This window comes from Pelophylax lessonae, assembly GCF_965119305.1.
Source record: "Pelophylax lessonae genome assembly, chromosome: 7".
NCBI classification, from domain to species: domain Eukaryota; kingdom Metazoa; phylum Chordata; class Amphibia; order Anura; family Ranidae; genus Pelophylax; species Pelophylax lessonae.
Genome location: NC_138774.1, coordinates 43994962 through 44067050, shown reverse-complemented (window position 1 = coordinate 44067050; position 72089 = coordinate 43994962). Strand labels below are relative to the sequence as shown.

The window sequence follows — 72089 nt, the reverse complement described above, 5'->3', positions numbered from 1 at the left end:
TTTTGCGCTATAAACAAAAAAAGAGCGACAATTTTGAAAAAAAAAAACAATATTTTTCACATTCTGCTATATAACATTCTCAAAAAAAAAAAAAATTAAAAATCAAAATTTTTTAACATTTTAGGCCAATTTGTTTTCTGCTACATATTTTTGGTAAAAAAATCGCAATTAGAGATGGCCTTGCGGTTCGCCTGGAGGTCGGTTTGCTGCGAACTTTGCTCGTTCGCTGTCTGCCGATCATAAGAACATATGGCGATGTTCGCGGTGGCCATATTCTTTTACATTGTAAAGAACTTTGACCCATGCCACATCCATCAGGTGGTACAGGACAGCCAACTGAGACATTTCAGCACATGGACATACCCCCTACCTTATAAATAGACCTGACCTGGCTGCCATTTTACATTCTGCTTTTTTGTCAGTGTAGGGAGAGGTTTGCTGTGTGGAGCAGGGACAGATTGTCAGTGACACAAATCGCTCTGTTAAAGGTCCACAAAAGTCATTTTAAGGACTGGTATTTGGTATAGGTGTACTATCTATATTCTGTCTTTTGTCAGTGTAGGGAGAGGTTGCTGTGGGGAGCAGGGACAGACTGTAAGTGCCGGTTCACACTGATGCGATGCGGGAACACTGCGAATATCTCTGCATGTTCCTGCACTGCATCCGCAGCACAGACAGTTCACACTGCCATATGCAATACGCTGGGGGTGTCAATTCAAAGTTAACAACACCCCCAGCTCAGATCGCATATTGCAGTGCGATCTGACAGTTCGCACAGAATCAGATCGCACTGGTGTGAACCACCATGCGATCTGATTCTGCTGCAGACCAAAAAAAGGGTCCTGTGCATGTTCACTGCGATTGCAGTGCGAATTCAGCCATACAAACTATGGCTGAATTTGCACCGCACAGACATCGCATGTAATTTTAGGAGCGGTGTGCTCCGAATTACATGCGATCACAGACATCGCATATGATTCGGAGCGCACTGCTCCTAAAATTACATGCAATGTCTGTGCGGTGCAAATTCAGCCATACAGTTTGTAAAGTTTGTAAACTGCCTGTGCTACGGATGCGATGCGGGAACACACAGATATATTAGCAGTGTTCCCGCATCATATTAGTGTGAACCGACACTGAAAGGACTGGTATAGGTGTACTATTGTTTGGTGTGCAGTATATAGGGGTATAATACACTTATAATATACTTTCTAATATAGAAAGCATATTATAGTGTATTTGGATACTGCAGAAATTTTGCCTCTTTCGCTGCGTTAACTCTGCTACTCACAGTGACAAAAGTTACTAGAAAATATTTTTCATAACTGGTGTGATAAACCAGTGGCCCCCCAAAACGACAGATTGAAGTGGGGTGTTATAATTTCAAAATAGTATATTTGAGTACTGCAGAAATTTTGCCTCTTTCACTGCGTTAATTCTGCTACACTCAGTGACAAAAGTTACTGGGAAAAAAAGTATTATACAGTGCCTTGCGAAAGTATTCGGCCCCCTTGAACTTTTCGACTTTTCGACTTTTTGCCACATTTCAGGCTTCAAACATAAAGATATAAAACTGTAATTTTTTGTGAAGAATCAACAACAAGTTGGACACAATCATGAAGTGGAACGAAATTTATTGGATATTTTTTAACTTTTTTTTTAACAAATAAAAAACTGAAAAGTTGGGCGTGCAAAATTATTCAGCCCCCTTAAGTTAATACTTTGTAGCGCCACCTTTTGCTGCGATTACAGCTGTAAGTCGCTTGGGGTATGTCTCTATCAGTTTTGCACATCGAGAGTCGGAAATTTTTGCCCATTCCTCCTTGCAAAACAGCTCAAGCTCAGTGAGTTTGGATGGAGAGCGTTTGTGAACAGCAGTTTTCAGTTCTTTCCACAGATTCTCGATTGGATTCAGGTCTGGACTTTGACTTGGCCATTCTAACATCTGGAAATGTTTATTTGTGAACCATTCCATTGTAGAGTTTGCTTTATGTTTTGGATCATTGTCTTGTTGGAAGACAAAACTCCATCCCAGTCTCAGGTCTTTTGCAGACTCCATCAGGTTTTCTTCCAGAATGGTCCTGTATTTTGCTCCATCCATCTTCCCATCAATTTTAACCATCTTCCCTGTCCCTGCTGAAGAAAAGCAGGCCCAAACTATGATGCTGCCACCACCATATTTGACAGTGGGGATGGTGTGTTCAGGGTGATGAGCTGTGTTGCTTTTACACAAAACATAACATTTTTCATTGTTGCCAAAAAGTTTGATTTTGGTTTCATCTGACCAGAGCACCTTCTTCCACATGTTTGGTGTGTCTCCCAGGTGTCTTGTGGCGAACTTTAAACAATACTTTTTATGGATATCTTTAAGAAATGGCTTTCTTCTTGCCACTCTTCCATAAAGGCCAGATTTGTGCAGTATACGACTGATTGTTGTCCTATGGACAGAGTCTCCCACCTCAGCTGTAGATCTCTGCAGTTCATCCAGAGTGATCATGGGCCTCTTGGCTGCATATCTGATCAGTCTTCTCCTTGTATGAGCTGAAAGTTTAGAGGGACGGCCAGGTCTTCATAGATTTGCAGTGGTCTGATACTCCTTCCATTTCAATATTATCGCTTGCACAGTGCTCCTTGGGATGTTTAAAGCTTGGGAAATCTTTTTGTACCCAAATCCGGCTTTAAACTTCTCCACAACAGTATCTCAGACCTGCCTGGTGTGTTCCTTGTTCTTCATGATGCTCTCTGCGCTTTAAACGGACCTCTGAGACTATCACAGTACAGGTGCATTTATACGGAGACTTGATTACACACAGGTGGATTCTATTTATCATCATTAGTCATTTAGGTCAATATTGGATCATTCAGAGATCCTCACTGAACTTCTGGAGAGAGTTTGCTGCACTGAAAGTAAAGGGGCTGAATAATTTTGCACGCCCAATTTTTCCGTTTTTTATTTGTTAACAAAGTTTGAAATATCCAATAAATTCCGTTCCACTTCATGATTGTGTCCCACTTGTTGTTGATTCTTCACACAAAAATTACAGTTTTATATCTTTATGTTTGAAACCTGAAATGTGGCAAAAGGTTGCAAAGTTCAAGGGGGCTGAATACTTTCGCAAGGCACTGTAACTGTTGTGATATACCAGTGGCCCCCAAAAAAGACAGATTGAAGCGGGTGTTATATACCTTCTTCCACATATACTGTGCTTCTCTAGAGACTTTTGTCCCAGGGTAATTTAAAAAATGACAGGCAGAGGAAGAGGCAGGCCCTTCCGCAGGGGTGGTGGGGGTAGGGCAGGAGCACCAGGCCGGAGCCAAAGTGGGAAGTTGCAGAAGGTGCGTTCGATTACGTCAAAGGATGCACCAGACTTGGTTGAATGGCTCACTCAGCCTTCCTCTTCTGCACCCTCCTCATCCTCTCTATCTGCACCCTCTTCACTCTCTGCTGTGCACCCCCAAAGACACCACCACCATATACCCTGCGCTTGAGTCACAGGAATTATTTTCCGATCCATCACAAGACATTTACGATGCACAGCCATTCTTGGCATCGGATCAGGAAGAGGAGGTAGCAACAGCCGCCACTCAGCAGTCTGACTACAATACCCAGATCAGCCCAAGGAGGTTGGTCCCTGCTGTTGCTGCCTACTCCGAGATCTCTAATGTTAGTGGTGGGGAAGATGACATCGATGATGCGGAGGCAAAATTTCTGCAGTACCCAAATACACTATTATGAAAGTTTATTGTTATATAACACCCCCGCTTCAATCTGTCGTTTTGGGGGCCACTTGTCTATCACACCAGTTATAATACTTTTTTCTAATTGCGTTTGTCACTCTTTGTAGTTGAAGTATCGCTGCAGAAACGCTCACCAGTCACAGTGCTGCACAATACAAATACACTATAATATGCTTTCTATATTCATCCAGCATTGTGACTTCCTCATCTTACTGCTCCTGCTCCTCGACGGCTTGATCAATGACACGACGCAATGCACGCTCCAGAAAGAAGGCGTAAGGTACAATGTCACTGATGGCGCCCTGTCTGCTACTGACCAGTTTGGTGATCTCATCAAATGGCCGCAGAAGTCTGCATGCTTCGCGCATGAGCAGTCACTGGTGCGGTAAAAAGACCCAAGCTCCCCAGAACCTGTCCTGCCGCAGAGTTCGTACAGGTAGTCGTTAACTGCACATTTCTGCTGGAGCAGCCTATCAAGCATATACAAGGTTGAGTTCCATCGCGTCGGGCAGTCACAAATAAGACGTCTGATGCGGGCAGGTTATGTTGCCGCTGAATGTCAGCAAGGTGAGCCATGGCTGTGTAAGATCTTCTGAAATGGTCAGAGATTTTCCTGGCCTGCCGCAAGATGTCCTGGACCCCAGGGTATTTGAAAATGAATCACTGCACGACCAAGTTCAGGACGTGTGCCATGCATGGCACATGTGTAATTTTGCCCTGTTTCAGATTGGCACCGTTGTCGCACACCACTTTACCAACTGTCAAATTGAGCGGTGTTAGCCACTGATCTGACTGTGAACGCAAAGCTGAAAGGAGTGCAGGACGAGTGTGACTCTTGGCTTCCAGGCATAACTGACGCAGCACAGCATGGCAACGTCTCACCTGGCATGTGGAATAGGTTCTGGGATCTTGGGCGGCGCAGCGGAAGAGATGGTAGCAGCGGAAAAGGAGGAGTCAGCTGAGGAGGAGAGGGAGGATGGAGTAGGAGCAGGAGAAGAAGAGGCAGGCCTGCATGCAATCCGTGGCGGTAAAACCAAATCTACACGGGTGCCACGGGTTACATGCTTGACGGTTCACCCAGTGGGCAGTAAAAGTTATATACCTTCCCTGCCCGAGATTGCTAGACCACGTGTCTGTGGTCAGATGTATCCTGGCACTGACACTGTGTGCCAGAGATACATTAACTTGCCGCTGAACATGGCCATATAGCTCTGGGATGCTCTTCTGCGAGAAATATTTAATTCCTGGGACCTTCCATAGTGGTGTTCCAATGGCCACAAATTTTCGAAAGGCCTCCGAGTTCACCAGTTTATATGGCAGTAGTTGGCGGGCTATCAGTTCCGACAAGCCAGCTGTCAACCCTTGGGCAAGAGGGTTATCCGGCATCATCATTTTTTTACGCTCAAACATTTGGGCCAGGAAGCCTGCCTTTTTCTAGAAAAAGGTGAGGACGGCATGATGGAAGGTGGAGTGGAGGACAATTGTGAGGAGAGAGGAGAAGGAGAAGAGGCTGGACGGTGAGAGCCTGGAGTGTGGCTTTGTGGGTTCTGACGGCGTTGCTCCCACTGGGCTCGGTGATGGGAGTCTAGGTGCCTTCTTAGGCCCCTTTCACACAGGCGGACCATTCAGATCCGCCTGTCCATTTTTTTGGTGGATCTGAACGGTCCCCTCATGCATGTCTATGGGGCATCGAATGTCAGTGGAGACATTTCCACTGACATCCGATAAGTCAAATCTGGACGGATGGAAACCCTATTTTCCATCCGTCCAGTGGATCGTTCCTAGGTGAGTGTTGGGCTTACCGTGACTAATGCATTGACTGCAAAGGCTCCAGCATCAGGGAACGCATAGACCGACAGGTGTCCAACTTCATCGGGTTAACAGCCGATGTGGACGCTCTGAGAAGTGATGAACCCCTGGACTACTGGGTGGGCAGGCTTGACCTCTGGCCAGAGCTTGCACAATTTTCAATGGAACCGTTGGCTTGCCCCTCGTCCAGTGTCCTGTCCGAAAGGACATTCAGCGCAGCAGGGGGGGATCGTGACCGATAAGCTCACTCGCCTAGCTCACGACAGTGTTGACTACCTCATATTTCTAAAAATGAATATGGCATGGATCTCGGAGGAATTGAACACATGTGACCACTAGACCATGTTTGATTCAAATTCCTCATGACAGGCCAAAATATCCGCCAACACCCATAACAATTCATGGTCCCTGTCTTAGGTAAATACAGCGGCATAAAAGGCCTTTTATGCCCGTTGAATGCCTAATTGCTACAGTCTATCCCAGCTCCACACAGCAACCTCTCCCTACACTGACAAAAGACTTTTGTGGACCTATTAGCTAGCGACTTGTGTCACTATACAGTCTGTCCCTGCTCCACACAGCAACCTCCAGCCACAGTATACCAAGTTCTTTGCTGTCAGGAGAACGCCTGTGGGCTAATTTTTGGGGCCTGTACTGGCCGACACTTACTTATGTATCCTGTGTATGCCTAATGTACCTCCAGCCACAGAATACAACGTTCTTTGCTGTGTGGTAAACGCCTGTTGGCTAATTTTTGGGGCCTGTACTGGCCGACCCTTACTTCTGTATCTTGTGTATGTCTAATGTACCTCCAGCCACAGAAAACAAAGTTCTTTGCTGTCAGGTGAACACCTGTGGGCTAATTTTTGGGGCCTGTACTGGCCGACACTTACTTCTGTATCCTGTGTATGCCTAATGTACCTCCAGCCACAGAATACAAAGTTCTTTGCTGTCAGGTGAACGCCTGTGGGCTAATTTTTGGGGCCTTTACTGGCCGACACTTCTGTATCCTGTGTATGCCTAATGTACCTCCAGCCACAGAAAACCAAGTTCTTTGCTGTCAGGTGATGCCTGTTGGCCAATTTTTGGGGCCTGTACTGGCCAACACTTCTGTATCCTGTGTATGCCTAATGTGCCTCCAGCCACAGAATACAAAGTTCTTTCCTATCAGGTGAATGCATGTGGGCTAATTTTTGGGGCCTGTACTGGCCGACACTTACTTCTGTATCCTGTGAATGCCTAAAGTACCTCCAGACATAGAATACAAAGTTCTTTGCTGTCAGGTGAACGCATGTGGGCTAATTTTTGGGGCCTGTACTGGCCGACACTTACTTCTGTATACTGTGTATGCCTAATGAACCTCCAACCACAGAATACAAAGTTCTTTGCTGTCAGGTGAATGCCTGTTGGCTAATTTTTGGGGCCAGTACTGGCCGACACTTACTTCTTTATCCTGCGAATGCCTAATTTTTCAGACTAGCATTGAAAATCAATGGGTCTGTAAACATTCTGCTAAATTGTGGAATGGATGCGGACCCATTTTACAGATGTGTGAATGGACCCTATATGTATTTGACATGTATTTACAGGCTGCTGTCAGTTCTGGCTGATTTAGAGAAAATAAAAATACATTTTTTGGCTGAAAAAAAAAAAAAATGTTATGGCAACTTTTCCAATAGCAATACTTCTGGTATGTCAGTGTGCATGTTGTGGGACTTTGTGTACACAGCTAGTAAGTATTTCGTGGCTGCAAATATGACCTGGAGGTTTTTAATGTTCGCCTGCCATTAAAGTCAATGGGGCCCGCCGCGAACTTGCGGTTCGCGAACATTGAGAAAGTTTGCGGATGGCGTTCGCGAACCGCCCCGTCCGATGTTCGTCCATCACTAATCGCAATAAGCATATTTTGATTGGTTTGCGCAAATGTTATCGCGTCTACTAACTACGGGAAACATTTATGTCATTTTTGTTATTGTTTTTTTACTAGTTATGGCGGCGATCTGCGATTTTTTGCGGGACTGCGACATTGTGGCGGACAGATTGGACCCCTAACTGACATTTTTGACACTTTTGGGGGTACCAGTGACATTACTACAGTAATCAGTGCTAAAAATATTCACTGTTACTGTAATAATGACACTGGCATGGAATGTGGGTGATCAAGGGGTTAAATGTTAGCCTAGGAGAGTTATTCTAACTGCAGGGGGGTGTGGCTTCTATAATGACCATAGAGACCTGTGATCCTATATAGAAGGATCACAGGGGCTCTATGATCATTCCAGGGAGAAGAACAGTCAGCTGTGTTTACAACAGGGGACCGTTCTTCTCTCTCAGCGGGGAACGATCGCAGGTGTCAGACGGCAATCGGAGCTGCCTGACGCGTGCTTCGGCTTCCCCACTGCCGACTGGGGGCGGGAGAACGCAGCCAGCGGCGCACAGTTGCCCCCTAGCTCCCTGCTCGCGACTGACGTAGGGGGAACCAAACTGCCGCAGTAAATAAGAGGCATGTGGTCGGCAACCGTTTAAATACTTTCCCGTGACCATGATCGGCAGATGAGATCAATACTCCCCAAATGCAAAGTGAGGGTGTAGCTTCATTAAAGAAAATAAATAGTTAGAAACAAAAACATAAATAAATAGTGAAAGAGGAGTTCAAATATAAATATAAAGTCCCAATATAATGTCCAATAAAGTGACAAAATGCAAAGTAATGACACCAGTGCTGATATGGCAATTCTTCTTAGGAGTGCTTCAGTGATATCCTATCACAAACAAGTGAATTGCAACCTCACCAAAGCAAGTATCACAGCAGCATACACATCATAAACACCCAAAACAGCATAATGATCAAACACTGCAGCATAGGGACTCCAAAGACGTTTCCTTTTGAAAGCCTCCAACTATGAATGAATAAAGCTCTCCATGATGCTGAGAAAGATTTCAATAGTGTAGTATTTTATGTTAAAAAAAAAAAACATATAACAAGTAAAGGACAATGAATATCAATAAACTCACATCTAGAAGCTGCCGCTGACCTGGAATCGTTCAGCAGCGTGACGTCAGCACCAATATCTCTGCCCGATGTGTTTCGTCAAATGGAACGTTATCAAGGGGGTGATGTCATTACTTTGCATTTTGTCACATTATTGGACAGTTTAGTTTCTTTTAAAGTGCTACACCTGCACTTTGCATATTCCTAGAATGGCACAGATATACTGCTTTTTGGTGTAAGCAGCCTTACCAAGTTCAGTTATTTGTACACAGAGCAGATTTCACTTTTTCTATTTTTTTAATACTTGCTAAATACTTTTGTAGGTGTGCGATTCCCAAAGAGATTTTTAGTTCGGTTTACCCATCATCCCGGAAATATTTGTAAAGGAGGTTTTGGTGCCTCAGGTCAAGGTACTTTAAAGGGCTAACACATTGGATCATAGCTTGAATAAAATAAAAAATGAAATTTATTGAATATTGTATGGACATACAAGGTAGATGGATATATTCTGTTGAAATTACAACGGGTATAATATATAAGGTGTATGGGTTATAGACCCATAGGTGAAAATGTGAAAAAGTATGGAAGAAGTGACATAGTGGTAGGGTGACAATAATATCTCTCTATTTGTCCACGCTTCTTGTATGGCGTTGGATCTTTATAGGGAGGATATTCAGGTTTCCTACGCGTTTCGGCAAAGAGCCTTTATCAGGGAAGTTATGTCAACCATCTCTGTGGATATAATAAGTAATAGTGTAAGTTTATGTTAGACCAGTTGGAAACATTTGTTTCATGTTGGTCACATAATTAGGTACATACTTGAAAATAGGAGTAATTTGTTCCTGAGCCTGCTTCCGGTCCTCATGTCCCCATAAGAATCAAGTGGACATTGCTACTGGGATATATAATGTATGGGTATTGTTGAGTGTTTGAATGATATTGCTTGATATATAGGTTTTGTGTTTGGTAAGTACTTACTAGCCATATAGTATCATTGGGCCACGGGGGTAGGAATTGTACCGTCCCGGGTCTGGTCAGATCTATATGTGACAGAAGATACACATATATACTTGGATTTAGGTTTGGAACAATTATTTTATTTTTACATAGATTTTTATCCTTGGTGTAGACTTACTTTGGAGATATATACTGTGAAATTCCAGTGGCCTCCACTAGGGGGTGCTGGTCAGGCTGGTCCCATTCATACTGACAATAGATGGACAGGAAGAGCTTTATTAAGTTTTTCCCAAATAGGGAAGTACCATCAATGCATATGTTTGCATTGTGGTTACTCACAGTTAAGTAGATGTCCAAAAGTTTCCAAGGAGTGGAATCCGAGGTAGCGGGTCCGGGCGTCCTTTCAGTCCCTCAGCTTGAGGGAAATGGTGCCCTGTTCCGATTCCCGGCCTTCTTATACCCCTTGCGGATGTGCAGTTTATGCGCAATGACGTGTCCTGGTGACCGTTTCCGGTTGGTTGTGGATGACGCGTCGCGGGTGCGTGCGCATGCTGTCATTGTGCGGAGGTATGTTTATAGCGGCCGCGGACACAGGAAGTGGAGGGAGGATCCCTGTTAAGCATCGTATAGCAGGCGATGGAGTTTATCTGCTTTCCTCCTAAACCCCCGGTTTGATTTATACCGGGGTTACCTGTGCCGGATGGGGATTTTTTAATGACAGCAGCAGGCTAAGAGCTTATTCTTCAAGGTTAATTGTGGGTCTATTTTTGTTCCTGTTTTGTCTTGATGTGTTTGACCATCTATATGCTCGGCCTTGAGAAAATGCATTTTTATCACGCCAATATTTCCTTTCCTTTTTTTGTAGGCTTTCTTTACCATATTCTTCTAGGTGAGTCTTAAGTTTTTCTTCCTGTTCGCTGTATAGTGGTGCAGCTCTGAGGGGTGAGAGTTGTTCATAGATGGATTGAATTTCCTCATCTAGATTTTTAATTGGTACTCTTCCTGGAGCAGTTTCATGAGATTTTTGGAGCATTCATTAAGGGTGTTTTCTCATTCTTTCTTCATTTGTTCGGTCACATGGTCCATGGTTGGGAAAATTTGGATACGAAGGCCTGCCGGGTTTCTGTTTTCTTTTATGTATCTGTTGAAACTCTGTATGTGCCAGTATAGGGCGGATTTCCTTACAAGGTGTTTCCTGGGGTTTGAAAATAGTGCCAGGATATCCGAGTCCAATTGTGCTTTTTCCTGAAATTTATTTTGTATCCCCTGCATCAGGGAGTCCCACTCTGTGCCTACCAATTTTTCCATATTTGTCCCTGTCCCACCTGCACAGGTAGTTCCCAGGTCTTGGCATCCGGTTTTTGTGGTAGTTAGCAACATGGCGGCCCAGTGGAAGGTAAAAGTTGCTTATAGACATGCTTTGTAGATGTTGATTTACTCTAAGGCCGAACTCCTGTCGTGTCTTGCTGACATAGAAGCCACCACATTCACACTCCATAAGGTAGACCACACCTTTCTAACCAATCTAACAAACAAAGACCCTCAAAATAGATCTTAGGGACCCCAACAAATAACCCTTTAGGGAAAAAAAAAAATTAACTATTTCACACCTAATCTGCTGCCGGGGTTGAACACTCCATGCAAAACCAAGACTCCCGCTGTTTGCCCCAGTCCCACATGCACATATATGTATCAATTGCTGTTAAAAAATCAAAATGTATTGAATTGTAGAATATGTTTAATATATGACCTCCTTAGGAGGCGGGCTCAGGCCGGTTTCCAAAAGGAATAATGCTCACAAACTTTAAATTTTATTCAATCTCAATTAACCTTGAAGAATATGCTCTTAGCCTGCTTCTGTCATTAAAAATCCCCATCCGGCACAGGTAACTCCGGTATAAATCAAACCGGGGGTTTAGGAGGAGAGCAGATAAGTTCCATCTCCTGCTATACGATCCTTAACAGGGATCCTCCCTCCACTTCCTGTGTCCGCGGCCGCTATAAACATACCTCCGCACAATGACAGCATGCGCGCGCACCCACGACGCGTCATCCACAACCAACCGGAAGGGGTCACCAGGACACGTCATTGCGCATAAACTACGCATGCGCGAGGGGTATAAGAAGGCTGGGAATCAGAACAGGGCGCCACTTCCCTCAAGCTGAGGGACTGAAAGGACGCCCCGGACCCGCTACCTCGGACTCCACTCCTTGGAAACTTTTGGACATCTACTTAACCACTTACCGCATTCTAACGTACCGGTACGTCGGTACACTTTGCGGGGTTATACCGGGATGATGCCTCTAAATAGAGGCATCATCCCGGTACCGTGGTTTGAAGCTCGGGAGCCGCTCGATCGTTACCCGGGGGGGCGGGAGGGGACGTCCCCCCCCTCCCACAGCCTTCCGTGGCTTTGCTTGGGGCTCCCGTCCCACCGGGAGCCCCGAGCACCCAGCTGGCACGTCCACCGGCTGGATGGAGTCCCGATGAATGCCGGAAACGGCATCGATCGGGTCTCCGATGACGTAACCCGGAGGCGGCGTCCATGACGTCACTTCCGGGTTACTGTGCTGCAAAGGGCGGCAAATTTAAAAAACGGCTGTATGCAAAAATGCCGTTTTCGGCATTTTGCATACAGGGAAGTGTAGTGGAGGGGTCTGGGGTCTTTTAGACCCTCGATCCCTCCATAAAGTGTACCTGTCACTATATATTTGTGTCACAAGGGATGTTTACATTGCTTGTGACAGCAATAAAAGTGATCAGATTTTTTTTTTAAAAAAAACTGTAATAAAGTTTTAAAAAAATAAAAAATAAATAGGAAAAAAAAATAAAAATTTAGCCGCCCCCGTCACCGTTAGCTCGCGCACAAAAAAAACGTATACGCAAGTCAGCCTGACCAGCACCCCCTAGTGGAGGCCACTGGAATTTCACAGTATATATCTCCAAAGTAAGTCTACACCGAGGATAAAAATCTATGTAAAAATAAAATAATTGTTCCAAACCTAAATGCAAGTATATATGTGTATCTTCTGTCACATATAGATCTGACCAGACCCGGGATGGTACAATTCCTACCCCCCTGGCCCAACGATACTATATGGCTAGTAAGTACTTACCAAACACAAAACCTATATATCAAGCAATATCATTCAAACACTCAATAATACCCATACATTATATATCCCAGTAGAAATGTCCACTTGATTCTTATGGGGACATGAGGACCGGAAGCAGGCTCAGGAATAAAATACTCCTATTTTCAAGTATGTACCTAATTATGTGACCAACATGAAACAAATGTTTCCAACTGGTCTAACATAAACTTACACTATTACTTATTATATCCACAGAGATGGTTGACATAACTTCCCTGATAAAGGCTCTTTGCTGAAACGCGTAGGAAAGCTGAATATCCTCCCTATAAAGATCCAACGCCATACAAGAAGCGTGAACAAATAGAGAGATATTATTGTCACCCTACCACTATGTCACTTCTTTCATACTTTTTCTCACTTTCACCTATGGGTCTATAACCCATACACCTTATATATTATACCCGCTGTAATTTCAACAGAATATATCCATCTACCTTGTATGTCCATACAATATTCAATAAATTTCATTTTTTATTTTATTCAAGCTATGATCCAATGTGTTAGCCCTTTAAAGTCCCATACCTTGACCTGAGGCACCAAACCCTCCTTTACAAAAACTTGCTAAATACTTATCACAGCTTGGCAACATCTGTCCTTCTCTGCAGGCACAGTGGGTGAAAATACAATGTAGAAATACAATGGGGGGGCTTGTCCAAGATGGTGACTTGAGCAGACGTGCCTGCTGTGAGCTCCGAGAGCATTTTATCCTGTCTTTTCTCAGTGGCCTGATTCTACTTACCTGTGTCCCGCTCCAGCGTTCTGCATGCCCTACAGGTTCTCTGGGAGGTCTCTGAGGGGGAAGAAGCTCCATTTTCCTCCTGCTACCGACTCCCCCGAGACCTCTGCTCCCGCGCGGACTAGGCCGCAGCCCACGCCACACTCTGCAAACATGGCCTTGCAGACGGACCCGGTTGCTGAGGATGCTGCACACCCACCTGGCATCCCGGAGGTAATGGCGGCTATTGTGTCCTGTCAGACGGCCCTTACTACCAAGATTGAGGAGGTCCAGCTGGATGTGGGGTTGCTGAGACAGGACTTTGACAAGGTCCGTTCCAGGCTTACCTTGGTGGAGCAGCGTGTTGGCCCTGTTGAGAAAACCCTCGCTGAACATTCTGTCTCTCTGCGGGTCCTCCATTCCAGGTTCCACACTTTGGAATACCGCGCCGAGGATGCAGAAAATCGCAACCGGCGCAATAACCTCCGTATCATGGGCCTTCTGGAGGGTGCGGAGGGCAGAGATCCAACGCTGTTCGTGGAGGACCTGTTGAAATCCCTATTACCTGCGGCTCATTATTCCCCGCACTATACCGGGGAGCAGGCTCATCGGGTCCCTCCGCGCCCAGGCCCTGAAGGCTCCCCCCCGCGCACGATGATCCTCCGGCTTCTTAACTTCCGGGATTGGGATGAGACCCTACGAGCAGCTCGGGTCGCGGGCTCCCTGTCGTTTCAAAATGCCAGGCTGATGATTTTCCCAGATTACACGGTGGAGACCCAGAAGCAACGCCGCTCCTTTGGTGCTCTTAAAGCGGCGCTCTGAACCCGGGGCATCAAGTACAACGTGCTTTTCCCCGCCAAACTGAGGGTGGTCGATGGGGAGACCACCAGCTTCTTTGTGGATCTGAAAGATGCCTTGGACTGGCTGGAACAACTGCTTTCATGTCTGGAGTCCTGTCTTTCATGTTTTGAAGCTCCCCTGGTTTCTATGTTCACTATGCGGCCCTTTCTTTCTGTCCCCCTCGAGTTTGCATACCCTGTTTGTGGCAGCCGGACCTGTTAGTCCCTGCCGCCCCTTGGACATGGGCTTGCTCCTAGACTCTCTGGGGCCTGTGACTATCCGGATTTGATGGACTGCTGCCCCCCTGTGTTGCACTTATTGGGATGCGGGACGACGATGGCCTTCTGTTCTTCAAGCCTTAGGATCCTTTTTATTTTTGCTCTCGGCTGCACCATGCAGCTGCACTGATCTGGTACCTGTTGTGCCTTTAATTGCTACACTACCCTGGTGCCCGTTGGCCCTTGGTTGCACGCCACCTGTCTGACTTGTTAGTTGTGGGGTTCGGGGATCAATGCCTGCCTCTAGGATGGGGTCGGGCGGGGTGGGGGGTGGGAGATCCCAGCCGTTGCTGGTTTTTGGTGCTACTGGACATTTTTGTTTTAGTTTTTTCCTTTTTACGTTTTTCATGTTGTTGCTCTTTATATGTGCTGCTGTGTGGCTGTTTGGTGGAGATCGGGTGGAGTGTGACTGGTTTGCCCCCTCTGGTGCTGGTGGTGGGGTGGTTGGTGCCCGCCCTCCTGGTGGTGTGTCTCTTGTCTATCTATGGCTAAGGTTGACGTGATTTCTTGGAATGTGCGGGGCATGAATTCTGCTGTTAAGCGCTCGTTGGTATTTACCTTACTGCGTAGATTCGCCCCCCACATCTGTATACTGCAGGAGACACACTTGCTGGGCTCTCGCATCCTGGGCCTCAAGCGGGCTTGGGTGGGCGCTCACTACCATGCCACGTATTCTAACTACGCCAGGGGGGTCAGTATCCTCGTCCACAGGTCCTTGCCCTTCCACCTGTTGGAGGTCCAGACTAACCCGGCTGGCCGTTATGTGCTGCTACATGCTACCATATATTCTGTACCCTTTATCATTGTAGGGCTGTACTTACCTCCCCCTGTTGACCCTATGTTTCTTTATGCCCTTATGCAGCTTGTTATTTCTTATGATGAGGCTAATGTACTTCTGCTGGAGGACTTCAATCTGTCATCCACTCCAGACCTGGACCGCCTTCCACCCTCCTTCTACCTGGTCTGACGCCTTGGCCCGTTGGATATCCATGTTCTCCTTGGTGGACGTCTGGCGGTGCTTACACCCGTCGGACAGGGAATATACCTGCCACTCGGCCTCTCATCGGACCTTATCTCGCATAGACTTGGCCTTGGCCTCCTCCGAAGTGCTGAGAATGGTCTCATCTGCCTCTATCTTGCCTAGGGGTATATCCAACCATGCCCCCTTATTGCTCTCCCTTCGCGTGACTGATGAGAGGTCGCGTGGGTGCTGGCGACTGTCCAGGCATTGGATCATGGAGTCCTCGATTTCGGCTGCCCTTACGGCTGAATTGTCCCAATTTTGGTCGAGTAACGAGGACCACCCTGACCCTCTGGTCTTGTGGGATGCCTTTAATGCATGGTTGCGGGGAGTGTACATGACTCGTATTGCCGCGGCCCGCAGGAGTTCTGTGCAGTCTCTGGAGCAACTGGAGGCGGCCCTCCACTCTGCAGAGGGGTCCTATGTGGCCTCCCCTGACGCTACCCGCTATGCATCTTTCCAGCGTGCAATTCGTGACCTCTCGGTGTGCAGAACTGCTGCCACTCAGAAGTCTCTTCTCTCGACGGCCCAAACGCATTTTTGAATATGGAGATAAGAACGGGCGCCTTCTCGCTTGGCTCTCGAGGGAACAGACTCCCGTCAGGCACGTTGGTCAGGTCCACTTGTCTGGTGCCCTCCTGACTGACTTGGGTGATATTAATAGTTGTTTTAGTGACTACTACCGCGCTCTTTATGCTACTAGGGTGACTTATAGTGAAGAGGACTTGGAGCGCTTCCTTGATGGCATTTCGCTCCCTGAGCGGAATGCTGATGCTAGAGACAAGTTGAACGGCCCTATCACATTGGAGGAGGTCCAGGTCGCCTTGGCCCGGATGCAGTCTGGTAAGGCCCCATGGCCCTGATGGCATTCCCATTGAGTTTTTCTCCTGTTTTCAGGAACAATTGGCTCCCCGTATGGTGGAGCTGCTGGGCAGGTTTGCGGACCTGGATGCCTTGCCGGACTTGTTCTCTGAGGCCCTCATTGTACTTATACTTAAGCCTGGTAAGGACCCAGAGGACTGTGCCTCATATCCCCCGATTTCCCTGCTGAACACAGATGCTAAGCTCCTGGCCAAGGTCTTGGCTCTTCGCTTGGCCTCGGTTATTGAGGATATTGTACATGTGGATCAGACAGGTTTTATGCCGGGGAAGGGGACGGACATTAATCTCCGCCGCCTTCTCCTTAATCTCTCTGCACCACATCACAACCAGGGACAGCGGGTGGTGGCCTCTCTCGATGCGAAGAAGGCCTTCGACTCGGTCGAGTGGCCTTACCTCTGGAGTGTGTTACGTCGCTTTGTATTTGGCCCTAAATTTTTAGGTTGGCTGTGCTTGCTCTACCGCCACCCCGATGGCCCAAGTTCGTACCAATGGTGCCGTCTCTGAGGCCTTTCCGTTGGGTAGGGGGACGAGGCAGGGGTGCCCTCTCTCACCGGGACTCTTCACCCTGGCGCTGGAGCCTCTGGCTACCCTGCTCTATTCCGCGAAGGAGGTGCGCGGCTGGCGGATTGGTCCCCTGGAGGAAAAGGTGTCTCTGTACGCTGATGACACCCTTTTGTATTTGGCGGACAGGTCTTCCTCCCTGCAGGCAGCTCTGGCCATCTTTGAGTCCTTTGGTGGGTTCTCTGGGATACGGATTAATTGGAGCAAATCTGTTCTGTTTCCTCTGGATCCAGACACAAGTGCCCTTCCAGCCCCCTCCCCCTTACTGTTGGTAGATGACTTTAAATATCTGGGAATAAGGATCACTAGGAATCCGGGGGGCGTACCTCTCTCATAATGTTATCCCTATTCTGGAACGGCTACGGGTGCGCTGTGCTGGGTGGGCCTCCTTGCCTCTTAACCTTCTGGGCCGCATAAATATCATTAAAATGTTTTTTGCCTAAATTTCTTTATGTTTTTCGCCACTCCCCGTCATGCTTTTTTTCGTGATCTGGACAGCTGCATCGGCTCGTTTCTGTGGGCGGGTTCGCACCCCCGATTGGCGCGTTCTACCCTGCAACTTCCGATTGCCTCGGGGGGGACTGGACCTTCCATACAAGTTTTATTTTTGGTCGGCCGTGTTGGTCACCATACACTGGTGGTTCACGGGGTCTCAGTCGAACGCCGCGACTTGCCTGGAGGCGGCTTGCTTGGGCTCCTTGGCTGGCCTTGGCAACCTGGCTTACCGGGGTGCGGGTGCATATCCGTCCCTTCCTCTTCCTACCAAAACTATTCTGCGGATCTGGAGGGTGGCCGGGGCACAGTTTCTCCAACCTAACACCAGGTCTCCCTATCAGCCCCTATGGGGCAACCCATCGCTCCCTCACCTGCGGATGCTTCCTGACCCGCAGGTGTGGGCCCGATGTGGGTGGCATCCAGCGCCTGAAAGACATTATGCCCCTCGGCACGCTTCATACGCTCCCGGACCTGAGGGGGTCCTTTGCCCTGCCCCGTTGGATAGGTTTTCGTTATCTCCAATTGCGCCATGCGATCCATGCTCAGTTCCCGGTGTCCTGTGGACTGACCGTCTGGAGGATGTGTTGGCGCAAGCTGAACTGCCTAAACCTCTCTCTGCCCTTTACACTACCCTGTTGGCTGCGGACTCCCCTGCATTGGAGCGTCTTTGGCAGAGGTGGTCTTCGGACATGCCTGACTTGGATAGGGAGGACTGGGAGGACTGCTTTGGGAATGGCTCCAGACTGGTGATTGCTTCTAGGGACAAGCTCATCCAGACCAAGTTCCTGCATAGGGTTTATTTTACTCCACAAAGGCTGCACAGAATGTACCCTGCGAGGTCGGCAGATTGCCCTAAATGCCTTACTGCAGAGGGTTCATATTTCCATATGTTTTGGACATGCCCACGGGTGGCAGAGTTCTGGGGGGCAGTGTTTGACATCCTGAACAACTGTCATCGCCTTTCGGTCACGCGCACCCCGGAGCTGGCACTCTTGGGTATCCCTGATAAAGTTAGGCGCTCTAAGTATTCTCGGTTGCTGATTTCTCTGTTGTTATACAACGCTAGGAAGGAAATTGTCCTTCGCTGGGTCTCCCCCTCCCCTCCCACGTCGGCCGCGTGGGAGGCCTTGGTGAATGGGGCTCTCCCGATGTATAAACTTACCTACATCAACAGAAACTGTCCCCACAAGTATGAGAAAATTTGGCAGCCCTGGTTAGATGGCACGGATTAATTCCTGGTCTGCATGTTACTGTTTAACTGCGATATTTATGTTTCTGTGAATTACACTTGTCTCTCCTGAGTTCCCCCTATGCGATTGTATTAGTGCTTCCGGCTCACCTACTCTTCCCCTATTGACTGATGCTGTACAATGGCTACACGTATATTGTATACTGTTATTTGTTCCTGTTTTTTCTTAAATTACACATACCTATCACACTTTTTCCCACAAGTTTTTGGAAAATGGGGGAAGAAAATGAAAACGCACTTTTTTTTTACACATAGTTGTCCATTTATAAGATATTTCTAACAGATAGGCATGTACAAAGCAAAAATTACACCCCAACATACATTCTGCTACTTCTCCTAAATATGGCAATACCACATGTGTGAGACTTTTACACAGCCTGGCCACATACAGAGGCCCAACATGCAGAGAGCACCGTCATTTCCTGACTTCCCATTACATTTTTATGAGGCACTGTAGGGCACTGATAAGCACGGTAGTGGCACTGATGTGGCACAGATGAGCACTGACATGGCATGGATGTGGCATGGATGAGCACTGATGTGGCATGGATGTGGCACGGAATGAGCAATGATGTGGCATGGATGAGCACTGATGTGGCATGCATGAGCACTGACGTGGCATGGATGTGGCACAGATGAGCACTGACCTGGCATGGATGTGGCACAGATGAGCACTGATGTGGCATGGATGTGGCATGGATGAACACTGACGTGGCATGGATGTGGAATGGTTGTAGAATGGATGGGCACTGACGTGGCATGGATGTGGCACGGATGAGCACTAATGTAGCATGGATATGGCACGGATAAGCACTGATGTGGCATGGATGCGGCACGGATAAACATGGACGTGGCATGGATGTGGCATGGATGAGCACTGATGTGGCATGGATGTGGCACGGATGAGCACTGATGTGGCACAGATGAGCACTGATGTGGCACAGAGGAGCACTGATGTGGCACGGATGAGCACTGATGTGGCACAGATGTGGCATTGATGTGGCACAGATGAGCACTGACGTGGCATGGATGTGACATGGATGAGCACTGATATGGCATGGATGAGGCATGGATGACCACTGACGTGGCATGAATAGGGTATGGATGAGTACTGACATGCCATGAATGTGGCACGGATGACCACTGACGTGGCATGAATGGGGTATGGATGAGTACTGACATGGCATGAATGTGGCACGGATGACTACTGACGTGGCATGGATGTTGTACAGATGAGCACTGACGTGGCATGGATGTGGCACGGATGAGCACTGACGAGGCATGGATGTGGCATGAATGAGCACTGACGTAGCATTGATGAGCACTGACGTGGCATGGATGTGGCACGGATGTGGCGTGGATGAGCCACGGATGAGCACTGAGGTGGCATGGGTGGGCACATATGAGGCTTGGATGTGGCACGGATGAGGCACAGATGTATCATGGATGAGGCATGGATGTGGCATGGATGAGGCATGGATGTGGTACGGATGAGGCACAGATGTATCATGGATGAGGCATGGATGTGGCATGGATGTGGCATAAATGTGGCACAGATGGGCATAAATCAGGTATGGGGGAGGCAGAGGATAAGTGCAGCTTCGGTTTCTCTCCTCTCATCGCACGCTGTACCGAGGAGAGAAATGAACCGGACATGCGTCAGTTTGTTGACAAGTGATCGCTCCGTCATTGGAGTGATCACGTGGTAAAGGGCCACTGTCATTGGCTCTTTACCACGCTCTGTAAAGTGCCAGGTCCCCGGGAATCGGCAAGCACGGACACTTCCGTGTGCGCCCCAGGGGACACGCGGGAAACGCGATTCTGGGAGGACGTCATTGTACGCCCTCCAAGGATAAGCCAACCGCTCTGTAGCCGTCGTTCGACTTTGGCCCGGTCGGCAAGTGATTAAATCCAATAGAATTGTTAGCTTATGTTTAACCACTTGCTGACCGCTTAACGTACATTTACTGCGGCAGGTAAGCTCTGTTGCATGATATTACATACCTGTATGTCATTTCCTGCAATAGCCTCCAGGGGGCACCCACGACATGGGGGGAGCTGATTGTGTGCTTATTGGACAGAAGGGAAGCCAATCAGCGGGTCTGGCAAACTCGATGCCTGCCAGCCACCCTTGATCATTCCCGTGAGAGGCAGAACAGTGGTCTGTCTGTGTAAACAAGGCAGATCGCCGTTCTGACAGGGGAGAAGATGGAGACATTGTGTTCCTGCTAAGCAGAAACATGGAACTCTGTCTTCCTCCAGTCAGAGGAACCCCCCCCTTCCCACACACAGTTAGCAAGGACTCCCTAGGCACACATTTAACCTTTTGCTCACCCCTGATGTTAACCCCTTCCCGGCCAGTGTCAGTAGTACAGTGACATTTTTTTTAGCACTGATCACTTTATTGATGTCACTGGTCCCCAAAAAAGTGTCAAAAGTGTCAGTTAGGTGTCCAATTTGTCTGTCGCAATGTCGCAGTCCCGCTATAAGTGGCTGATCGTTGCCATTACTAGTAAAAAATAAATAAATAACAATTCCATAAAAATATTGCATCGCTTGTATACGCTATAACTTTTGCGCAAAACAATCAATATGCGCTTATTGGGGAAAATAAATATGTAGCAGAATACATATTGCCATAAATTCATGAAGAAATTAGATTTTTTTTTTTTGATTTTTTTTTATTAGATGTGTTTTATAGCAGAAAGTAAAAAATAAAGTTTCAACATTTCTGTATTAAAAATGCTTTTTTATTGGTCTTATGTAATATTCTAATTTTGTGAGATTCTGAATTTTGGGTTTTCACTAGCTGTAAGCCATAATCATCAAAATAAAAGAAAGGAATGCTTGAAATATATCACTGTGTAACTCATCTATATAAAATATATGAGTTTCACTTTTTGAAACTGGAGAAGAATACAAGACGCACATCGTTGTAAATTAATAACTTTTATAACTAAGTGAACATCAGACATGCTATAGGAGGAGGAATGAATGATCAGATCAGTGGTACCATCTATACTCCGCCCAGTATAAACATTATTTACAGTATCTGACAAAAGTGAGTACACCCCTCACATTTTTGTAAATATTTTATTATACCTTTTCATGTGACAACACTGAAGAAATGACACTTTGCTACACTGTAAAGTAGTGAGTGTACAGCTTGTATAACAGTGTAAATTTGCTGTCCCCTCAAAATAACTCAACACACAGCCATAAATGTCTAAACCGCTGGCAACAAAAGTGAGTACACCCCTAAGTGAAAATGTGCGAATTGGGCCCAAAGTGTCAATATTTTGTGTGACCACCATTATTTTCCAGCACTGCCTTAACCGCTTGCCGACCGCCGCACGTTTATTTACTACGGCGGTCAGCCCCTCACAGGCAAAGCGACATAGTACTACGTCGCTAGCCTGTGAGGGTCTATGGAGCGAGCGCGCGCCGCCGGAGGCGCGCTCCCGTGCGATCAAGGACCCCCCCCACGCGTGTGACCGGCGGACCCGATGTTCGACGGTCACTCGCGATCGTCAGGTGGAGAGGGAGAAAGGCAGGCTGCTAATGTAAACAAGCCGCCTGTCATTCTCCCCTGTGTAGGAATAGTGATCATACGGTTCTACTATGTAGAACCGTTGATCACTGTTCCTACACCTCAAGCCACAGCCAATCACAGTTAGAATCACGCCCCTAGGGACACACATAACCCCTCCCTCTCAAAAAAAAGTTAACCCCTTCACTGCCAGTGTCATTTTTACAGTAACAGTGCATATGTATAGCACTGATTACTGTAGTAATGTCACTGGTAGCCCCAAAAGTGTCAAAAATGTCAGTCAAGGGTCCGATCTGTCCGCCGCAATGTCGCAGTACCGCAAAAAAATCGCAGATCGCTGCCATTACGCGTTAAAAAAAAAACAACAAAAATGACAAAAATCTTTCCCTTTGTTAGTAAACGCGATAACTTTTGCACAAACCAATCAAAATACGCTTTTTGCGATTTTTTTTTACCAAACATAGGTAGCATAAAACAAATTGGCTGAAAATGTTAAAAAATTTAGATTTTTACATTTTTTGGGGGGAATTTCATATAAAAAAATGTGAAAAATATTGTTATTTTTGCAAAATTGACGCTCTTTTTTTGTTTATAGCGCATGATCAAAAAATCGCACAGATGTTCAAATACCACCAAAAGAAAGCTCTGTTTGTGGGAAAAAAAGGACGTCAAATTTATTTAGGTACAGCGTCACACGACCGCGCAATTGTCACGCAGTGCTGAATCGCAAAATAGACCCTGGTCAGGAAGGGGGTAAAATCTTCCGGGGCTTAAGTGGTTAACCCTCTTGGACATGGAGTTCACCAGAGCTTCACAGGTTGCCACTGGAATCCTCCTCCACTTGCCATTGGAGTCCTCTTCCACTCATCCATGATGACATCATGGAGCTGGTGGATGTTAGAGACCTTGCACTCCTCCACGTTTGAGGATGCCCCACAGATGCTCAATGAGGTTTAGGTCTGGAGACATGCTTGGCCAGTCCATCACCTTTACCCTCAGCTTCTTTAGCAAGGTAGTGGTCGTCTTGGAGGTGTGTTTGGGGTCGTCATCATGTTGGAATACTGCCCTGCGGCCCAGTCTCTGAAGGGAGGGGATCATGCTCTGCTTCAGTATGTCACAGTACATGTTGGCATTCATGGTTCCCTCAATGAACTGTAGCTCCCCAGTGCTGGCAGCACTCATGCAGCCCCAGACCATGACACTCCCACCACCACGCTTGACTGTAGGCAAGACACACTTGTCTTTGTACTCCTCACCTGGTTGCCACCACACACGCTTGACACCATCTGAACCAAATAAGTTTATCTTGGTCTTATCAGACCACAAGATATGGTACAAGTAATCCATGTCCTTAGTCTGCTTGTCTTCAGCAAACTGTTTGCAGGCTTTCTTGTGCATCATCTTTAGAAGAGGCTTTGTTCTGGGATTACAGCTAGGCAGACCAATTTGATGCAGTGTGTGGCGTATGGTCTGAGCACTGACAGGCTGACCCCCCCCCCCCCACCCCTTCAACCTCTGCAGCAATGCTGGCAGCACTCATACATCTTTTTCCCAAAGACAACCTTTGGATATGACGCTGAGCACGTGCAGTAAACTTCTTTGGTTGGGCTGCTCTGAGTGGAACCTGTCCTGTTAAACCACTGTATGGTCTAGACCACCGTGCTGCAGCTCAGTTTTAGGGTCTTGGCAATCTTCTTATAGTCTAGGCCATCTTTATGTAGAGCAAAAATTCTTTTTTTCAGATTCTCAGAGAGTTTTTTGCCATAAAGATGCCATGTTAAACTTCCAGTGACCAGTATGAGAGAGTGAGAGCGATAACACCAAATTTAACACATCTGCTCCCCATTCACACCTGAGACCTTGTAAAACTGACGAGTCAAATGACACTGGGGAGGGAAAATGGCTAATTGGGCCCAATTTGGACATTTTCACTTAGGGGTGTACGTACTTTTGTTGCCAGCGGTTTGGACATTAGTGGCTGTGTGTAGAGATGTATAGAACTGTTCGCCGGCGAACAGTTCCCGGCGAACTTCGCATGTTCGCGTTCACCGCTGCGGGCGAACATATGCGATGTTCGGTCCGCCTCCTATACATCATCATTGAGGCAAACTTTGACCCTGAACATCACAGTCAGCAGACACATTCCAGGCCAATCAGCATACCTCCCTCCCACACCCTCCCACCTCCTATAAATAAGCAAGGGCAGCATCCATTTTAGATCATTTCTGTGTTACTGAGAGCAGGGAAAGTGCTGGTGCTGCTGCTGCTGTTATAGCTAGGGACAGTTCCCGGTCTTGTTAGCCAGTGTTCTTGGTACACTCCTGCTGTAAGGACAGCACCCCAAAAAGCCCTTCCTAGGGCTGGTATTTGAGGTTTTTTTTGGATATATATATATATATATCGTCCCCAAAAGCCCTTTTGAGGGCTGGTATTTGTGTAATTTTTTTTGTTCTGTGATATATATATATATATATATATATATCTATTGTCCCCAAAAGCCCTTTTGAGGGCTGGTATTTGTGTAATTTTTTTTGTTCTGTGATATATATATATATATATATATCTATTGTCCCCAAAAGCCCTTTTGAGGGCTGGTATTTGTGTAATTTTTTTTGTTCTGTGATATATATATATATATATATATATATATATATATATATATATATTTATATATATATATATATATTGTCCCCAAAAGCCCTTTTGAGGGCTGGTATTTGTGTAATTTTTTTTGTTCTGTGATATATATATATATATTGTCCCCAAAAGCCCCTTTGAGGGCTGGTATTTGAGTATTTTTTTAATATATATATATATATATGTAGCATGTCCAGAACCAGAAAAAAAATATCATATAGGTGTAAAAGGGGTTCCCACCATCCCTGCTCTACTGAAAAATGATCTTTTTTTTCTGGTTCTGGACATGCTACAGAGCTGAGACTTCACAGGTACACTTTTTAGACCCCCTAGACACTAAATCACACAAAAAAAAGTTCTTACAAATTGTCATTTTTGATAGAGAGCCAATTATTGGAAAAAAAAAAAACTTAACAAAAAAAACATTTCTTTGGATTTATTGTTTGGGGGGTCTAAAACGTGTACCTGTGAAGTTTCAGTTCTGCAGCATGTCCAGAACCAGGAAAAAAAGATCATATAGGTGTAAAAGGGGTTCCCACCATCCCTGCTCTACTGAAAAATTATCTTTTTTTCTGGTTCTGGACATGCTACAGAGCTGAAACTTCACAGGTACACTTTTTAGACCACCTAGACACTAAATCACACAAAAAAAGTTCTTAAAAATTGTCATTTTTGATAGAGAGCCAATTATTGGAAAACTTAAAAAAAAAACTTAAAAAAAAAAATGTCTTTGGATTTATTGTCTGGGGGGTCTAAAAAGTGTACCTGTGAAGTTTCAGCTCTGTAGCATGTCCAGAACCAGAAAAAAAGTAGAATTAGGGTTAGGGTTAGGGCTAGGGTTAGGGTCAGGGCTAAGGTTAGGGTTATTTTTAGTGCTTAGGGTTAGAGTTAGAGGGGTAGGGGTAGGGCTACTAACTCTAACCCTAAGTATCTCACCGTAACCCTAACCCTAGCCCCTAACACTAAACCTAACCCTAACCCTCTAACCATAACCCTAACCCTCTAACCTTAACCCTAACCTTCTAAGCCTAGCCATAAAAATAACCCTAAACCTAACCCTAACCCTAACCCTAGCCCTAACCCTAATTCGTAATTTTTTCTGGTTCCGGACATGCTACAGAGCTGAAACTTCACAGGTACAATTTTTAGACCCCCCAGATGCTAAATCCAAAGAATTTTTTTTTTTTTTTTTTTTTTAATTTTTCCAATCATTGGCTCTCTATCAAAAAGGACAATTTTTAATAACTTTTTTTGTGTAATTTAGTGTCTGGGGGGGGGGGGGGTCTAAAAAGTGTACCTGTGAAGTTTCAGCTCTGTAGCATGTCCAGAACCAGAAAAAAAAATAGAATTAGGGTTAGGGCTAGGGCTAGGGTTAGGGTCAGGGCTAAGGTTAGGGTTATTTTTAGTGCTTAGGGTTAGAGGGTTAGAGTTAGAGGGGTAGGGGTAGGGCTACTAACTCTAACCCTAAGTATCTCACCGTAACCCTAACCCTAGCCCCTAACTCTAAACCTAACCCTAACCCTCTAACCATAACCCTAACCCTCTAACCTTAACCCTAACCCTCTAAGCCTAGCCCTAACCCTAACCCTAACCCTAGCCCTAACCCTAACCCTAACCCTAGCCCTAATTCTTATTTTTTTCTGGTTCCGGACATGCTACAGAGCTGAAACTTCACAGGTACACCTTTTAGACCCCCCAGATGCTAAATCCAAAGAAATTTTTTATTTTTATTTTTTTTTAATTTTTCTAATAATTGGCTCTCTATCAAAAAATTACAATTTTTAAGAACTTTTTTTTGTGTGATCCCTCTCCGGCATGCCACAGTCCAGGTGTTTGTCCCCTTGAAACAACTTTTCCATTACTATTGTGGCCAGAAAGAGTCCCTGTGGGTTTTAAAATTTGCCTGCCTATTAAAGTCTATGGCGGTTCGCAATGTTCGCCGGTTCGCGAACATTCGCCGATGTTCGCGTTCGCCGTTCGCGAACGGCGAATTTTATGTTCGCGACATCACTAGCTGTGTGTTGAGTTATTTTGAGAGGACAGCAAATTTACACTGTTATACAAGCTGTACACTCACTAATTTACATTGTAGCAAAGTGTCATTTCTTAAGGCTGCATTCACATGGAGCGTTTGGATCGCGGGCAGAACGCCGCGGTTCCGCCCGCGATCCGGAGATTATTGCAAGAGCTTCTTTGGAGCGTATTGCGTCCCGCGATTTTGTTTGCGCGATGTTGCCGCGATTCGGCAGGCGGAAATCGCGGCAACATCGCTCGGCGTTTGGGGGGCTATTGCAAATCAACGGGCAACGCACATGCGTCCCGCGATTTGCAATAATTTCCGGATCGCGGGCGGAACCGCGGCGGTTCTGCCCGTGATCCATACGCTTAATGTGAACGGAGCCTCAGTGTAGTCACATGAAAAGATATAATAAAATATTTACAAAAATGTGAGATGCTGTATATAAATAACTTTGTTCCAATAGCACTGTCATTTCTAAATCACATCTGAAACTGATCACAATGAAACCAGTTCCATAATTATCCATACTAATCAATCCTCCTGAAGGGTCTTCTTTCTATTTCTATAATCTGTGTCGCTAAAACTGACCATAGATGGATTGAAATTCAGCTGGTTCAGCAGCAGCTGGCAAGATTTTGATCCACCTATGAGCAGGCTGGTTGTACTGAAGATTGATCTATCGATAAACTTTAGTACAAACAGCCTGTCAGGTTTTTTTCTCACCCGATCACTGCCAGCAGCTATAGCAGCCAGCAGTGATCATTGTATTCTGCGGGTGGGGAAGGCTCCTTGCGCTCCCTGCTGGCACAACACAATAGCACTGCGGGAGAGATTCCATCATTTACACTGACTGATGGATAAATCAAGCAATTTTCTTCCTTTCAACCTGTGCATAAAACAAATTTTGATCCATTTATGGGCAATTTAAACCAACTGCACAGAGGAGGTAAGTATAATATGTTTGTTATTTACAAAAAAAACTGTGCCTTTATTATTACTTTTATCTTTAATAATTTAAGTTATCCAATAAAGGGTATAATTTAGGCATAGGTCATGGGCGTACACATGAGTTGGCTGCGATGCCTCATGGAGCAACAAAAATGATCCCTATATTGCCGTCGAGTGTGATTTATTCATGTAAATTGGGCTGCTCCAGCTACAATCAAAATATTATTTTTTAGCAGCAATAATTCCCTACAATGTAAAAGTAATCCTAGTGGCTAAGAAGCTGCTGGATTACTTTCACAGGTAGTGGAAATGTAACTTTTTTTTTTTAATCCGTGGTGGTGCAAATCCTGAAGCTAATATAAAAACCCAAAAGTGAACAAAATTTTTACTCTAAAACCTTTGCTGTAATAAACCCCAATTGGGGACCGATGTTTTCCTTTGCTATAATTTGTAAAATTCTGTATTTCATAGTTTTACATCCGATACACTTGTTTAATTTTGGATTTTAATTTGTGAATTTCTGTTTTTCATAGTTCTGTTTATTCTCAGACTTCATGTTTTATTTAACTTTATTTTATCACTGGATTTGGCACTTGTTAGCATATTTTGAGTAGTATACCTCCAGATGAATGTTGCAGGAAAGTTAAGTTGCAGGGGCCCCTGAGGATGACCAGGATGTGGTGTCCAAACTTTGTGTCAAAATCAAGATCTATGGTGATGGGGAGATCCTCCAACCATTGTTCAACCAGCCTGGAATGCTGATTCTCACCAGTAGAAACTTTGGTGTGGGGCTGGAACTCAGAGTCAGCTTATCTACTCTGAACCTTAGTCCCCTAGTAGGTTCTAATCTGTCATGCAAACAGACCTTCAACTACTAGAACTGGCCACTGGATGCTTTACCTAGCTCTAGTCTATGCCGGTTATTGAGCCTTAAACTAAAACTAGCTATATAATCCCAGACCAGAAGGGACAGGGTTAACTAAAATAACAGGAGCTGCATATAAAGTTTATTGCAATAAACAGGTTTACCTACTGATATACTGGAAGGTGACCACTACACAGAAAGTAGTATATATCTAGCTATCTGACACTATACATGTGACATATTAACATTAGGGCAGAGATATATCTGTTACAAGGATTCAGATACACACTTGAGAAGCTATGGGCTGCTGCAGTGAAACTATTAGAGCATACAGTAGGAATACTTGCCAAATAGTCTTTGCTTCTGGCTTGGGTGAAATACAGCTGTATGTATAAGTTCAGTGTCTACTTCTGGAATTTCCCCTTTATATAACATCACATTCCTCCAATCAGGGTTTCTGACCCAGCTTAGCAAGGACAAGAAGTACCTTTCTGTAACCAACTAATTCTGCGGTCATTAAAATGGTAGTAAACCGCGGCTGGTTAAAAAAAAAAACAAAGCAAAAAAAAAAAAAAAACAAAGCAAAAAAATAAAACAGTCAATTGCATAATGTGCTTGTATGCTTTGCATACTAGCACATTATGAAATACTTACCTTGGAACAAAGCCTTCCAACGGCACATTGTCACGGCTGAGACATCTTCTCCCGGTCTTCCTTCCATCTTCGCGCGCTCCGGCTATGTAATTGGCTAGAGCTGTGATGATGTCACTCCTGCGCATGTGCACTTACCTGTCCCATGATCCAGCACTGTACCCACCCCAGCAGTGTTCGCCCCGTGTCCTTCCTCGGGGGCGCCGGCATCTCTACTAGGGGCATCCATCTTTGACAACTTGCGGCTTCACAGCTGGGTGCCCACTAGGCATGCTCGAGCAGCGGTGCTCTCTGTTACTGGTCCTGAAGTCTGCTAGAACCTGTCATGTGTTCCCGGAAGACTTCAGGAAGGAGAACTTCCCCTTCCGAGCGCCTAAGGCAACCGGAACAGAAGTGGGAGCAGGTGTGACTTTTGTGTTTTGTAACGTTTGTTTTTTTCTTTCTTGCACGATACACTTTATTCACAGCTTGATTAGTAGGATGTAGGTCCTGGTGCCTGCCCTGAAAGTCTTGGGAGGGAAGGATATGGCCTTCGGGCTTAGTTGGCCCTCTCTCATGGGGTCTCCCTTTGGGGAAACCCCACCTAGTACTTGGGGTTTGTCTGTTTCAGCAGACCTCCCAGAGAACAGGGTCTGCCTGGTTTCAGCTAGGTGGACCAGTGAGTCCCTGTCAGGGGATAAAGGTAAGGGCCCTCCCTCTTTGGAGGAGGACAATGTGTATACCCTGTGCACATTTTTTGTGTCCTCACTTTTGTGTGTGTATGTTTTTTTTTTTATTTTGCACCGGGTGTCAGTCTGACACTAGGAGCTTTAAAAAAAAAAAAAGTGGAAGCAGGTACCTGGTAAAATCGGGTACCTGCTCTCCCCAAAAGCTCAGTTTCACAAACAGGAGCTGGGGAGGAGGCCTTAAAGCAGAAGTTTCCCTTTGGGTGGAACTCCGTTTAAAAGTAACAAAAAATAATGATAGAAGCTGATTGGTTGCTATGTATAGCTGTTCCAGATTACCTCTGCTCCAGTTTTAATACCTTCTTCTTGTAAGAGTCGGTTCACACTAGCGCGACTTGTCAAGCGACTTTTCAGCCTGACAAGTCACGCTCCCTTGCGGTCCATTGACCGCTACAGGACCCGTTCTAATAGGAGCGACACAAGTCGCTCCGACTTAGAAAAAGGGTCCTGTACTACTTCGGGGCGACTTGCATAGACTTCCATTATGTGAAGTCCCTGCAAGTCGCTCCGAAGTCGTGGTGCATGGTAATGCACAAGTCGCCCCCGAAGTAGTAGGGAGTCGTGTCGCCTCAGTGTGAACCGGCTGTTATCTGTCTGTACTTCTTGAACTAACAGTTACATTTTTTCAATTAACATTTTTTTAAATAAAAAACTTTGGGTCTAGTATCACTTTAAGGGTCCTTTCACATGGAGCGGACTGTTTTTTTATCCGCTCCGGCACTGTATTTTTTTTACGGACACGGATGACACGTGTCATTATTTTTATTATTATACAGGATTTATATAGCGCCAACAGTTTGCGCAGCGCTTTACAATCATCCGGTCCATATGTCCGTTTATCATCCCATCCATTTGATGGATGGGATGATAAACGGAGATAATGCATGTCAATGGGATTGCGGATGTCAGCGGTGAGTATACAGCTTGTATAACAGTGTAAATTTTCTGTCCCCTCAAAATAACTCAGCATACAGCCATTAATGTCTAAACCGCTGGCAACACTGGCTGTACACTCACTACTTTACATTGTAGCAAAGTGTCATTTCTTCAGTGTTGTCACATAAAAAGATATAATAAAATATTTACAAAAATGTGAGGGGTGTACTCACTTTTGTGAGATACTGTACATAATGTTTATACTGGGCGTAGTATAGATGGTACCACTGATCTGATCATTCATTCCTCCTATAGCATGTCTGATGTCTACTTAGTTATAAAAAGTTATTAATTTACAACGATGTGCGTCTTGTATTCTTCTCCAGTTTCAAAAAGTGAAACTCCTATTTTATATAGATGAGTTACAAACAGGGTGGTATATTTCAAGCATTCCTTTCTTTTATTTTGATGATGATGGCTTACAGCTAGTGAAAACCCAAAATTCAGAATCTCAGAAAATTTGAATATTACATAAGACCATTAAACATTAACATTAACACAACATTAAAAACAGGGAAATAGGGAGAGAGATCTGGGGTCTAATAGATCCCAGATCTCTCCATAAAGAGGACTTGTCACAGCCCATGCTATCCCAAGAGATATTTTTCCCTTCTGACAGCCATAAAAGAGAACAAATAAAATATAGAAACAGTGTAATTTAAAAAAAAATAAAATAAATTTAAAAAAATCCTTTTTTTTTTACGACCCATCCCCGCACAGGTGAACACCTACGTAGGTTGCACACGCAGGGCTGCTGTTAGAAATCATGGGGCCCCATACAGCTTTCCTAATGGGCCACCCAACCCTGCATCCACCCCCTGAGGTACAGCAGAACAGCATCACTGAATAAAAGTCTGCTCCCAACTCCTGGGCCCTTCTGTTGACATGATGGGGCCCAAGGAAATGTAATCTACATCCTGGTAAGCAAATAGGAGCGGGGGTGTGGTTTAGTAAAATCAATTTATTCATTTAGGCAGAAATTAACAATAAAGCTGCCCAGGCCCCCCCTGTTTAGCTGATGAGACCTAGGCCCAGTACAACAAGACCAGTTTTACTGCCTTATCAGTGGCCCTGTGCACACGGATATGTAAACAGTGTTCACAGTACACATGTGAGGTATCACCGCAAATGTTGTAGAGAGAGCAATAATTCTAGCTCCAGACCTCCTGTGCAACTCTAAACTAGAAACCTGTGAAGGCCTTTAAAGCATTGCCAATGGAGATTTTTATGTTCACTCTTAGTTTATTGAATTTTTCGCATGAAATACACAAACAATAAAATTTCTATAGGCACTTAGGTATATTAGTCTTAAAGTGGTTGTAAACCTCAGACATGAAATTTGAACAAAGCATATCCTTCAATAGTGGATACTTGCAGTGGCGGCCCGTCCATTGGGGACGCAGGGGCGCCCCCCCCCCCCCCATCCATGCATCTGGCCCCCTAATCTACATGCAGGGTGCCGGACGCATTGATTCCAATAGGGTATTTTTTTTGAAGCACATGATTAGAGCCAGAGGTTCTAATGCACCCTGAGCCCACCCAGTTGTATGACAATAGCGAATGAATATTCGCTATTATCACACTGACTCTCCTCCCAGCCAATCAGGAAGCGGGTTGTGAGACCCCTTTCCTGATTGGCTAAAAAGAGAAGTGACTTTACTGGGTATTGGCCAGGAAGAGGGAGGGGACGTACGACCGGAGGAGATGCACAGTCGCTTGGGGAAGGAGCAGGTAAGGATGCTGGCTGTCCGGCTGGGCAGCCAGCCAGCCATCTGTCCCGGGAGGGGGCGGTAGATTTGATTGCCGGCCGGCTGGTTTTGACCCCCCCCCCTCAAATTTTTATTCACCATCCGCCACTGGATACTTGTCTCGATCCAGAGCACTGAGTGTCTGCTGCCACCGGGACTTCTTCAAAGTCAGTATCCACGTACCATGTAGGGCAGAGCTTACCGAAGTACTCATCCAGAGCAGAGGATTCCCTGTTTACAAGCTGCAGCCCAACCTATCTGAGTATTTACAATGTTACTAAACCCACAACAGTAAAATCAGTGTGTATATGTAGTAAAGCATGCTTGTTATACTCACTGTGGAACCTAAGGGGTTCATCTTGGGCACTGTGTCAAAAGGCTATTTGATCCTGTCTTCTCTGATCCTCCCCTTGTTCCACTGTCCCCAATCCATCTCCTGTTAAAACAGAGCCTTGGAGTCACTCTGTGCATGCTTGGTGTTGGTGTGTATTGCTAAAGAGATTTTCTTTTCTTAGGAGAGTGCATGTGATCAGCACAGGGCCAATCAGCAGGGCAGGGGTCCTGCAGCCTCAAAGGACACTCAGAGTAGAATGAAAACTCATCCTACAAGCTTTACCAGACACTGATAGAAATTACAAGACTGCTATATACTGCTGATGAGAAGGTAGAGGGTATGATGAGAAGGGAGAAAGGTATTCAGCAGTTTATATTTTTTAATTTAATTGCATTTCCATGTTCTGTGTACTTTGGGAGACCAGATATAGGGAATGCAGGCTCCTGGGTTTAGTAACACCTTCAGCTGTCAGCCAGACTCCAAAGGGATCGGTGAGCCACAGGAGACAACCTGCTCTGAACATATATGTTTCGCCTCATAGTCTTGCCTTCTTGTGAGTGTGTTTTTATCTATTATTATAAGGTGAGCAGCCATTTTTTTGCCTGTTGATGGAGGATTTATCAGTTACATGTTGGGATTCATGGTGCATTACCGAGTGAAGGTATTGTCACATTATTTGTTCTGGATTAATATGGACACTTGGATGTTTTAAAATCAGTTCACATCCTATACACTTGTTTCATTTTGGACCTAATTTGTGAATTTCTGTATTTCATAGTTTTACATCCTATACACTTGTTTAATTTTGGACATTAGTTTGTGAATTTCTGTATTTCATATTTCAAGTCTGTTTATTCTCAGACTTCATGTTTTCTTTAACTTTATTTTTGACTGGAACTGGCACTTGTTAGCATGGCACATTTGGAGTAGTATACCTCCAGATGAATGTTGCAGGAAAGTTAAGTGGCAGGGGCTCCTGAGGATGACCATGATGTGGTGTCCAAACTTTGTGTCAAAATCAAGATCTATGGTGATGAGGAGATCCTCCAACCATTGTTCAACCAGCCTGGAATGCTGATTCTCACCAGTAGAAACTTTGGTGTGGGGCTGGAACTCAGAGTCAGCCTATCTACTCTGAACCTTAGTCCCCTAGTAGTTTCTAATCCATCATGCAGACCTCGAACTACTACTAGAACTGGCTGTCGGATGCCTAACCTGGTTCTAGTCTATGCCGTTTTATGAGCCCTAAACTAAAACTAGCTATATAATCTCAGACCAGAAGGGACAGGGTTAACTAAAATAACAGGAGCTGCATATAAAGTTTATTGCAATAAACAGGTTTACCTACTAATATACTGGAAGGTAACCACTACACATAAAGTAGTATATAGCTAGCTATCTGGCACTGTGCATGTGACATAATAACAATAGGACAGAGATATATCTGTCACAAGGATTCAGATACACACTTGAGAAGCTATGGGCTGCTGCAGTTAAACTATTAGAACATACAGTAGGAATACTTGCCAAATAGTCTTTGCTTCTGGCTTGGGTGAAATACAGCTGTATGTATAAGTTCTGTGTCTACTTCCTGGAGTTTCCCCTTTATATTACATCACAGTCCTCCAATCAGGGTTTCTGACCCAGCTTAGCAAGGACAAGAAGTACCTTTCTGTAACCAACTAATTCTGTGGTCATTAAAATGGTAGCAAACCACGGCTCGTTAAAAAATAAAAACACCTGTAAGTCAATTGAATAATGTGCGAGTATGCATACTAGCACATTATGAAATACTTACCTTGGGGCAAAGCCTTCCAACGGCACATTGTCACGGCTGAGAGGGCTGACATCTTCTCCCGGTCTTTCTTCTGTCTTCGCGCTCCGGCTATGTAATTGGCTGGAGGTGCGATGACGTCACTCCTATGTATGTGCACTTACATGTCCCATGATCCAGCAGTGTACCCACCCCAGCGGTGTTCGCCCTGTGTCCTTCCTCTGCAGCGCCAGCATCTCTACTAGGGGCATCCGTCTTTGACAACTTGTGGCTTCACAGCTGGGTGCCCACTAGGCATGCATGAGCGGCAGTTCTCTCTGTGACTGGTCCCGAAGTCTTCTAGAACCTGTCATGTGTCCCAGAAGACTTCAGGAAGGAGAACTTCCGAGTGCCTAAGGCAACCGGAACAGAAGTGGGAGCAGATGTGATTTTTGTGTTTTGTAACATTTGTTTTTTTCTTTCTTGCACGGTACACTTTATTCACAGCATGATTAGTAGGATGTAGGTCCTGGTGCCTGCCTTGAAAGTCTTGGAAAGGAGTGGATATGGCCTTCGGGCTTAGTTGGCCCTCTCTCATGGGGTCTCCCTTTGGGGGAGCCCCACCTAGTACTTGGGGTTGGTCTGTTTCAGCAGACCTCCCAGAGAACAGAGTCTGCCTGGTTTCAGCTAGGTGGACCAGCGAGTCCCTTTCAAGAGCCTTGCTCCCCGGGGGATGAGGGTAAGGGCCCTCCCTCTTACATAGTTACATAGTTACATAGTAGGTGAGGTTGAATAAAGACAATAGTCCATCCAGTTCAACCTGTGTAGGTGTGTGTGGCTGTACTCATCTCACATACCCCTGAATGTTCTGATCCTTGAGATGTAAGTCTAAGAGTCTTTTGAAAGCCACCATACTACCCGCAGAAACCACCTCTTGTGGTAGAGAATTCCACAATCTTGTAGCCCTAACAGTAAAGAACCCCCCACGTTGCCTGTGGTTAAAACGCTTCTCCTCTAATCGCATTGTATGCCCTCGAGTCCTCATGCAATCCCTTCGAATGAACAGCTTTTTTTCTAAGCTGGGATCCCCATTAAGATATTTATAAATTGCTATCATGTCCCCCCTCAGACGTCTCTTCTCCAGGGAGAATAAATCGAGCGATTGTAGACGCTCTTCATAGTCAAGGTCCTCCAATCCCCCAATTAGTTTAGTTGCCCTTCTCTGGACTCTCTCCAGCTCCAACACATCCCTCCTGAGGACTGGCGACCAGAACTGGACAGAATACTCCAGATGCGGTCGGACCAGAGTTTTATAAAGTGGAAGGATTATAGTCTTATCTCTGGAATACATCCCTTTCTTTATGCATGCTAATATTCTGCTGGCTTTGGCAGCTGCCGCTTGACATTGCATGCTGTTGCCTAATCTATCATCAACCAAGACTCCCAGATCCTTCTCCATTTTTGATACCCCCAAGGGTTCCCCTCCTAACGTGTATTGTGTTTTTAGTCCCCAAGTGCAAAACCTTACACTTCTCCACGTTAAACCTCATTTGCCATGTCGTTGCCCACTCTGTAATTTTGTCCAGGTCATTCTGTAGGATATCTGCTTCATGCTGTGCAGTTATTGCCCTGGCCAATTTTGTGTCATCTGCAAAAACTGATAACGCACTACTGATCCCGTCCTCAATGCTGTTTATGAATAAATTGAACAAGGTTGGTCCCAGGACTGAGCCCTGGGGCACCCCGCTTACAACCTCAGACCAGTCTGAGTATGCGCTGTTTATTACCACCCTTTGGACACGCCCTTTAAGCCAATTCCGTATCCAAGAGCAAACTCTGCTGTCGATACCTGCAGACCTTATTTTATAAATTAAGCGCTTGTGGGGAACTGTATCAAACGCCTTAGCGAAATCCAAGTACACCACATCCACTGGTCTGCCCCTATCTAGCTCACAGCTTACCTCCTCGTAGAATGCTAAGAGATTGGTTTGACAAGAACGCCCATTTGTAAACCCGTGCTGATTACTGCTGATGATGTTGTTGTCTTTAGCAAATTCTACGATATAGTCCCTTATCATCCCCTCCAGAAGTTTACATACTATTGATGTCAAACTGACAGGCCTATAATTTCCCGGGATATGCCTCTGGCCCTTTTTGAATATCGGAATCACGTTAGCTTTCTTCCAATCCCCTGGTACATCTCCTGTCCTAATACTGTCAGCAAAGATCAGGAACAGTGGTCTGGATATAACCTTACTGAGTTCCTTGAGTACTCTCAGATGTACGCCATCCGGGCCTGGTGATTTGTTTGTGTTAAGTTTATCCAGCCTTTCTCCTCTTTGGAGGAGGACCATGTGTATACCCTGTGCACTTTTTTTGTGTCCTCACTTTTGTGGGCGGAAGTTTTTTTTTTTGCACCGGGTGTCAGTCTGAGTGTGTCACGAGCTTAAAAAGAAAAAAAAAGTGGAAGCAGGTACCAGTTAAAATCGGTACCTGCTTCTCCCCCCCCCCCCCCCCCCCTCCTCCCCAAAAGCTCAGTTTTACAAACAGGAGCTGAGGAGGAGGCCTTAAAGAGGAAGTTTCATTTTGGTGTGGAATTCCGTTTAAAAGTTATAAACAAGAATGATAGAAGCTGATTGGTTGCCATGTATGGCTGTTTCAGATTACTGTATTTTCTGGCGTATAAGACTACTTTTAAACCTCAAAAAAATCCCCCAAAATGGGGGGTCGTCTTATACGCCGAGTATAATATCTCCAAGGCAACCAAAGTATAAGTATTACCGGTAGATGAAAATTAGGGGGGTCGTCTTATACGCCCAGTTTTCTTATATGCCGGAAAATACGGTACATCTGCTCCAGTTTTAATACCTTCTTCTTGGTATCTCTCTGTACTTCTTAAACTAACAGTTACATTTTTTCAATTAACATTTTTTTTAAATAAAAAACTTTGGGTTTAATATCACTTCGCAACACGCCACTTCCGGTTTCCTGGAACGCAGGTGGAACGCGGAAGCGGCGTCCCCTGCTTAAAATCATAGCGGTTTCCAGCATTTATTTACCGGACTATTGTGGACGATTTTATGTGAGTGTATTACTTATTTTCAATAAATGGAATAATTACCTACTACACTATGAGAGTTTCTCCACTGTCTCTCTTTACCCCATTGATGCCTGTCTTACATTTCTGATTGCTTTCCACATACATTATTGATTGGATCTGAGGAGGATCGTTTATTTGCTGCTATTGCCTGGTTTGACTGCCTGTAATGGGGGTCAAATCATTCCGGTAAGCAAATTGTGTGTGCACTTAGCCTTGGTGGAGTTCATCTGGTGGAAGCCTTGGTAGAGTCCATCTGGTGGAAGCCTTGGTGGAGTCCATCTGGTGGAAGCCTTGGTGGAGTCCATCTGGTGGAAGCCTTGGTGGAGTCCATCTGGTGGAAGCCTTGGTGGAGTCCATCTGGTGGAAGCCTTGGTGGAGTTCGTCTGGTGGAAGCCTTGGTGGAGTTCGTCTGGTGGAAGCCTTGGTGGAGTTCGTCTGGTGGTAGCCTTGGTTGAGTTCATCTGGTGGAAGCCTTGGTGGAGTTCATCTGGTGGAAGCCTTGGTTTAGTTCATCTGGTGAAAGCTTTGGTGGATTTCATCTGGTGGAAGCCTTGGTGGAGTTCATCTGGTGGAAGCCTTGGTGGAGTTCATCTGGTGGAAGCCTTGGTGGAGTTCATCTGGTGGAAGCTTTGGTGGATTTCATCTGGTGGAAGCCTTGGTGGAGTTCATCTGGTGGAAGCCTTGGTGGAGTTCATCTGGTGGAAGCTTTGGTGGATTTCATATGGTGGAAGCCTTGGTGGAGTTCATCTGGTGGAAACTTTGGTGGATTTCATCTGGTGGAAGCTTTACTTACCTGCATGATTACGGGGTTCCCTTGCTTAAAGGATTTCCTTTGTCACTTAGAAATTGGGACTTCCTTTTTGTCACAGTAGAAAGACTCACAATATTTATGTTTAATTGTCATAAATCACTGGTCTAATTAGATTTTGGATTTATTTATACACATTGTTGATTTTGAACTATAATTATTATATCCTATGTTGTGTGCCACTTGTTTGAGTGTGGTTTTTCATTTTTTTATCTGTACTTTATATCACTTTAACTGTATGCAGAATGCCAATTGGACAGTTTTTTTTTTTTTTAACCAAACGTTATTTTATTGATGTTATCAATAGTTAAAAGATTACAGTGAGTGAGATTTACATTTAATTTAAGTATATGAAAAGTTTTATGGCCCAAACGAGGCCAGTGACTTATAAACAGTGTGCAGTGTCTTATAGAAAACAATGCTCAGTGTAGGATTTTATGTCATTGTATTGTTTTATTCTGTTACTATGCTGTTTTTTATTGTACAGTTTATCCTCACTTTTTTTTATAAAAGTTACTTTAGCTGAATAAAACCTTGTTTAAACCTCCGAGATGCAGGACTATAAACCTAGCTACAAACATTGTTGTGGGACATATTCTTAGGATTCTGTAAATAGACGTAATTAAGTCGTAAAAGAGGTGAGCTATGAGTGATCAGATGTTGGTGGTGCCACTAAATGTTCTCCGCCCAGGAAAGGTATTCTATATTTGCAGTGCTTCCTGCATGCGGAACACACAGAAATCAGAATCTACCGTTCACACTGAAATGGGTTCCATGCTTGGCTTATTAATGCTTCTGGAGGGTCTTCTGTTCTTTTCTGTGGTCTGTGCAGGTAAGTCTTATCCGCAGCATGTCGTCTTATCTGAAAGTTTTTCAAACGTCAGCCACATCCTGACTGTAAATCTGAAACAGCTTTTTCAGAATGAGACATTTTGAAAAAGGAAGGAGGAAAAATAACATAAGCAAGCTGAAAGTTGAAACGAGACTGAGTTGCTTGCCTTAAAGGGTTAACTTGCCTATAGGCTCCATGCACACTGTACTCCAAAGGACCCCTAGGAGACAAAAAAGCTGGAAAAAGCTCTAAAAGCTGACTTTTTGCATGGTTGTTTGCGAATGTTTATGCATGTTGGCATGTTTGGCATTAATGCATTCTACTATTATTTAACTACTTCAATACAGGGCACTCTTACCCCCTTCCTGCCAAGGCCAATTTTCAGATTTTTGTGCTGTTGCATTTTGAATGACAATTGCGCGGTCATGCAACACTATCTAAACTAAATTTATGTAATTTTTTCCCACAAATAGAGCTTTTGGTGGTATTTGATCACCGCAAGGTTTTTTCTTTTTTGCTACACAAGTAAAAAAAGACCGAGAAGTTTGAAAAAAAAAAAAGTTATAAAATTTAGTAAATAGATATGTTTTTTCCTGCACTGACAGGCACTGATGAGGAGGCACTAATGGGGTGGCACTAATATGCAGCACTGATATGTAGCACTGATATGCAGCATTGGTGGGTACTGATAGGCAGCACTGATGGGCAATAATGGGCGCTGGTGGGCGGCACTGATAGATTACAATGATGGGCACTAGTGGGCAGCACTGATAGATGGCAATCATGGGCAGCTCTGATGAGGAGGGCACTCTGGTGCCCTGATTGCCATCCCTGGTGGCCATGGGTGAGCATCCCTGGTGGTCATGGGTGGGCAATTCCTGGTGGCTCTAGTGGCCCCCCCAAGGGTCTGCACTGGTAATCAATGCTCTGATTACCAGCACAGACCCTCCCCTGTCAGGAGAGCCGCCGATCGGCTCTCCTTTACACGTGCCTGTCAGGCACGAACTGAGGAAAGCCGATCAACGGCACTTCCTATTTACTATGTGACCAGCTGTGATTGGACACAGCTGGTTACATGTTAAAGAGCCTACGCCATTGGCTCTTTACTGGGATCAGAGATGCGGTGAGTCAGAGTGACACACCGCACCACCGATCGCCGCTCTGCGCGGGGAACGCAGACCGGTCGATCCTGCTGGATGTCATATGACGCTCAGTCAGGATAGTGCAACCACTTCCCGGCCATCATTTTGCTATATGGCGGGTAGGAAGTGGTTAAAGAACCCTTTAGGCATGTCTTTGGCAGAAGAGGTGCAGCCTTTTTGCAGGGCATCAGAGCGGCCCGGGGAGCTATTGCCCCCCTGCCCCGGGTCAAGTCCTCCCCTGATTCTTTTACAATTTAAAAATAAATAAATAATAATAAATAATTACAAGTAAAATATTAAATATTAACTTATTTTGGACATTGGAATGTATTAATGTGTGAACGTGCATAAGCGCACAAGCTTATGCACGTTTATGTGAGCGTGCACGGTTTTTACAGCTCAAACGCTCCTCTTCAGGACACTCAAGTGTTTTTTTTTCTGCCTCTGAATGCTCCTGTTTCTAAATGCCTGTAAACATGTGCATTGACACATAAACTATATCGCCAAAAGTATTGGGACGCCTGCCTTTACACACACATGATCTTTAATGGTATCCCAGTCTTAGTCCATAGGGTTCAATATTGAGTTGGCCCACCCTTTGCAGCTATAACAGCTTCAACTCTTCTGGGAAGGCTGTCCACACGGTTTAGGAGTGTGTCTATGGGAATTTTTTACCATTCTTCCAGAAGAGCATTTTTGAGGTCAGGCACTGATGTTGGACAAGAAGGCTTGTCTCGCAGTCTCCACGCTAATTCACCCCAAAGGTGTTTTATCAGGTTAAGGCCAGTCAAGTTCCTCCACCCCAACTTTCTCATCCATGTCTTTATGGACCTTGCTTTGTGCACTGGTCCAAATCATTTGGTGGATGGGGGATTATGGTGCGGGGTTGTTTTTCAGGGGTTGGGTTTGGCCCTTTATTTCCAGTGAAGGGAAATCTTAAGGCGTCAGCATACCAAGACATTTTGGACAATTTCATGCTCCCAACTTTGTGGGAACAGTTTGGGGATGGCCCCTTCCTGTTCTAACATGACTGTGCACCAGTGCACAAAGCAAGGTTTATAAAGATGTGGATGAGTGAGTTTGCGGTGGAGGAAATTGACTGGCCTGCACAGAGTCCTGACCTCAACCCGATAGAACACCTTTGGAATGAATTAGAGTGGAGACTGCAGGCCCAGGCCCTCTCATCCAACATCAGTGCCTGATCTCACAAATGAGCTTCTGGAAGAATGGTCAAACATTCCCATAGACACTCCTAAACCTTGTGGACAGCCTTCCCAAAAGAGTTGAAGCTGTTATAGCTGCGAAGGGTGGGCCAACTCAATATTGACTGGGATGCCATTAAAGGTCATGTGTGTGTAAAGGCAGGTGTCCCAATACTTTGGTTAACATGGTGTAGGTTAACATGGAGGGGCGTTTAGAGGCAGAGAAAAATGTAAAACAGGTGTTTATGAGCTGCAGTGTGCATGAGGTTTAAAAAAGTAAAGGTGAACTAACATCGGACGCCCTCCCCACATGCTTGGTCCCTGCTGGGGTTAGCGTTTGTTCAAATATGTTGAAAAAGTCAAAGGTGTATTTACTTTATCACACAAGTGTAGGAAGAAACCTTGTGATCTCTGCTGCAAGGCAGCCCATTATTTTTTAGACTTGTCCTTGGCAATTGGTATTGGTGAGTACTCGTACTCGTACTCCCTACTTGTAAACATGTTTAATCTGTTCTGGACCGGAAGGATTTGCCCCCTTAATGACCAGGCCATTTTTTGCGATTCGGCACTTACTTTACAAAATATTGCGCGGTCGTGCAACGCTGTACTAAAATAAAACTGATGTATTTTTTTCCCCACAAATAGAGCTTTCTTTTGGTGGTATTTGATCACCTTTGCTATTTTAATTTTTTGCACTATAAACAAAAAAATGTGACATTTCTGAAAAAACAAAACAAAAAAAAAAACAATATTTTTCACATTCTGCTATATAACATTCCCAAATAAAACATTTAAAAATCTAAATTTTTCATCCTTTTAGGCCAATTTGTATTCTGCTACATATTTTTGGTAAAAAAAAAAAAAAAAAAATCGCAATAAGAGCATATTGATTGGTTTGCACAAAAGTTTTCGCATCTACAAACTAGGGGAAAGATTTATGCAATTTTTATATATTTTTTTTTTACTAGTAATGGTGGCGATCTGCGTTAACCTAGGGGTGATCAAAGGGTTAAGTGTGAGTTTAGGGGGTGTTTTCTAACTGCAGGGGTGGGGGTGGGCTTGTGAAATGACCACAGAGACCTGTGATCCTATATAGAAGGATGACAGGGGCTACAGTGCCTTGCAAAAGTATTCGGCCCCCTTGAACTTTGCGACCTTTTGCCACATTTCAGGTTTCAAACATAAAGATATAAAACTGTAATTTTTTGTGAAGAATCAAGAACAAGTGGGACATAATCATGAAGTGGAACAAAATTTATTTCAAACTTTTTTAACAAATAAAAAACTGAAAAATTGGGCGTGCAAAATTATTCAGCCCCCTTAAGTTAATACTTTGTAGCGCCACCTTTTGCTGCGATTACAGCTGTAAGTCGCTTGGGGTATGTCTCTATCAGTTTTGTACATCGAGAGACTGACATTTTTGCCCATTCCTCCTTGCAAAACAGCTCAAGCTCAGTGAGGTTGGATGGAGAGCGTTTGTGAACAGCAGTTTTAAGTTCTTTCCACAGATTCTCGATTGGATTTAGGTCTAGACTTTGACTTGGCCATTCTAACACCTGGATATGTTTATTTGTGAACCATTCCATTGTAGATTTTGCTTTATGTTTTGGATCATTGTCTTGTTGGAAGACAAATCTCCGTCCCAGTCTCAGGTCTTTTGCCGACTCCATCAGGTTTTCTTCCAGAATGGTCCTTTATTTGACTCCATCCATCTTCCCATCAATTTTAACCATCTTCTCTGTCCCTGCTGAAGAAAAGCAGGCCCAAACCATGATGCTGTCACCACCATGTTTGACAGTGGGAATGGTGTGTTCAGGGTGATGAGCTGTGTTGCTTTTACGCCAAATATAACGTTTTGCATTGTTGCCAAAAAGTTTGATTTTGGTTTCATCTGACCAGAGCACCTTCTTCCACATGTTTGGTGTGTCTCCCAGGTGGCTTGTGGCAAACTTTAAACTACACTTTTTATGGATATCTTTAAGAAATGTCTTTCTTCTTGCCACTCTTCCATAAAGGCCAGATTTGTGCAGTATACGACTGATTGTTGTCCTATGGACAGAGTCTCCCACCTCAGCTGTAGATCTCTGCAGTTCATCCAGAGTGATCATGGGCCTCTTGGCTGCATCTCTGATCAGTCTTCTCCTTGTATGAGCTGAAAGTTTAGAGGGACGGCCAGGTCTTCGTAGGATTTGCAGTGGTCTGATACTCCTTCCATTTCAATATTATCGCTTGCACAGTGCTCCTTGGGATGTTTAAAGCTTGGGAAATCTATTTGTATCCAAATCCGGCTTTAAACTTCTCCACAACAGAATCTCGGACCTGGCTGGTGTGTTCCTTGTTCTTCATGATGCTCTCTGCGCTTTAAACGGACCTCTGAGACTATCACAGTGCAGGTGCATTTATACGGGGACTTGATTACACACAGGTGGATTTTATTTATCATCATTAGTCATTTAGGTCAACATTGGATCATTAAGAGATCCTCACTGAACTTCTGGAGAGAGTTTGCTGCACTGAAAGTAAAGGGGCTGAATAATTTTGCACACCCAATTTTTCAGTTTTTTATTTGTTAACAAGTTTGAAATATCCAATAAATTTCGTTCCACTTCATGATTGTGTCCCACTTGTTGATTCTTCACCAAAAATTACAGTGTTTGACTCCTGCCACCTCCCCCCCAAAGCACCTTGTCCCCCTGTTGATGAGGACAAGAGCCTCTTCCCCACAACCCTGGGCTGTGGTTGTGGGGATCTGCGGGCGGGGGGGCTTATCTGGAAGTCCCCTTTAACAAGGGGGCTCCCAGATCCTAGCCCCCCCCCTTCCCACGTGGATGAGTATGGGGTACATCAAGAAAGTGTAAAAAGTAACTAAAGACACTACATACGTTTTTGACAATTCCTTTATTAAACATTTTTAAAAATATCCCCCGGTGTAAATCCATAGTCAGTCATGACACCCGCCGCAGCGCCGGACTTGACAAAATTGGTAAATAATTGGGGGGGGGGGGGGCAGCTGCATACAGAAGATTTTTTTACCTTAATGCATAGAATACATTAAGATAAAAAAAACCTGTACAACCAGTTTAAAAGACAAACCTATTACTAAATAAACAGAACCATAGTGGAAATGTAAATACTGCTCTGGTCCGAAGTGTGAGAACTGAACTGGTTAAGCAAGAAGAAACTGGGAAATTTCATTAAGAAACAGCACAAATAATAAAACATACAGACATGTTTGACATAAAAGAAACAAATCTGTTATCTTTGCATGTCCGGTTATGAAAGCACGTGCAGAATGGAATTTTTCCTCTAAAGTTAAAGCAAGACTCCAGCCAAAAATAGCAAAATAAGATTTGCTGTAATAATTGCTATAATACTCAGTAAGCATATGTCCATATGTCTGATGTATGGATCAATGGTTTTTGGGGCAGGGTATCCTGGCAATGAAGTATACAGACAAGGATTTCAGATTCCACTTGGAAGGGTAATGCCTCGTACACACGATCAGATAATCGGACGACTTATCGTTCGCATTTTGTTGCATGATACTAGTATCGAATTCAACAATGCGTACTAAACGTATAATTTTTTTCGTACGATTCTGAAAAGGCTTCCTGGTTGCGTAGCTACATATCAGGGCAAAACAAAAACAAACAATGGCAGCCAGGCTTTTTCCAGGTTATTTTTGTGTTTCTGATCATGCGCAGTCTTTGTCTATCGATTTTTAGTGGATGCATACTGTACTGATTAAACAATTATTGTTCGCTAGGCTATCGTATGAAAAAAAAATTTGTCTTTGTCCCTTCAGATTTTGTTGGACGAAATGTCGTGATCGGCTGTTGAATGCTGTGTACTAACGATCAGATTATCGTGCGATCAATTTGAAAGCGATTTTTTTCGTACGATTATCTTATCATGTGTACGAGGCATTAGTGAGATAAATAATGTTAGGATTACAGTGGGATTATTGTGATGGTTAGTGGTATAGGGAAGGTTAGTATTGGGGTTCATGCACACAGAGATTTACATGCATTTTATATCCCTAGCATATATTTCCGGGTGCTTTCCAGCACCAAGTGACCCTTTTAGATGTCACAAAGTGTATAGCCTGCCATTCAAGTGAATGGCTGGACGTGGTTATACTGTGCTCTTGTAAATGCTGATACTTCTTTGCATTGGTGTTTACTGCCCCTGGTTTTACTGGCTTTGTGTCTAAGTATTTCCCAAAAGCATGAGTTTTGCTTTCAGGAAATAGGTTGGATGTGCTTTCACAAGTAACCCAGCCCATAGAGTTACTGAGGTTTGAGTTATGGTTAGTTCAACTACATTTTAAGCTTAAATTAGCTAAATACATTCTAGGTTCATTAAAACAAAAGCTGTTGTAGCACCCTCCTAAAATAGTGTGGATTGTTAGGTAAATTTAGTTAGCTCCTCTGTAATCAGTGGAGCAGGGGTTGATTATTCAGGCCTGCTGCTTTGATTGCTTCCCCTTGTATTTTAGAGAATTATAGAATTACAGCAGGAGGAAGAACAGAGTAAGCAGCCTGAATATTTATGGGACTCCAGCCAATCCCTGGGGAGGGGTTCCAGTAGGTTGTGGGAGAGCCCATAAGTAATCTGGGGCCTGAGACAAGAGCAGCTGAGTTTCTGGTCCAGTCCTGCGGGAGGAGACCCCTTGTGCAGGGGCAGCAATTCTTGAGGTGCTGTCTAGAAGACGTCAAGGTCCCAGCTAAAGCTTCAGCTGGGGGGGGGGGGGGGTAAGGGGCTATTCACAAAGCATAGTCCTGGAGATCATTTGGGACTGGAGAGTACCAGGAGGAAGTTGGGGGACAGATTTCCAGCTGTCTAGTGATTGAGTCCAATCAGAAATGCTCACACTTCTGGCTAATAGAGAACTCTAGCTCTGACTCAGCAAATGTCATGTTGGATCTCTGGAGGTCCCGAGGGACAGGCTTTTCTCCTCACATTCAGGTAGGCTGGATACTTTAAATGCCTTTAACTTTTTCACAATAAGATTTCCTGAGGAAAGTTGTGAAGCCCCATTTTTCCTAATTTGACCCCGTTAGAGGTACAATTATGGTAAATTTTGAGATGTTTTTGTTTTCTGCATTTCCTGGCCTCTATGATACCTTATGCCAGGTCCCATTGGCGACTGGAATTAGCGGCCTGCCACCTGGGTTACCCTGCGGAAAGCGTCTTGTTGCCAGACATCCCAAGTCTCCTGCGATGTGTGGGAGTCTCCCACATGCGGGCTGTGGTTCCCCGACACCTGCAAGTGCCACACGACCCCATGCAGGAGAATCCCGCACCTTGCAGGAGACCAGGGATGTCTGAAGACAGAACTGTGGCAGAACGGAGCCGTTCCTGTATAGTTCCGGCTCCGTCCTGTCAGAGGTTAAGTGATATCAAATGCACTCCGCCTGTGAGAGGAGGGATACAGGAAGCATCAATTCTGCATGCTTCCTACTGCGCTGCTCCTCACACTCTCCATTGTCTGTCATGTGTCTCAGGAGCTATCAGTACCAGCCAGCAGTGCCCAAAATAGTACTCACCAGCAGTACTCCGAGTCCTCAGCAGTACCAGCCAGCAGTACCCACCAGTAGTACCCGCCAGCAGTACCAGCCAATAGTACCCACAGCAGTACCCCACAGCAGTACCCGCCAGCAGTATCAGCCAGCAGTACCCACCAGCAGAACGCACAGCAGTACCAGCAATTAGTACCCACCAGCAGTACCAGCCAGTAGTACCCACCAGCAGTACAAGCCAGCAGGACCCACCAGCAGTACCAGCCAGTAGTACCCATCAGCAGTAACCGCCAGCAATAACCACCAGCAGTACCAGCCAGCAGTAAGTCACATGTGCTAGGGGTGCAACTATCCCCCAGCACATAATTGTAAATATGCCAGCATGTGCAGTGTTTGACTCCTGCCACCATGACCACTTGAAATCACTGAAGTGGTCATGGTGGTTGGAGTGTTCCTTTAATATCTCTCAGAAGTAAACAATGTACACACAGATCAAATGCCGGGCAACATCAGCTGCTTCATTAAAAACTGGCCACCATTGAGCCCGTGTTTATGGCAGCCGGTCCAACAGAAGCCGGCCATTCAGCATGCGCGAAAAAAAAACTGGCTCCTAACTTTTTTAGCTGGCTCCTGGATTTTAAGAAAATTTGTCAGGCCCTGACTTATGCTGATGACCTCCTAGTACCGTGCTTTCTGTACTTCATTTTCAATTTTATTCTCTTGATTTTCCCTCCACAGACAGTCATAGACTAAACTACTGCTTTACAACGATCTGGTCCCCAAAAGGATCAACTCCACCAAACACCCAAATAATTGCCTCTCTGAATGATGTACCGATTTTAAAATACATCACCAGTGACCGAAAACTGAAACGTCTTGCTGGCTGGCAGGAGAAAATTGATCCTAGACACTGGGAAAATCTGGAGCAAATTGCAAGGCACTATGAACGTCGACATCACCATACAATACAGCGTCTGATGCCATCGCAAAGTAAGTAAAAGTCACCTACGTTGCTCCTTTATTTTTCTGAGCTATAATCACACTAAAGCATTGGCCAGCTTTGACCAGAATTTATAGTTGATTTTAGGGAACGACCCCAACGTCTGTAGCTGACAAATAGGGTTACCAGTAATGGAATTCTGCTTAAGTATATGTTAACTCTTACCTTGTAAAACAAGCCATTCAGATTAAAATAGAAGTGAAAAACAAAACATTTGTGTATGGATAGAAAAAACATTATAAATACCTTTTTCTCCCTTTTTTTATAAGTGATCACATGTCCTCTGTTCTCAGCTGCATAAGGAGCTTAGAGAGCTGGGGGAGGAGAAACAGCAGTACATTGATCCTACGAATCCCAGGATCTGTGATCTATGTGATCATATAACAACAATCCTAACAATGTGCCAAAGAAAATCCAGTAAATAATATTAAACTGTTAATTATTAATCTGCAGCTACTCTAAAATAAGCTGCATATAATCAACTTCACCAAAAAAAAGTAAAATAGCAGCGCTAGATAACAAGACAAGTGCAATAAATAGATAGATCGGGTATACCCTACATGGTGAGGGAGATCTCTAAAAGAGAAACTACGTGGATACAAATCTTACGCACTTTAAAACCAAGGGGTATGAATGTGGAACTGGATATTAATTGTTTCATTAGTGATTATTAGAATTATTTTTTACGCCCACATACTAGTAACTGGTACTTTGAGAGTTTTTCTATTTTTTTTTCCATTTTTTAACTTTATTTTCATTTTATATTTATTTTCTATTTTTATTTTAATTAAATTTTTACTTTAAAGTTTGAAGTTTTGCGTCTATACTGAATTAATGTGCAGGTATTACCTTCCATTTTAATTGAATTGAATCAGTAAAATGGCATTTTTAGATGTTTTTATGGGTTGTTATTTTTATCATTTTTGTATTGTATATTAGGATATATCAGATTTTAAATATCCTCCCTCGTTGATTATTGAAAGTAGGGGATAAGATTTGCAATATAAAATAAAACCCTTTAAATGCTCTGTAGGCAGTCCAGTAACGGGAGATTTAATCTGGCTACTGAGGGGTTAACTGAACTGACAGACAACGGGCAGTTGATTTGATCCGTCGATATTGGGATGGTTGTAGGCTAAGACCAATTTACAATGCCTGAGAGGTGCAGCAAAACCACGTAGACGGGTGCACATGTGCAGTAGAAGGAGGACATTTAAATAGAGTCACCGCGCCGTGTAACCACCCCCTATGACAAAGGCAGAAGTGACGACTAGGGATGATCGAACTTTTGAAAAGTTCGGTTCGACCAGAACACCCGAATTTTCCAAAAGTTTGGTTCGGATTTCAGAACCCCATTGAATCAATGGGACCCGAACTTCGGTAATCAAAAAACACAATTTTTAAGCCCTAAAACCCAATAAATGCCCCTAAAAAGTGCCTAGGGTTCTGGATCATGCCCCATCAACTGTTAATCACAAAAAAAAGTTCTTAAAAATTGTCATTTTTGATAAAAAAGCCAATTATTGAAAAAAAAAAAAAAAAAGAGATTTTTTGATTTTTACTTTGGATTTAGTATCTGGGGGGTCTAAAAGGTGTGCATGTGAAGTTTCAGCTCTGTAGCATGTCCAGACCCATGAAAAAAAAAAAGATATTTTTTCAGTAGAACAGGGATGTGGGTCGGGACTCTCCTTTAACTTTAACACCTATATGATCTTTTTTTCTGGTTCTGGACATGCTACAGAGCTGAAACTTCACAGGTACACCTTTTAGATCCCCCAGACACAAAACCACACAAAAAAAGTTCTTAAAAATTGTCATTTTTGATAAAAAAGCCAATTATTGAAAAATTTAAAAAAAAAAAAAAAAAAAAAAGATTTTTTGATTTTTACTTTGGATTTCGTATCTGGGGGGTCTAAAAGGTGTGCATGTGAAGTTTCAGCTCTGTAGCATGTCCAGAACCATGAAAAAAAAAGATTGTTTGTATTAGAAAACTTTCAGCACAGGAGGTTGGCTCCGCTGCTGTAACACCTTGCCGGTTTAATAGAAGGCATTTTTTGGGTTCTTTGCAGTCAGGAAAAACATCTGAACTTGTGTATAGTGGTACTGTGCACAAGTTCTGATGTTTTGCCTGCCTCCAAAACCCCCCAAAAAATGCCAGCAAAAACACACCTGGGCATTTTTTTTTGACGCTAGCGTTTTTTTTGGCATTTTTTGGGGTTCTTTTGAGGCAGGCAAAACATCTGAACTTGTGTATAGTGGTGTATATACACACCTAGACATATATAGGTGTGATAGTAGCAGAAATATATGCTTGCGCTAATGAAATCATTTACAGTAATATATTTCTGCTAATATCACACCTATATATGTCTAGGTGTGTATATATATATATATGTATGTGTGTATATATACCACTATACACAAGTTCAGATGTTTTGCCTGCCTCAAAAGAACCCCAAAAAATGGCAAAAAAAATGCCCAGGTGTGTTTTTGCTGGCATTTTTTGGGGGGTTTTGGAGGCAGGCAAAACATCAGAAATTGTGCACAGTACCACTATACACAAGTTCAGATGTTTTTCCTGACTGCAAAGAACCCAAAAAATGCCTTCTATTAAACCGGCAAGGTGTTACAGCAGCGAAGCCAACCCCCTATCTGAAAGTTTTCTAATACAAACGATCTTTTTTTTATGGTTCTGGACATGCTACAGAGCTGAAACTTCACATGTACACCTTTTAGACCCCCCAGATCTGAAATCCAAAGTAAAAATCAAAAAATCTATTTTTTTTTAATTTTTTCAATAATTGGCTTTTTTTTATCAAAAATGACAATTTTTAAGAACTTTTTTGTGTGATTTTGTGTCTGGGGGGTCTAAAAGGTGTACCTGTGAAGTTTGAGCTCTGTAGCATGTCCAGAACCAGAAAAAAAAAGGATTGTATGTATTAGAAAACTTTCAGCTCAGGGGGTTAGCTTCTCTCCACACCTTGCCGGTTTCAAAGCAGGCATTTTTTTGGGTTCTTTGCAGTCAGGAAAAACATCTGAACTTGTGTATAGTGGTACTGTGCACAAGTTCAGATGTTTTGCCTGCCTCCAAAACCCCCCCAAAAATGCCAGCAAAAACACACCTGGGCATTTTTTTTTTTTGACGCTAGCGTTTTTTTGGCATTTTTTCAGGTTCTTTTGAGGCAGGCAAAACATCTGAACTTGTGTATAGTGGTATATATACACACATACATATATAGGTGTGATAGTATCAGAAATATATTACTGTAAATGATTTAATTAGCGCAAGCATATAATTCTGCTACTATCACACCTATATATGTCTAGGTGTGTATATAAATATATGGATGTGTGTATATACACCACTATACACAAGTTCAGATGTTTTGCCTGTCTCCAAAAAATGCCAGCAAAAACACACCTGGGCATTTTTTTTTTTGACGCTAGCGTTTTTTTTGGCATTTTTTTGGGTTCTTTTGAGGCAGGCAAAACATCTGAACATGTGTATAGGGGGTATATATACACATATAGGTCTGAATATATACCCCTAGACATATATAGGTGTGATAGTAGCAGAAATATATTACTGTAAATGATTTCATTAGCGCAAGCATTTATTTCTGCTACTATCAAACCTATATATGTCTAGGGGTATATATTCAGACATATATGTCTATATATACCCCCTATACACATGTTCAGATGTCATGTCTGACATCAAACATGTCCTCAAAAAAGCACTGGCAGTGGCAACCCCTGCAGCATAAAAAATGCTTGGCTGGTGAGAAGCCATATGGGTGTGCCGAAGCTATTCAGAGAAATGATCATTTCTCTATAGCGGTCACCCTGCTATGGAAGGGTTTTGTCACCCTGCCATAGCAGTCACTGCCAGTTAACCCTACACTACACTACGGTCTCTTTACACTTAACACTTTCCCTACAGAAACTTTTTGAAGCTAACTTAAGTGTAAAGGAGCACTCTAACTACACTAGATATCCCTTTCCTCACACTAATAAATGCTAAATGACACTTTTAAAGTAAAATTAACAGCACTGCTTCCACTCTCTTCCATGTCCAGTATAACAATGCTAGGAATATGGCGGGGGCGATCTTATATACTGGGGGGCGTATTCACTAATGATTGGTCTAGGGACCCCCTAGTCACTCCAATCACATTCCTAGCATTCTCCTGCCCCCTCAATTGGCTTTTGCTAATGGTTCTGGTCCAATCACGGGCTTTTAAAGCCCATTTCCTGAAGCATTGCATTTTGGGCGGTTCTGGTTGCCGAATTGCGAACTTTTTGGGCAAAAAGTTCTAAATTCGGCCGAACCTCGAACACCCAATGTTCGGGCCGAACCGATGGTCGACCCGAACCGTTCGATCATCCCTAGTGACGACACGCATTGAGGTGTGGTTACACGGCAACCCAGACATCAGTATGTGCAGCTGTCATCAAACGGTGGTGAGATAAGGATTCGGTTTCAACAATAACATATAAGCCATACTGTGTAACGTCTACTTTTCTTTTAATCAATGTAAGCAGCTCTTTTATAACTTTTTTTTAATAAAGTTGAGATTGATTGGTTACTATGCCATTGGAAGTTTTCTTTTTTTGTTTTCACATGATAATTGATCCATCACATTTTGGAGAGCAAGTGCTCTGATATATGTCTTGGAACTGTTTAACAAACAAGCGAGTGTGCCGACCATGAGAATGGAAGGCAACAACAGCCGGTGAGTTTGTCATCCATTGGGGGGGGGGGGCTTTGATGAAATATCAGGGGTCTAAATAGACCCCTGATGTCTCACTTTTGAGACAGAGAGAGGAAATATTCCCTAGTCCCTTTCTCTGCAGCCTCAGCTGCACTAGACAATGAATAAATGGGAAGCGCTCTGAGGCTTCCTGGTCATTCACAAGCTGAAGCATAGTAAACAGAGGGGTGATTTACTTCAAAATCTGGTGCAGCTGTGCATGGTAGCCAATCAGCTTCTAACTTCAACTTGCTCAATTAAGTTTTGACAAAAAAAATGGATTGGTTTCTGTGCAGAGCAGCACTAGATTTTGCACTCTGCAGTTTTAGTAAATTAACCCCACAGTTTACCATGCTTCAGCTGTGAATGAACACAGTCAGTGATCAGTACTGATCATTAACGGTGTTCATTCAGAAAAGGAAGGGGACTGTAAATGACCTGTTTTGCGGCCCCTTCCCTGCTCTCCATCCTGAAACATCCCCTGCAGCAGCTGATGGGAGAGGTGAGGAGGGGAACCTGGCATTGCTGTGGGGGGCCAAGTCAGCTCACGGGGGCCGAGCAACAGAAGGGAGAAGAACCCGGAGAGGAGGGGTGGTGTTTAAATGGAACCGGAGGGGCTGTATTTTCCTTCTTGTAGCAGCTGAATGCCAGCGGGAGGTAGAAGAGGAGAAGTAGGTATTTCCGGCATCCAGTTGCTGCAGGGAGGAAAATACAGTGCATCGGTTCCACCAAGTGCCTCTCCACTGCCCCTCCTGTCCAGGTTCGGCAACCAAGGAATGCAATCTACCTGCCACCTGCCTGCGATCAATTGCTAGATCACGATCGATGGGTTGATGACCCCCTGGGTTAAGACATCCCCCAAGCATGTTATTTAAAACTGAACTTCAGGGCAAAGCAAATATTTAAATACAAGTCATGTACATTCTTCCTTAAAGTATAACTAATGGGAAAAAAATTTTTTAAATAAATTTGGATGGAGTAAAGAGGGAATAGACCCCCTGTAAGGTTTTTATTGCGGTCTTCTGCCCCCATTAGGGAGATTCACCCTCTCTATTTGCCATTTTTACCATTACCACCGAGAGGGAAATAAAAGAAAATCCCAAATTTTGGGTTGACACCAGCACAATAGTATTGACCCAAAAAGATACGATGGCACAATGTCTTCCAATGAGGACTCTAGTTCTGGTGAACCTGGTGACACCCTAGGATTCCTTCACACTTCCTGTTTTGGCTATGGCATCAAGTCAGCTCCCTTAACTCTATGGTCCCTATAATATAGGGATTATACCTTCTCACTATTGTCTCCTTGCTATCAAACCAGCATTTACCTCCTTTCCTTCCCCTATCAACAATCTTCTAATAGCTCTTTAAAAAATACCATATTACTTGTATGCACTTCTACTTCTTTTCTCATATACTTCTAAATAAATTATTATTTTCTCTTCAGATTATACAGATCTATATGTCTATCAAGTGAAATTCGGTTGCTGGATTTATGAGGATAACTCTACAGGTGGGGAAGAAGAGTTTGGTGCCCATGGTAAAGATTTTATCTATTTGGACAATGAGAAGAAGACGTTTATGCCGTCGGTGGATGAGGCAGTAGCTTTTACCAATGAATGGAACAGTAGACCGAACAGTGTCAGAAGACAATTCCATTATAAAGACATAGCGTGTGTTCAGTGGTTGCGGGATTATCATGAAAAACATGATGACTTTCCAAAAAATGGTAATTATAAATTCTCTTAACGTGCATGTTGCAGGTGGGAAACCATTTGTGTTCTGAAACATAACAGAAATTATTTTTACTTATTAGGTACACAATATCTTTTATGTGTTTCTTTATAGGCAAACACCACCAGTGTGAGTTGAAGGTTATGTATAATGCTTTTGTACATATTTTTTCTTTTTTATCCTTGTTGTAGATGAATACGGTCATGGCCAAAAATATTGGCACCCCTGTATTTCTGTCAGAGTAAGTCCCCGTTCACACAGGGGCGATCCGACTTCGGGTGGCGACCTCCGAGGTCACGGTGCGAGCAGCGCGCCGCGACCTCGGAGGGGCCGCCACGGACTTCATAACATTGAAGTCTATGGCGGTCGCCTCCTGGTCGCCCCAAAGAAGCTCCGGACCCTTTTTCTAAGTCGGAGCGACTTGTGTCGCTCCTATTAGAACGGGTCCGCAGCTTCCTTATGGGAGGCGACCTGTGAGGCGACCAGGTCGCCTCACAGGTCGCCTCAGTGGGAACGGGGGCTAATGCACCACTTCGCTCAGAAAATTGTTACAATTACAAATGTTTAGGCATTCTCATGCTTAATTTCTTTTGTTTGTATCCGTATGACACAAAAAAGCAGAGAAACAAAAAGCCAATTCTGACACATTCCATGCAAACCCCCAAAAAAATGGCTGGAGAAAATTATTGGCATCCTCAAATTAATATTTGGTAGCACAGCCCTTGGAAAAAATAACTGAAATCAATCACTTCGGGTAACCATCAATTTCTTTTTTGCACCTGTCTAATGAAGTTTCAGACCACTGTTCTTTCACAAACTGCTCCAGGTCTCTCAGATTGGAAGGGATCCTTTTCCCAACTGCGGTTTTGAGACTTCTCCACAGGTGCTCTTTACTTGCAATAGATTTTTATTAATTTTCAAACATTACAGTAAAAATTGTGAAATTATTCATAGTCACATATACAATGTTTCCAACAAAACATATAGAGGTAGGATTGCAGAACTCAATCATCAAAGAGAAAAAAATAAAGAAAGAATAACATCTCAAAAGTAAACGTTGACAACCATAACTGTTCCAGTCATTTCACTAGTGTTTGTGCTTGTGTTACCGGTGACCCAACCCCCATCAAGGGACGGGGGTGAAGTATTTGCTGGTAGTCCAAATGTGCCAAGTAGAGTGGAATTTGGATCCATTATGAGTCAAGTAGGCGTAAGCCTTCTCCATAGAGTATTGGAGATTAACCATTCTAATGACTTCCAGGTGAGATGGGGATATGGTCTGCTTCCAGTGTTTGGCTATCAGTGTCCTGGCCGCTACCAGGATGTGGAAGCATACCGTTCTCATGTTTAAGGGTATGTTGTGTATTCCTAAGTTCAGTAGTGCCATGGCCATGGTTGGTTGGGTGAGTATGCCCGTGGTGGTCGAAAGAACCTCAAACACCCTCCTCCAAAAGCTGGTTATGCTCTTGCACTTCCAGAAAATATGAGAAATAGTGCCTATTTGGTCACAGTTTCGCCAGCAAAGCGGGCTCTGAGAACTAAAAAATTTAGACAGGCGATAAGGTGTGAGGTACCATCTGGTCAAAAGTTTTTGCATTTGTTCCCAGTGGTTTATGCATCTGGAGGCCATGAAGGAGGTGTGGATCGCCGTTTTCCACTGGTAATCGGAATAGGGTGTCTGAAGCTCACTCTCCCACTTAACCATGTGTGTCGTTTTATGAAAGGCTGTCTTGTGTCCTATAAGGTTGTATATGAGGGATATGCCTTTTACTGGGGACTTTACGTTCGTGAGGAATTGCCATAGGGTGGCAGGTAGCCGCAACTTGGGCAAGGGATATTTGCGTAAAAAGCTAATTATAGCATTATGGGCAAACATGGCGTTGTTGGGTAGATTAAATTCTGTGTGTAGGTCTTGAAAGGACTTGAGTGAATCCTGTTGGTAAAGTTGAGATACCGACTGTATCCCAGCAGCCGTGAGCATGGTGGTTTTTGTGAACGGAAGAAGAACAGTGAATACTGTGAGAGGTATAGGGATCAACACATCTGTCGGATGTGTGGGTTTCCGTGCGATGAGAGCTCGCCAGGAGTGCAGCGTCGCACGAGACGTGATTGGCAATAATCTCATATCTAGGGGTTTCCATGCATCAGCTAGAAGTAGTAAACCAAGATCCGACGTTTGCGTCGATGCCGCTTCTATTGGCAGACAGGGGAGGCTACGTGTATTGGAGAACCAGTGTTGGAGGGGGGTCAGTCTCGTTGCATGGTAGTAATCCGTTATGTCTGGTAGCCCTAGCCCTCCCGCCTTTTTGTGACGAATCATATGCGATTGAGAACATCTGGCTCTCTTTCGCTGCCATACAAATGTGCGAAGTATTTTGGACAGGGAAGTGAGGTGTGCACTGGTGATATGTATCGGAAGGGTGCGGAATATGTATAGTATTTTCGGTAGACAAAGCATTTTGAATGCCGCTATACGCCCCGCCCAGGAGAATTTCGGTCGACTTGATACCATTGGTATCTGCTGTTAGGGTGGACAATAAGGACTTCATGTTGGAGTGCAGCAATTTGGATGTGGGGAATGCCAGCTGGATCCCCAAGTATTTTAGCGAGTCAGATGACCAAGCGTATTGGAGTAGTGTTTGGAGATGCTTTCGGGTGTTGTCAGATATATTCATACCTAAGATTTCGGATTTACCAAAATTAACTTTATAGAAGGACACCTTGCTAAAGTCTTGAAGAATTTTATGAGCTGCCGGAAGGGACACTATAGGATTCGATAGGCTTAAAATGACATCGTCAGCAAATAGAGTGATGACGTGCTTGGAGGGTCCAAATTTAAAGCCCGATACCATAGGGGAGGTGCGAAGTAATTCTGCCAGTGGCTCTATTAACAACTTAAAGATGAGGGGCGACAGGGGGCAGCCCTGTTGCGTTCCATTTGTAATGCAAAAGGGTTTAGAAAGCATGCCAGCGGAGAGTACCTTAGCAGATGGGGAGGAGTATAAAGCCATTATGGCCGACAGTATCGGTCCTGAAAATCCGAACTTGCGTAAAACCGATTCCATGTATCCCCAGTGTATACGGTCGAACGCCTTCTCTGCGTCTATGGAAAGAAGCAGAGAAGGCGTTCTGGAGCTCTCAGCGTGGTGCATTAGGTTTATTACCCTTCTGGTCGCATCCGGGGCTTGCCGTCCCCGGACGAATCCCATTTGGTCTCCTCCCAGCAGCTTCGGTAAAAGGTGTGCTAGGCGGTTGGCGAGGATTTTTGCATACAATTTGGCGTCATTGTTTAACAGGGATATGGGTCTAAAGTTCGCCGGTGCTGTAGGGGGTTTGCCTGGTTTAGGGAGGGTTATGATGTTTGCCTGGAGCATCTCCTCTGGGAAGGCGCCCGTGGCAATGGCCGAGGAAAATGCTGACAACATGTGGGGCGAAAGAATATCATGGAGTGACCTGTAGTATTCATTTGTCAACCCGTCAGGGCCCGGGGATTTATTTAAAGGAGTACCTAGAATAGTCTGGGATAGTTCTTTAGGCGTAAATGGTGCATTTAGGGATGATAAGTCTTCGGGCGTGAGAGAGGGGAGGTTCATGCGACTCAAGAAGGTAAGAATGTCCAACGTCGACAGGTTGTGTGTGGTCGTGTCGTTGCGCAGGTTGTACAGTGATCCATAATAGTCGGCGAAAGCGTCCGCAATTTGTTGGGGGTGCGTGTGTTTTTTACCCGTATGAGGGTGGGTTATGTACGCTATTTTAGATTTCACTCTCCTGGCTTTGAGCCTGGAGGCCAGAAACTTGCCTGCCTTGTTATGGGCCGAATAATACTGAAGTCGGAGTTTCGCCATCATTTTGTCGTGATTGACCAGCAGAAGCCTACGTAGATACGATCTGAGGGCCGAGAGTTTGGTGGACAATAATTGTGAGGGGTGCTGTTTATTGGCCTCTTCCAAGGATTTAATGTTTTCAAGGGTGTCTCGAAGTGATTTCTGATGTTTCTTTTTTAATCTAGATGCCAATTGAATAAGAATTCCTCTCACATATGCCTTATGGGCATTCCAAAGCGTGAAAGGGTCCGTGGCCGGGGTGGCGTTGTTTGCGAAGAATTCCCTGAGGTGAGTTTGGATGTGCTTGAGAGAGTCGGGGTCTGACAGAATGGAATTGTTGCATCTCCAAATGTACGACGACGACTGGGTGGCTGATGTAGATATGGACATATGTATGGCAGCATGGTCTGACCACGTGATGGGGGATATAGATGTATGTAGAACCATGGGCAGGATTGTTGAGTCTACCAGGAACATGTCAATCCTGGAGTAAGTGAGGTGGCACGCTGAGAAGAAGGTATAGTCCCTCTCCTCCGCGTGCTGGTATCTCCATATGTCGTGCAGATTTTCCACATGTAGGAGAGCTGCCATGGAAGTAGACAAGGTTTTGCCACCGGAGGTAGAGTCCAAGGCAGGGTCTGCTACGATGTTAAAATCTCCACATATGATCAATTTGCCTACCGTGAGCTTGCGAACTTTTGTGAATAGTTTCCGCAGGAATTTGAGCTGGTGGCGGTTGGGAGCATACACGTTCACAATAGTATAATCACAATCATCAATATTGCAGTTTAAGATAATGAACCTTCCGTCCGTATCCTCCACCACCCTAGAGTAGGTGAAGGTCACAGAGTTGCTGACGGCCAGCAGGGTTCCTCGTTTCTTCTCAGGGGAGTTTGCCATAAACACATGGGGATAGTCTGGGTGGGAGCAGCGCGGTACTGAACCGAGCTTGAAATGGGTTTCCTGGATGGCCAGGATGTCTGCCTTGTGAGTCTTTGCTTCCTTCCACATCGAGAAGCGCTTTACGGGGTGGTTCAGCCCCTTAACATTCAGCGATAATAGCTGCAGGGACATATTAGGGTTTGAGGAAGTTCAGAGAGTTCGAAGCGGGCTCGCCGCTGAAGATGAGAGCATACCATATGAAACTTGGCATAGGAAATACATAGGGGTACCTGGAGGGAGGTCGCATAAGCCTCCGATAGTTGGGTATCAAGGATGGTTCAAATAGTGTTCGTGCGGAGTCCGGTGAGTGGCACAGAGGAAGACTGGATGGAAGTCCGGAACATATTGCTGATGATGGAAACAACTGTCCATGGATGTTGCTGAAGTCGTAGCTGGGTCCTGCTTTGAAAAAGAATTGTAGAAAACAAGAAAAAACAACACAGGTAAAAAAGGATACGATCCTGACGGACCATAAGGGCAGCCATTGCTGCTCGGCTGGTGGGGTAGCTAGCACGATATCAAGTGCTACAGAGGGCGGGAGGGCCAGTGCGCCCAGCCTTGGAAATAGAAGTCATTATCATTTTGAGCGGTGAGAGGACCTGGATCTGGAAGGCCTAGACACTGTATGCCAGTCAGGTTGCATACGTGGTAGTGGAGGATCTGGGTGTCTAGGTCGTTGTTCGGTGGTGTCAGGGAGGATGTGCCACTGATTAAGGAGACGGAGGCCTTGTTCCATAGATGTGATTTGGGAGGTGGACCCCATATGGGTCACACAGAGCTTGGCGGGGTACTTCCACTTCTATATGATTTTATTGTTCCTCAGGGCCTTAGTTATGGAATTTTGATTTCTTCTCAGTTGGAGTGTATATTGAGAGTAATCAGGCAAGACCTGGAGGGTCGATGCACATTCAGGGAGGCGTTCTTTCCTCCGGAACGAGTCTAATATCTTCTCTTTGGCCTGAAAATAGTGTATCCTCAAGAGGACATCCCGAGGGACGTCTTGCGGCAGGAATGATGGTTTGGGGAGCCGGTGGATGCGGTCAATAGTAAGGTCCGCATTGGTGAGTTCAGGCACCACTGTCTGAAACAAATCGCGGACATAGGTGGGCAGTTGGTTGGGTTGGATCGTTTCAGGGATCCCCCTTATTTTGAGGTTGTTACGCCTCGATCTATCCTCAAGGTCTGCTATCTTCGCTTGCATGCGATGTATATCTTCCTGATGGGAAGTGTGAGCGTCCACTAGGGAGTTGTAGGATACTGTGAATTCCTCCATCCTCTCCTCTACATTGTGTACCCTGTCCCCCAGGCCATGCAATTCCTTTTGACAATAGGAGATGGAGGCTTGGATGTTGGCCTGCATGGACGAATGTAGCATAGACAGCATGTCCTTAAGGGTAGTGTCTGATACAGGCTGTCCGGTAGTGGTCAGGTTTGCAAACGGGTCTGGCGGTGGAGAGTAGGCCCAAGGTTTACACGGGGCGGTGGATGCATTGCTCACCTCCATGGATGTAGATGCCTGCATCGTCAGTGAGTCCCTCCTCGGGCGAGACTTCGCCAGACTCTGTACGGATGGTGTGGAGGGAGAGGAGTCCGCAGACCTTGCCGGCCGCATCGGGAGCGTATTGTGCGTTCGCGCCACTATCGGCGCTGTCATGACGTCATCCGTCCGCGACTCGGGCGGTAGAGGGAGCGGCCGGCTGGACGATGGAGTGTCTCCGCCGCCATGTTGGCGGAGACCGGGCGGGATTGGTCCGAAAAACTCGGACAGTTTGCGGACCTGCGGGGCACCTTTGTTCCTCCGGGTCATGCTGGTGATGTGCACGGGCTATTCCCCCGCAAGGATCTGCAGTTACCAGGGTCGTAGAGCGGCTGTGTCGGGCCGTAGATGTAGAAAAGGCTGAGCGCTGGCTGGAGCTCCCGGATCAAGCGGCCATCTTACTCGGCGGTCGCCACGCCCCCCCTCCACAGGTGCTCTTTAGCGATGGACTCATTGTGGCCAGTTAAGTACTTTCCAGCGCTTTGTCTTAAGCCATTTCTGGGTGCTTTTAGACGTGTTCTTTGGGTCATTGTCCTCCTGTAAAACCCATGATGTCTGGCGGAGACCCATCTTTCTGAAACTGGGCCCTACATTGCACCTCAGAATTCTTTGGTAGTCTTGAGATTTCATAATGCCATGCACACAGTCAAGAAATCCAGTGCCTGAAGCAGCAAAGCCACCCAAAAACATCAGTAAACCCTCCACCATGTTTGACTGTAGTGACTATGACTGTAGTGACTATATTCTTTTCTTTAAAGACCTAATTCTTTTTCTGAAAACAGTAGAATGATGGTCTTTACCAAAAGCAGTGGCGTAACTACAGGGGTTGCAATCGCAACCGGGCCCCATGCTCCAGGGGGGCCTGTGCAGCTCCCCTGTACACCTGGATAGGAGGGGCGGTGGGGGCAGCATGTAGAGAAATCACTGTCGTCCTTTTTCCTCCTGTAGCTGCAGGAGGAAAATGGAGGAGATTGGTTCCTCTGTATGCTGCCCCCGCCACTCCTCCTATCCAGTTCACTTGTGTTCTGCTGTCTCTGGGCCCCTGTGTGCTCCCCCCCCCCTCCCCACTGTGCTCCCTTCCCTCTCCTGCTGCAGGGGATGTGTCACAATAGAGAACCAGGAAGGGGTCCGTAAATATGTAATTTACCTGCTCCTTCCTTTTCTGAATGGACAGAGTCATAGACAGTGACATTGTAAAAAAATAAAATAAAAATTATAAAAAATAATACAATTAAAATACCAAAAAATAAAAACAACTGACACCAGTGGGTGAACTTCCAGGCATTCCACCACTGTGGGGAGGCCCAAAATTGGCGGGAAGGGGGCTGCTGCCAGACCATAATAAAGGGTCCCGCAACGGGAGTAAAGGACCCCAGGATCAGTGGAAAGAGCCCCAGGCTTGAAGGGAAGGGCCCTGGGCAGGGGTCTGGGGGGCCCTTCATGGTTTCTTGCACCGGGGCCCTGAAGGTTCTAGTTACGCCTCTGACCAAAAGCTTTAGATTTGTTTCGTCTGTCCACAGAATATTCTCCCAAAAGGATTTTGGCCCCCTCAGGTACGTTTGGCAAACTCTTTGATCAATTTTTCTCTTTCGTCCACATCCAGGGAGATTAGCTACAGTGCCATGGGCTGTAAACCTCTTGACAATGTTGTGCACAGTTGACACAGGAACATTAAGGTCTCTGGAAATGGGTTTGTAACCTTGGCATTGTCCATGTTTTTCCACAATTTTTACTCTCTAATCTTCAGACAATTCTGTGCTGCTCTTTGCTCTTCTCTATGCTCCGTGTGGCACACAGGGACACACAACAGAAAGGTTGAGTCAATTTTTCACCATTTTAACTGGTTGCCGTTGTGATTTATATTTTGTCAGCACCTGTTAATTGACACAGGTGAGTTTAATTACAAATTACAGGAGAATCACAAACCTAAAAATGCAATTATTTCTTACAATTTTGAAAAGGTGCCAATATTTTTGCCCAGTCGATTTAGGGAGTTTTGCATGGAATGCGTTAGATTTGGCATTGCTTCTCCACTTTTTTTTGTGTCATACCAATACAAACAAAAGAAATCAACATGAAAATGTCTAAACATTGCAACAATTTTCTGGTTAAAGTGGTGCATTATCTGACAGAAATACAGGGGTGCCAATATAGTTTCCACTTTCATCTTACCTCCTGTTGTAAAAAGCCTGTCGCTTACAGAGCTTAGTTGCTCAAGCAGAAAATTGAGTTATACAGGTTAGTTAGAACAGTGACTTCTCCTCCTCCTCCTCCTCCCTCTGCACGACTCCGTCCAAGTCCATAATGACAGACAAAGTGCACGAAAGGGATGTACAAAGATTATGTTCTGGTCAGTCTATGTTCTCTTACAGCCTGTTGTCCTATTTGTGCATTTATTTTTTGGGCTTTAAACACAAAGTAGACACTTTTATTTCAACTTAAAGTGACTCTTGTTATTTTTCAGTGCATCCAGAGGTGAAGGTGTGGGGTCGTCAGTCGAAAAATGGGAACAAACTTTATTGCCTGGTGTACGGGTTTCGCCCCGCAACTGTGGATGTGAAGTGGGTGAGGAATGGGGAGGATGATGTTCCTTCAGATGAAATGACTCCAATTCTCCCCCATCCTGATGGCACCTATCAGATCAGAGTCAGTGTGGAAGTGCCAACAATCGAGGGAGACTCTTACTCCTGTCATGTGGAGCACAGCAGTCTGGAGGATGTTCTGACTGTGAAACTGGGTAAGGGATGACCAGCCTGCAACATGAATAATAGCACATTATTCCACCAGTTAAAATGAGCATACTATTTAGAAGCAGCAATAAGGAGGAACTACCTGAATGACACAGGCAGGCAAGGAAACTCCAGGCACTTAGTTATGATAGTACCGACTTGCCTCTCAGGCATGGGAGTGTGTGCTGTTATTTTATTGTTTTCTTTCCCTGTCAGAGCTGGAATGTCAGTTGGGTTATAGGGCTCCAACAGAAGCTGCCTAGAGCTTTTATGTAATCCTGATAGCACAAAGGCATACCTGGGCTGGGCAGTCTGCTGTATGTATAGCCAGCTTGTGGCACAGCTGCTGCCAGGCACAGGGGGGGCAGGCCTGGGATTAGCCCCTCTGAAGTTGTGTTGGGCTTCATCTGCCCCATCCAGACCACTGCCAGGTAGAAATCTTATGTAAATGTGAGAAAAGCTAGAAGAGACTATGGGGATCTCATACACATGCTGTAAAGATGTCCCAGGTTACACAGATACTGGGCGTCTGTTGTTATTGCAACAATTAACAGAGTATTCCAAATAGACATCCCTTCTGACCCCAGGCGTTGTCTGCTGGGAGTTTTTGATGACATTACATTGTATGTCTTTACTAATGAAGCAGTTTCCAGGGCATTGTTTCAGGCACATAAAATGATCCTCCGCCACTGGAAAATCACTTCCATCCCTTACTCACTTAAGGACCACCCGCCGCAGTTTATACTGCGGCAGGCAGCCCCTCCTATTAGTGTGATAGCCAGTGGGAAGAATGCTTCTTACACTTGTGGTCATTGGGAAGACTAGATAGCTCAACCGCTTCCGGACTGCCCGCCGCAGAAATACTGCGGCAGGCTGGCCCTCATGCACGAACCACCGTAGATATACGTCAGTCGTGCACCTGCAGGTAGGGGGCAAGCGCACGCCACCGGCGGCGCGCTTCCACCCCACACGGCAGCGGGGATTTGAATGCACGGGCAGGCGGCTCTTATTGCCGCCTGACACCTGCGATCGCTCCCCGCTGAGAGAGAAGAACGGTCAGCTGTTGTAAACACAGCCGCCTGTCCTTCTTCCTGGAGTGATCACAGAGCCCATGCGATCCTTCTATATAGCAACACATGTCTCTATGATCATTTCACAAGCCCCTCCCCCATACAGTTAGAATCACTCCCCTAGGCTCACGTTTAACCCCTTGATCACCCACAGTATTAACCCCTTCCCTGTCAGTATTATTACAGTAACAGTGCACTGATTACTGTAGTAATGTCACTGGTCCCCCCAAAAGTGTTAAAAATTTCAGTTAGGAGTCCGATCTGTCCGCCGCAATGTCGCAGTCCCGCTAAAAATCACAGATCATCGCCATTACTAGTAATAAAAAAAAGCTATAAAAATGACAAATCTTTCCCGTAGTTAGTAGACGTAACTTTTGCGCAAACCATTCAAAATACACTTATTGCGATTTTTTTTTTTTTTTTTTTTTAACAAAAATATGTAGCAGAAAACAAATTGGCCTAAAATGTTAAAACATTTAGATTTTTATCTAAACAGAGGTGATCACATACCACCAAAAGAAAGCTCTATTTGTGGAGAAAGAAAGGACATCAATTTTATTTGGGTATAGTGTCGCACAACCGCAAAATTGTCCGTTAAAATAACGCAGTGCCATATCGCAAACAAAATGGCCTGGTCATTAAGGGGGCAGGTCCTTACAGTCCAGAAGTGGTTAAAGGATGGCTAGACCACACGAGTATTACTTTAAGATATGAATGGGGTAATGTACCAGCACCATGGATGCCCTGGTAAATTTGAGAGGGTTTGAGGAGGTTGGCTGGATGTATCAGGATTGGCTCTAGTAGACCTGATTATTGATAGGATATTAGGGTAGAATGCTTTGATTACTTAACGTTGGTTATTACTATTTGACTTTGGAATATGTGGTGCTCTATTGGTACTGTCATTTCTGTTTTCAGCCACTAGGTGGGGATGTATGCTCTCTTCTGTGAGCTGACATCTGTACATAATTCTATGAAGTTGGAAGTTATAATTGACTATTAGTTTTTGTACATTAAAAACAATGCATTCTTTTGTGTGCGTTTAAAGAACATATGATTAAATGTGTTCAAATAAAACTCATAAAAAAAAATGTGCGAGCGCTGCAACATTTGTATTTATTATCATTTAGTTTATGTATATTTTGCACTTTTTTTTTGCTAGCAGCTATTTGTGGTTTTTATATTTAAAGGGCTGAGTCACTTTATAAAAAAAAAAAAAAAACAATGCGATTAACCACTTCAATACAGGGCCCTTTCACCCCCTTCCTGCCCAGGCCAATTTTCAGCTTTCAGCGCTCTCACACTTTGAATGACAATTGCGTGACCATGCTACACTGTACCCATATGACATTTTTTTTACTTTTTTTTCCACACAAATGAAGCTTTATTTTGGTGGCATTTAATCACCACTGGGTTTTTTTTTTTTTCTTAGAGGAAATTTTGAAAAAAATAATGTTTTCCTATTTTCGGTCAGTAAATTCCTATTTTCTGTCAGTAAATTTTGAAAATAAGTAATTTTTCTGCTTCACTGATGTGCGCTGATGAGGCGGCACTGATGAGGAGGTACTAATATGCCGCACTGATGGACACTGATGGGCAGCACAGATGAGCAGGCACTGATGGGCCACACATCCTCCCCCTAGACCTCAGGACAAGCTAGAGTACTCACACCCTCAAAAAAAAAACCACACACACATAACTGAGAGAGTGACCTAATGTGGGAGAAAATAAATAAATAAGTGCTGGTGCACTGGCTGGGCCCTGAGGCCTGGTAACAAAAATTGCCCCAAACTTTAGCCAAAAGGCCCAGCCCTAAAAGGCGCAGTGCAGAAAAAGTGTTTGGAGCTGTGACCATGTGTCGGTTCACACATTGGGGTCCCACACACAAGTGTTACTAAGAGCACCTCTGGAGCAACCACTCCGAGAGGGCACAGACACAGCAGACTCTCTGCCTTTCCAGCCCCTGGCCAGACAAGGTAGAACGTTCAAACTAGGAGGTAATGGGCTCTTCCAGCTTTCTCTGGGAAAATACTTCTGTGCCCCAGCTGCCTGTGGGCGCCCCGGTTTCTGTTCCAGCTGGTACTAACCTTCCAAGCACCCATCACTCCAGCAGGTTTGCATAGCCACCACCCAACCTTGGTCAGGTCAGATGACAGCATAGCGCCTCCACCTGTGTTCAGGTTTGAGTGTTAATTATTATTTATTAATGATAATAAATATATATATATATATTATATTATAATATATATATATATATATATATATATATATATATATTTTTTTTTTTTTTTGTTTCTGTTAGGGTAAGGGGTTAGAGTTAAGTTTAGGTTAGGGCTAGGATTAGGGGTTAGAGTTATTACTTATCTATTTTTTTGGTTAGGGTGTTACTACTACTACTACTTCTGATAATTTAAAAAATGAATAAATTTAAAATAAATACATAAAAATAGATAAAAATAATCATAAATAATAAATACAATAAATGAATAGTGTTTAAGAATAATTAACCTCTAACCTTTAAATATATAATATTATTATTAAAATAATATTACCTAACAACACCCTAACACAAAATAAATAAAGCATTAGTATCATTATTATTATTATTATTGATGATGATGATTATTAATTAAAAAAAACATTTGTTCAGGTTTGAGCGTTTATTATTTATTAATATAATTAAATAATCTTTTTTTTTTCTTTCAGGTAAAGGGTTAGAGTTAAGGTTAGGTTAGGGTTATGTATTTTTTTGGTTAGGGTCAAGTTGTTACTACTACTAATAATAACAAAATGAATACATGTAAAATAAATACACAAATAGATAAAAGTAATCATAAATAAAAATAAATAAATACAATAATGGAATAGTACGTAATAACTTCCAAACCTTAAAAAAAAAAAAAAATATATATATATATATATATATATATATATATATATATATATATATATATATATATATATATTTGTAATATATAAACACCATAACACAAAAAGTATTATCATTTTTATTATTAAAAAAATATGTTCGGGTTTAAATTAATATGTAATAATACATAAATAATATTATTTTGAAGATTTTTAGTTATTTTTGTATTTTACATTTATATATTGCTACTTTTTTTTTTACAATCTTTCATTTGAGCAGAAAATCACACAAAAACACGTGACAAAACGGGCAAAAAATGCGTAGCTGAAGCGTTTTCATTCATTTCTATGGGAATAAAAATGCTCCAAAAAAGCGCAAATCTGCCCAATTTGAGCTACAAAAAAGGCTCCAGAACTTTTTTTTTAGCTTCAGTCGTTTGGCTTCAGGTGACTTGGAGTGGAGATGTGAACCATCTCCACAGAGAATAATAGATTTTGTTTTTCTCCTCCAGCGTTTTGAAGCTTCGAGCTTCCAGCTACAAAACACTGAGGTGTGAATGGAGCTCAAGGGCCCATTCACACTGTAACGTGGTACAAGAAAGGCACATTCCCTGTGCATTTTCCACACCGCACGTGAACGTGCTGCCCTTGTGATACGTGCGCGGGTGCCAATTATTGATGGTATATAAAAACGCATCCGCGAATGCAGCACATTTGCCTCCACCAAACCACCTGGTATCAGGCAGTTTGGTGCTGTGCGATTTGATGAAGTACTGCTTGCATTCGTTTTTCCATGTTGTGGTATGATTGCCAGACTGGAGACCAGAATGCACAGGAAAATGCTCGTTCTAATGTGAACTGACCCTACCATTTTGATTTTGGAAATCAAGAGAAAATTATTTTATTATTACTTTTTGTGACATTATATAAATGCCGATTATACTCCATATTATTTTAGAACAGTATGTGTCATTTTTTTTCTTTGTGATTCATTGTACCTAGAAGCTGGACATATCTCATATATAGACAAGAGAAGAACATTTACCTGGATCCTTTTGGCCTTCGCTGCTGTTTCTTTGTTGGCAGTCTCCATTGTTATATATTTAAAGAAATCAGGTGGGTAAAGAAAGTCTCCCCATAGTTCATTGTCTATCTGTATGGTACTGTTGAGTCAATGTTGATACATAGCGACTTTTGGGTAGTATAATTGCGACTCCAGGCTCTTTTAGATGGGTGGTAAAAACGGCCAACTAAGCTGCAAACTAAGTTTTAATGTGAATACCTGTCCTATAGTGAAGCTATGCCGGTGATCCCCGTTATCAGGTCCACCTGCACTACAACAGCAATTGCAATTTAAAGTGTATGCATAGACTTAAAGCAGCAGGAAAACCACACTACAAAATATAAAAAAAATAATAAAAAAATGGTAACCTGCCAGACAATGGCATAATGTGCATCACATACTGGCACATTATGAAAGACTTATCGTACATTAAGCCCCGTACGCACTGGCTGAGTATCGTGCCGTATCAGGCGGTTCAATAGAAACCATCCAACATCCGCCCCATGTATATGATAGCTGGTCAAACGTCTGGCTTCTGTGCAGGGACATGACCGAAAAAGGCATCCCATCAGTGCTCTCAGCCGAGGTCTGATCGGAGAGTTCTGGTGGGGGGCTGTCCCCCTGTCAGAACACAAAAGTGCATTCAATGTTAGTACAGTGATCTCTACCGCTGCGCTTATGTGTTCTGACAGGGGGACAGCCCCCCACCAGAACACTCCAATCAGCCCTTGCAGCCATTGGCTGAGCGCACAGATGGGATGCCTTTTTCGGTCATGTCCCTGCGCAGAAGCCAGACGTTTGACCAGCTGTCATACATGTGGGCCGGATGTTGGACAGTTTCTATTGAACCGACTACAATGTACAGCAGCTCCTCCTTCCGTTTTTTTTTCGTTCAGCCTGTTGGGTTGAATGAAAAAATAAAAACGGAGAGTGTGTACTAGGCTTTATAACAAAGTACTCCAGTGGCTTCACCGCTGACAGGGCTTCCATCTTCACCAGGTCTAACTTCTGTTTGACTACCTGAGCCACGAAGACATCACTCCCACGGCAAAGCTCTCTCGATGGATGCCATCTATTGAGAGCCTAGTGTGCATGCGCTGGTGGTGTCACTGTTTAGGAGATATTTACTGTACCTACAGGTAAGCCTTGTTATAGGTTTACCTGTAGGTACAAGTAAACAAGGGGGACTTTACTACCACTTTAATTATTTTTATTCTAGCTATGGGTAGAGTACAGAAGGGTTGAAACTGGTCAGTTTATTATTTTCTGTTTGAGTCCCATTAAGGCGATTTCCTTCAATTACTGTCCTTAAAAGATGCAACAGGAAGCGAGAGTATATTCCCCTCTTAGGCTCCATTCACACTTGTGCAACTTTGGACATCGTAACCATAACATGATAACCAGTCATATATGCGCGACCTAAAGTTGCAGCAACTTCAAAGTAGTCCATGAACTACTTTGGTCTGACTTTCATTTAACTTGAGAGCCATAGACTTCAATGTTAACTCTCAGAAGCTGCATGAAAGTCCTACCTAAATGTTATACAGTGCAACTTGTGTGCAACACTTGTCCATGATCACTGGTCAAAGCCAAAGTCGTATCCAATTTGCACCCATCCAAACTTGCGTCAAAGTTGAAACCCCAAAGTCTGTGCAACTTTGGAGTCATACAAGTGTGAATAGAGCCTTAGACAGATGTCAGCAGATGACATGCCCCCCCCCCCCCCCCATTGGATTATTCCCCACACCTCTTGCTTGGGTAACAGGCAGAGTAGCCTGGTGGTTACCGTTCCTGCCTTGCAACACTGGGGTCTTCATTTTAAATCCCAATCAGGAAACTATATGTACATGCAGTTGTGGGTTTTCTCCTACACTACAAAGACATGCTGGTAGGTTACTTGGCCCTTGTATTGTTGTCTTTGAGACAGGGACTAATGTAAACATAGAATATGTAAAAAAAAAAAAAAAATAACTGTAAACTGTTGGCGGTATACAAATGCTGCAAAATTTGGGATTTTTCATCACTTTCTATCCAGTTGACCATGGTCATCAGGACAAATAGAGAGGGCAAATCTCCCTAGGAGAGGTCACAATCAAAATCTGACAAAAAAAAAGAGGTTTTAGAAGAAAGCTCACCGGCACCGCATCCTATTAGCTAAACATAGGACACAAGAAAAGAGCTGGGATTTTTGAGGTGCAAATAACTCAATGTTTACAAATGAACATTAAAATTCAAAATGTTTTATTTAATTGATTGAAAATGTGAAAGCAAATTATATATATATATATATATATATATATATATATATATATATATATATATATATACATATACATACACACACACACACACACACACTTATAGACACCAATACATAATACAATTATTCCATCATAACATTCTAGAGAATGACAACAGTTGATGGTGTTTCTGGGGTGACAATCCCAACATGTTTCCCCAATGAATTCAGGTTTCCTTAGGGGATTTTTATTATTACACCACTGTGCACTATACATGTGTGTATAATCATCCACATAGAAGCTTATATTAGAAGACCCAATAATCCACGTTTAAACCAATTCAAGCAGGGAAGGAGGAACCAGTTGGTTGTGGAACAAGGTATTCATATGCTGGCCGCAGGAGGGAGAACTTAGATCCTAATTTGCAGCAAAATGACTCCACCAGAGAGATGTTCAATCCCCAGATCTACCCTCTCCACCAGAGAGATGTTCAATCCCCAGATCTACCCTCTCCACTAGAGAGATGTTCAATCTCCAGATATACCCAAAGGGGCAATAACGTGGAAAAAAGAAGGGAAGAAGAGCCTCACAGAAATCTCATCTGCTGATGCACACTGATGTGTATGTATCCCAGCTTCCCCGCCAATCTCTCTGGTGGAGAGGGTATATCTGGGGATTGAACATCTCTCTAGTGGAGAGGGTATATCTGGGGATTGAAAATCTCTCTGGTGGAGTCGATTTGCTGAAAAGTGGTACTGGAGTTCTCCCTTCTGCGGCCAGCATATGAATACCTTGTCTCACAACCAACTGGTGCGTCTCCTCTGTTTGAGTTGGTTTAAGCATAGATTATTGGATCTTACTT

General features: G+C 44.2%; 1 protein-coding gene across 1 annotated transcript; it reads left to right on the top strand.

Annotated features, from left to right (window-relative positions):
- Positions 1–39517: 39517 nt before the first annotated feature.
- On the top strand, positions 39518–56305 carry LOC309560447 (major histocompatibility complex class I-related gene protein-like; the record flags this gene model as incomplete). The annotated part of the gene is made up of 4 exons (XM_082264080.1): positions 39518–39600; positions 48205–48456; positions 54668–54949; positions 56034–56305. Exons 1-4 carry the CDS (start codon positions 39534–39536, stop codon positions 56303–56305), a joined length of 873 nt encoding a protein of 290 aa, XP_082120206.1. The 5' UTR covers positions 39518–39533.
- Between the last annotated feature and the right edge of the window lie 15784 nt (positions 56306–72089).